The 72,089-nt window shown below is 47.1% G+C and overlaps 1 protein-coding gene across 1 annotated transcript; it reads left to right on the top strand.

Annotated features, from left to right (window-relative positions):
• Positions 1–1,083: 1,083 nt before the first annotated feature.
• Positions 1,084–44,916, top strand: ush1ga (Usher syndrome 1Ga (autosomal recessive)). Its single transcript, XM_088000813.1, has 3 exons — positions 1,084–1,489; positions 36,798–38,159; positions 41,903–44,916. Exons 1-2 carry the CDS (start codon positions 1,326–1,328, stop codon positions 38,020–38,022), a joined length of 1,389 nt encoding a protein of 462 aa, XP_087856939.1. The 5' UTR covers positions 1,084–1,325; the 3' UTR covers positions 38,023–38,159; positions 41,903–44,916.
• The last annotated feature ends 27,173 nt before the right edge of the window (positions 44,917–72,089 follow it).

Below are 72,089 nucleotides of genomic sequence, written 5' to 3' on the forward strand. Positions count from 1 at the left end.
CTTCCACCACCTCCTCTGGCAATGTGTCCCAAGCACTCACATCCATTGTGTGAAAAACTTGCCTCGCACATCTCTTTTAAACAACCTCCCCTGCACCTTGAACCTGCGTCCCTCAGTAGCTGACCCCTCCACTCTGGGAAAAACCCCCAAACTTTCCGCTCTATTCATGCCATTCACAATCTTATGAGCTCCTATTGGGTTACCAACCACCCCCCCATCCCCCCCACCCCCAACACAACCTGCTGCGTTCCAATGAAATCAAACCCAGTCTATCCAACCTTTCTTCATAGCTAAAATCCCCCATACCAGGCAACATCCTGATAAGCCTTTTCTGTACCCTCTCCAAAGCATCCACATCTAATCTAGAATCTCCCTCTACACTGTCCCCATCAAACATTCCCAGAGCAGTGACAGCACGGGGTTAGGTACAGAGTAGAGCTCCGGCAAAAGTGAGGACTGCAGATGCTGGAAATCAAAGTCTAGATTAGAGTGGTGCTGGAAAAGCACAGCCAGTCAGGCAGCATCCGAGGAGCAGGAAAATTGACGTTTAGGGCAAAAGCCCTTCATCAGGACTGCTTTGATGAAGAGCTTTCGCCTGAAACGTCTAGACACAGAGTAAAGCTCCCTCTACACTGTCCCCATCAAACACTCCCAGAACGGTAACAGCACGGGGTTGGATACAGAGTAAAACTCCTTCTACACTGTTTATGTCAAACACTCCCAGGACAGAGACAGCACAAGGTTAGATACAGAGTAAAGCTGCCTCTACACAGGAATGTTAGCAGACAAATTGTGACAGTGTGCATTATGATCATTAAATGCCAATAAACTCGTGCTAAAGAAATGTCTGGTTGAAGAGTTGCTTTCTTGGTTTCAATTCAAACAGTAAACCACACGTCAACATTAATACCAGAAGAATCTGTTTCCAGGGATGATTGGACTCGAGCGCTGAGGGCACTAGGACCTGGTGGCATGCTCAGCTGGCTCTATCTATCATTCTGTGAGCTGCTGTTGTACTGCTCAGATTACCAGCACCGTGAGACAGGAAAGGCAGTGTGTACGGCCAGCTCCTGAGCACAGCTGTCCGGCACCCAGGAACACCCAGCTCTCCCGCATTGAGAAACAGCCAGCTCCTGGGCACCAGCTCTCTGGAACTGAGCTCCTGGGCACAAACTCTCCCCCATCCAGCTCTTGGGCACAGCTCTCCCGCACCGAGGAACAGTGTGCAGTGCCAATTCTCAGAGATGATGCCAATGAGCTTGCCCTCTCCACGGGGCTGTTTGCTCACAGACTCCTGATGCCTCCAAAGGCTTGCAGTCAACGCAATGAGTGACAGGTATCACAAGGCTGCTCGGGATGGTTACCTGGATCTGCTGAAAGAGGCGACCAAGAAGGAGCTGAACTCCCCCGATGAGGATGGCATGACTCCTACCCTCTGGGCGGTTTACCATGGCAACCTGGAGGCGGTCAGGCTGATCGTCAGCAGAGGGTAGGTCATACCATAGGTCTATTTGCTCCAAACCTGTCCCTGGGGCATCTTTTATCTTCCACTGATTCAAAGAACATAAAGTACATAAAGAGACCGGTCAGCCCACTGTGATTGTGCCAGTGTTTTCCAAGGTCCAGGAAATTAGTCTCACTCTCCCTGTGCTTCCAACAATACTCACATTCCAAATATTTCCTCTGAAAGATGTGCTTTCTCTTCCCCGGAGTGGCTCGTGTTTGTTTTCTGTGTCCAGGTGGTTTAGTGGGTAGCACATTTGGATACAGAGTCCTACTGCAGACTGTGCGAAACAGTGCCTTACTGTCAGAGGCCCTCCCCTTCCCATCAGTTAAAGAGAGGGCCCTGCCCTGGGAGATGATCACAAGCCCCTTGCAGAGTTTTGAAAGAGGAAGGGAGAATTATCTCTGGTATCTTGACTGATGCCCATCCCTCAATCTACAACATGGCTGTGTGTGGGATCTTGCTGTGTGCAGTCTGGCTGCCTCATTTCCTACATTGCAATCGAAACTTTAAAAGGAGATCTAAAGGCAGAATATGAATGCGTTGTGTTGTCAACAGGACTTTATTGGCTGTACAATCAATTAACTCTCCATGTCAATACGGATGGGCCAGCATTTATTATCCAGAGGGTAGTTAAGTGTCGACCCCATCACTGTGGGTCTGGAGTTACATGTGGGTCAGCCTGGGTAAGGATGGCAGCTTCCTTCCCTAAATGGCATTAGTGAACCAGACGCTTCTTCCTCCTGACATTTGTTTAATGGTCATTATTAGTTCCAGGTTTTTATTGAATTCAAATTCCACATTTCGCCATGGCAGGATTTGAACCCAGAGACTCTGGATTAGCAGTCTAGTGATAATACCACAAGGCCATTATCTCCCTTAGCCACGGTGCTATTTTCAGGCAACATATTCTGGAACATAACTAAACTATTCCCCATCTCGCATCTGACGGTTTTGCCAATTCTCCTCAACCTGTGAGCATCTGGTCACTATCCCTGCAGCCTATGGACTAATTGCTCCTCAGAGACTCCAGCAACAACATCCCCCCCCCAACCCCCACCGAGTCCCTTCATCAGATCTACCCCTTACCATCCCCCTGCCTCCTCTAAGTAGAACAACTGTTTGAATCCATAAGTAAATCTCTTGAAGAGTATAAGGAGGTGTCGAGGCATTATTGAGAGGGAAATCAGGATGGTGGAAAGGGGCTATCTTGGCAGATAAGGTTAAGGATAATCTAAAGAGATTCGACAAGTACATTAAGAGCAAAAGAGCAACTAGGGAGAGAATAGGATCCCTTTAAGATCAACTATGTGTGGAACCACAGAAGATAATAGAGATGCTAAATGAGTATTTTGTGTCAGTTTTTACTGTGGAGAAAGATGGGGAGACTAGGGAACTCAGGGAAAGAAATATTGACGTCTTGTAAACAGTCCACATTACAGAAGAGGAGGTGCTGCAGCGCCTAAAAACCACAAAGTTGGACAATTCTCTGGGACCAGTTCAAGTGTGTTCCAGGGAAGTTAGGGAAGAAATTGGGGGGCCCCTAGCAGAAATATTTGTATCATCTACAGCCATGGATGAGGTGCCAGTGGACTGGAGGGTTGTGCCTATATGTAAGAAAGGCTGTAAGGAGAAGCTGGGAACTATAGACCTGTGAGTCTGACATCAGTGGTGGGTAAGTTATTGGAGGGGATTCTGAGAGATAGGATTTACATCCATTTGGAAAGGCAAGGACTGATTATGGCTTTGTGCATGGGAAATGTGTCTTACAAATTTGACAGAGTTTTTGGAAGGTGTGACAAAAATGATTGATGAGGACAGAGCAGTAGATGTTGCAGTAGATGTTAGTGCAGCCTTTGATGAAGTGGAGGTGCCAGTGTTGGACTGGGTTGGAGAAGGTCAAAAGTCACATGACACCAGGTTACAGTCCAACGGTTTATTTGAAAACACAAGGTTTTGGAGCACTGCTCCTTCATTAAGTGCTGGCAGACCATTGCTAACAGCCGACGAAGGAGCAGCATTCCAAAAGCTAGTGATTTTAAATAAACCCATTGGACTATAACCTGGTCTTGTGTGATTTTTGATGAGGTTCTGCATGGTAGACTAATGAATAAAGTTAGATCACATGGGATTCAGGGTGAGCTTGCCAATTGGTTACAAAATTAGCTTGACAGTGGGAGGCAGAGGGTGATTGGAGGATTGTTTTTCAGACTGGAGGCCTGTGACCAGCGGTGTGCTGCAGGATCAGGGCTAAACCCACTTTTGTTTCTGATATGGATGAGAATTTAAGAGGCATGGTTAGTAAGTTTGCAGATCCCGCCAAAATTGGTGGAATAGTTGACAGTGAAGAAGATTATCTGACTTTGCAAAACAAACTTGATCAATTGGGTCAATGGGCTGAGGAGTGGCAGATGGAGTTTAATTGCATTTTGGTATTGCAAACAAGGTCAGGACTTATACGGTTAATGGTAGGGCCCTGGGTAATGTTGTCAAACAGAGAGACCTAGGGGTTCAGGTATATAGTTCTTTGAAATTTGCGTCGCAGGTAGACAGGGTGGTGAAGAAAGCATTTAGCACGCTTACCTTCATTGCTCAGACCACTGAGTATATGAATTGGGATGTTATGTTGCACTTGTATATTGGTGAGGCCTCTTTTGGAATACTGTGTTTAGTTCTGGTCGTTCTACTGTAGCATTAAATTGGAGGTGATTCAGGAAAGATCAACAAAGATGTCCTGGGACTGAAGGGTTCTCAGGAGAAGTTGGATAGGCCGGGACACTTTTCACTGGAGTGTCGGAGGTTGAGAGCTGACTTATAAAATAATGACGGGCATCGATAGGGTGAATAGTGAAGGTTGTTTTCCTGAGCGGCAAAGTTCAAAACTAGAGGCCATATTTTTAAGGTGAGAGGAGAAAGATTTAGAAAGGAGCTGAGGGGGTCACATTTTCACACAGAGAGGAGTCCGTGTGTGGAATGAACTGTCAGAGGAAGTGGCAGATGCAAGTGCAGTTACAACATTGAAAAGGACAGGTACATGAATGGGAAAGGTTTAGAGGGATATGGACCAAACGTAGGCAAATGGGACTAGCTTAGTTTTGGAAACGTGGCCAGCATGGGCTAGTTGGGCCGAAGGGTCTGTTTCTGTGCTGTATCACTCTATAATTGAAGTTCTTCCCCAATGTCTTAATCCACAGTCCTCCCCATCCCTTGTGTTCTGAAATGTTTGATTGTCTTCACAAACCTTTTCAAACCTGTTCACATTTGTGATTGGTAAAGCACCCCATTCCTTCACCTTGGAGAGATGCTGAGGACAGGGGTACACTCAGCTGTGATGCCTTCTGTGATCCAATAGCTCACCTGCATGCACCCATGAAAGGCAGGGGCCTGGGGAGCAGCTGCCTCTCACCCTGAAAACCTACCCATGCCTTTGGGGGGAAGGCAATGGGAAAGGTCAGGAGGTCGTGAGAGAAAGGGAAGGATGAAGAGTGGCCATAGCTGTAAGTGCTCCCCTGCTTTGTAATGGTAAGTGTTGTGCTGTACCTCACTCATGACACCCCTTCAGGATTTGCTCGGTATGCGTGGAATCTTGCTGTGCATTGGGAGATCCTGCGCTAAACCGACTGCCGCTGCCATGTGGGAAACACAGAGTTTGGAAGATACATAATTACAGAAAGAGCGCAGCTGGTCAGAAATTGATTCCCCCTTCTCTGGTCTCTCTTGTACCTTGGGGCAGCTCATAGTTCCTCAGCCATTCATCAGCCAGCTCAGTGCAGGGGTCTTGGAACCTGTGTACAGGATCCCAGCCTCTTTATTCTGCTTTCTCCCCAGAGCAAGTGACAGTCAGTGCTTGCTGAGGCAGAGAGAGCCACACTGAAAGATTAATGATTGTGACATAATCTTTGCAAGTTTACTGAGCGAGAACCAACCGCTAATGACTGAGAAATAAAAGACAGAGTGTAAATATTATATAATGCAGCCAGAACCGAGGTCAGTACCAATAAGAAAATGCTGGGTGAGATTGTGTGTAAATTCTCTGGCAGTTATCAGGTCTCTATTTAATAATCCATGTACGTTATATAAATTGCATAGGATGGTGATCTGGGGGAATCGACACTGTCAGATCTCCACTATATAAACAGCAGGGACAGGGAATCCTTTATCCAGATGCTGTTGGTGACGCAATACACAGTGTACAGTGGGAACACACATGGCTGATAGAGTTCAGTCTCTGCAAATACGAGGTCTCTCATTCTGTATCAGAGGAAAGAGAGATCAGAGTTTATTCTCAATGTTAAATTGCTGGGAAGTGTGCCGGAGCAAACTGGGATAATATTGCTCCAAGTGATTTTTTGTTTCACCCATGGGACATGGGTGTTGCTGGCTGGGTCAGCTTTTACTGCCCACCCCTAGCTGCCCCTTGAGTCGGGGCCATTCAGCCCGTCACACATGTGCCAGTGTTGTGAGTGAACGCTCCATTTCGCTCCTTTCCCCCAGTTCTGCAAACTTTTCTTTTTGAGAATTTTGAAGGTTCTTACTGAGTTGCTGAGCACGTTCCAACGAACTGCACATTGCTGAGCTCATCCTCATCTCCCACATAGTTCTGCATCCAGCTACCACAGCTGATCAGTGTCTCCTGGTGACTGACTCTCCCGTCAAACAGTTCCTCCTTTTCTAATTCACCAGCACCATTCAAATGTTTAAACATTGACATTTAATCTCTCGTTAGCCTTCTCAGCTCGAAAGGGATGTTCATGCTTTCTTAATAATCTCTGTTTAATTGAATCCTGTCTCCCTAGGGCTATTCTCCTATATCCTCTGTCTGTCATCTCCAAGGCCTTACCAACCTTCTGAAGAGTGCTTTTCCGGGTTCTGAAGATGCCCACTGCTGCAGCTGAGGCTTAACCCAGAGTTGTCTTTTATTCATTCACTGGATGTGGGCATCATTGGCTAGACCAGATCTATTACCCATTCTGAGTTGCCCATTGATAAGATGGTGGTGAGTTGCCTTCTTGAACCGTTGCAGTCCGCATGCTGTAGGTTGACCCACGAAACCCTTAGGGAGGGAATTCCAGGATTTTGACCCAGCAACAGTGAAGGAACGACAATATATTTCCAGGTCAGGATGGTCAGTGGCTTGGTGGAGAACTTGCAGGTGGTGGTGTTCCCATATACCTGCTGCCCTTATCTTTCGAGATGGAAGTGGTCATGGGTTTGGAAAGTACTGTCCATGGGTCTCTGGTGAATTTCTGCAGTGTATCTTGCAGATGGTACACATTGAGGTACAAACTGACAGAGTGTTGGTGGTGAAGGGAGTGGATGCTTGTGGATGTGGTGCCAATCAAGTGGCTCCTTTTTCCTGGATGGTGTTGAGCTTCTTGAGTGTTGTTGGAGCTGCCCCCATCCAGGGCTAGTGAGGAGTGTTCCATCACACTCTTGACTTATGCCTTGTAAATGATGGACAGGCTTTGGGGAGTCAGGAGGTAGTTACTTACTGTGGTATTCCTAGCCTTTGACCTTCTCTTGTGGCCACTTTGCCTAGGTGGTGAGTCCAGTTGAGTTTCTGGTCAATGGTAACCCCCAGGAGGTCAGTACTGGGGGATTCCGTATTGGCAACACCATTGAATGTCTCTTATTGGTGATGGTCATAGACTGGGATTCTGGAAACTGTTCTGTTGCCATTTCAGTCCACTACTAAAAATACAGAAAAATAAAAAGATGATGTGTCGTTATAGAATTGACCAAAAAACTTCAAACATGGTGTGAAGAACAAAACTGTTGGGAGATAGCAAGAGGATCAGCCATGATCGTATTGAATAGTGAATGGGCCAAATGGTCTCCTTCTGGCCCTATTTAGAAGCAATGGCTTAGTGATTTTGTCACTTGACTAATAATCCAAAGACCCCAGTGATGGTCTGAGGACTTGGGTACAAATCCTACCATGCTGGATGATGTAGTTTGATTCAATTAAATATCTGAAATTAAGAATCTAATGATGACCATGAATCCATTGTTGATCGTTGGAAAAACCCTTCAGATTCACTAATGTCCTTCAGGGAAGGAATCTACCATCCTTACCTGGTCTGGCCTTCATGTGACTCCAGACCCACAGCAATGGGGTTGACACTTAATGCCCTCTGAGCAATTATAAAGGGTAATAATTAGCAGTCCAGCCAGTGGCACCCACATCCCTTACATGAATAAAACAAAATTTCTGCTTTTATTTCAGAAATGCTATTTTTCGGACAACTCTTATATTTTAGACAGCAACTTCTCAGAGAGTGTGCCTGTATAGTGAACAGAGCATCAGTCTTAATGACTATCTCCAGGGAACCCATACAGTATTACTCTGATTGTCTGAAAATCATCTCCCACTACACCTGCCCCTTCACCAAGCTTAAGCCATACAGCCTCTGTCCCTGACATTCTCATAAATCTTGGATTTTCTCATTTTTATTGAGACACATCCATTAATTCACAGCTGTGGGTGGCACAGTGGCTCAGTGGTTAGCACTGGTGCCTCACAGCGCCAGGGACTGGGTTCAATTCCATCCTTGGGCGACAGTCTGTGTAGAGTTTGCACGTTCTCCCAGTGTCTGTGTAGGTTTCCTTCGGGTCCAAAGATGTGCAGGTCAGGGGGATTGACCATGCTAAACTGCTCATAGTGCTCAGGGATGTTCATGGCTCGGTGGGTTAGCCATGGGAAATGCAGGGAGGGGGGTTCTGGGGTGGGATGCTCTTCAGAGGGCCAGTAAGAACTCTTTGGGCTGAATAGCCTGTTTCCATTTTGTAGGGATTCTATGAATTGGTGAGTGGAGTTTTTAGGTAAGTTTGTTAATGCAGTGCCTGGAAACCAGGCTCTAAACCATGAATGTACAATCCTGCGTACCAGGTGAGAGTGAATCAGTAACCTCATGAACTATTGGCTAAGGCATTTCCTTGCACACAGTGATAGCCCTTCACCCTGCAGAGGTGAAGTGTCCACCTTTTAGGACAGGGCACGCTAATGGGGGAGAAGATAGCATAGTGGTAATGTGACTATATCTACAATCCTGAGACCAGCAGCAGTGCTCTGGGGGAAAAGGGTTCAAATCCCACCAGGGGAGCTAGAGAAGTTGAAACTGGAATTGAGATCGTGTCTCAGCGATGATGACGACAAAACTACCTTTGATCCTTATAAAGTTCCATCCTGTTCATTATTGCCCTTTATAAATGGTCCTTTGGAGAGGGGGGAATCTACTGTCCTTACCTAGCGATTCCTGATGAAGGGCTTTTGCCCAAAACGTTGATTTTCCTGCTCCTCGGATGCTGCCTGACCTGCTGTGCTTTTCCAGCACCACTCTGATCTAAACTCTGGTTTCTAGCATCTGCAGTCCTCACTTTTACCGAGTCTGGTCTATGTGTAAGTCCAGGCCCATGGGTTGACTTGTTGTCTACCCTCTGTAATGACTGCAATAAATGGTGACCTTACTAGCAATCCCAATAAACAAAAAATATTGACCATGGGGATATTGCTGAGGAGTTGACAGCATCACGATCTACCTTAAACACAGTGAATTGGGAATTAACCCACAGGAAGAAGTAGCAAAGCTGAAAGGCCAGTAGGCCTCAGGCTTTGGTTGCTGAACCATGGATCAGTGAAGCAAAGTCAAATTGTAACTCAGGGGCACTATCAAATAGGGCTTCACTATTCACGATGAGCCACTTTTTATTGGCTGAGCAATGATTGAGTCCGTTACTAAGGAATTCTAGCTCCCTAATACTTCTCCTCTCCAATTCTGTTCTAGTGAATCTACCACCGAGACCCTCGTTAGTCTCACAGCCTTCATCCTTGCTGCAATCTTATTCGACAGAAGTCAGGAGCTATCAAGAACTTCAAAATACCTCGTGAAAGGGTTTAGGGTGCCCTGAGGTTGTGAAAGGTGCTATCAAATGCACATCTTTCTTTCCAGTTTGTTTTATTCGTCATAAAGAAAGCTTCTAGGACAGGTCTGGCCAGAGCTCCTGCTGCCATCTTTCTCTCTCCTTCGCTTGAACCTGTTTCTGGATTCCAGCAGCATGCTGGGATTGTGGATAGTTCTCGGGATGGAGGAGATGAGTTATTTACCAGTCTGTTCAGAGATGTTTTCACACACTGCCAGGGGAGCTGGGTCTTGAACCTGGGCCCCTAGCTCAGAGGCAAGGGCACTACCACAGTGTTAGGGGAAGACTGCCTATATGCCGAGCCCTTTCCCAGCTGGGTTGAGCAATCTACTCCACATGCAGTTTCCGGGTGATTCCCATTCCCCATTCCAGTCCCTGGGCCGGCTCCCAACTGGACAGTCGATGCTCATGTCAAGATGGAAAGGGTTTAACAAAATGAATCCTTTCACTGTCTCCAGCAGCTTCACATTTCCCTTCAGTCAAAGCCTGCAGTTCCTGCCTGCGTCTCATTTACATTGAGGCTGTAAGTCATGTCAAAGGGAGTCCTCTCGAATCCCTCTGGAAGCATTCAACCATCTGTCATCATACAGTCACTGAACAGGAACCAATCTTCAGGAACCCGATTTTAATTTGCATTTAGAGTGATGGATTGATTGGGAGCATTGCTCTCTGACCTTTACTGATTGAGATGGCTCACATTTTGAAATAAATGATCAAGAAGCCAGTGCACCTGCCAATAACTGCTGGCTCTGCCTTTAGCTGCCTGGCCCTAAACTCAGGAATTCTTAAACATTTAGAGTCATAGGGATGTACAGCATGGAAACAGACCCTTCAGTCCAACTCATTCATGCCGACTAGCTATCCTAAATTAACCTAGTCCCATTTGATAGCACTTTGCCCGTATCCCTCGAAACCCTTCCTATTCATATACCCATCCAAATGCTTTTTAAATATTGCAATTGTACCAGCCTCCACCACATCTTCTGGCAGCTCATTCCATACACGTACCACCCTCTGCGTGAAAAAGTTGCCCCTTAGGACCCTTTTATATCTTTCCCCTCTCACCCTAAACCTATGCCCTCTAGTTCTGGACTCCCCGACCCCAGGGAAACGACTGTGTCTATTTATCCTATCCATGTGCCTCATGATTTTATAAACCTCTATAAGGTCACCCCTCAGCCTCCGATGCTCCAGGGAAAACTGCTCCAGCCTGTTCAGCCTCTCCCTATAGCTCAAATTTTCCAAACCTGGCAACATCCTTGTAAAACTTTCCGAACCCTTTCAAGTTTCACAACATCTTTCAGATAGGAAGGAGACCAGAATTGCACACAATATTCCAACCAATGTCCTAACCAATGTCCTGTATAGCCGCAACATGATCTCCCAACTCCTGTACTCAATACTCTGACCAATAAAGGAAAGCATACTAAATGCCTTCTTCACTATCCTATCTACCTGCGAGTATCTTTCTCTTTCTCCATCTGTTAGAGACTCCATAAAGACAACTCTTTTAATTTGCCCATCATCTCCCTGATCTTGGTTTGGTGTCATTTTGATTTTATAAATGTTTCCAGTGAAATGCTTCAACATTTTTTAGTATCTAAAAGGTGTTGTGTAGAGTCAGGTTGTTGTTGTAGCCTGAACAAGTTCAGAACAAGCACTAGCTGATGCTAAGCTGTTCTCTTAAGCAGGAGACTGGCTCACAGACTGTCCACCAAGCTCCTCATGAGTTTAGGAGTTGGGGTGCCATGTTGATGTTGTACAAGACATTGGTAAGACCTCTTCTGCAGTAGTGTTCAGTTCTGGTTGCTCCGTAATTGGAAGGATATTGTTCAGCTGGAGAGGGTTCTGAAGAGGTTTACCAGGATGTTGCCAAGAATGGAAGATTTGTGTTATAAGGAGAGGCTGTATAGGCTAGGACTTTTTTAACTGAAGTGCAGGAGGTTGAGCGTAGACCTGATAGAGATTTTTAAAATCATAAGGGGCATAGATAAGGCATCTCTTCCCTCGGGCAGGGAATTTCAAGGTGAGGGGCATGTTTTTAAGGTGAGAGGAGAAAGGTTTAAAAAAGTTGTGAGGGGCAACTTTTTTTACAGAGAGCGATTTGCATGTGGAATAAACTTCCAGGGGAAGTGCCAGATGTGGGTAGAGTTACAACATTTAAAAGACATTTGGATAAGAGGAAACATTTGGTGGGATATGGGCTAGGCTCAGGCAGTTGGGACTAGTTCAGTTTTACGGACTGGTTGGACTGAAGGGTCTGTTTCCATGCTGTTTCCATGGTGGTGTCAGGCTGCTATTAAAGTGCAGGGCATCACTTAGTTTGGAGAAACAGAATTGAGGAGAATGGAAGGAGGAAGTTCAGCACCCTGCGCTTGCTCTTTAAAATAGTTGTCCAATTGGGTCCACTCCCCACTTTCTTTTAATGGAATCCTTCAATTCTTTCCAAGTATTTGCCAAATAGTTTTTTTGAAAGTTTGAATCTGTAGCCAGCAGCCTTTGCAATGGTATTCCAAATGGCACTAGCTCATTGTGCAAAAGGCTCCTCCTCACCTTCCCTTCTGGCCACAGGGAAGATTATTTGTTTCCTGATTATCTCTAACCTTCCTCCTCAGGTCCATAGCCCTCCCACGTATGGAACCAATGTCTCCTCATTCACTCTATCAAAATCTTCCAACATTTTCAACAACTTGACTTAATCTTCCGATAACCTTCTCTGCCTGAAGGAAATCAATTCCAGTTTCTCCAATCTCTCCACATCTCTGATCTCTCTCATTCCTGGTACCACACTAAGGACGTACTGATAACGTCACTGGACTAGGAGTCCCAAATGGTAAAAACAATGACTGCAGATGCTGGAAACCAGATTCTGGATTAGTGGTGCTGGAAGAGCACAGCAGTTCAGGCAGCATCCGAGGACAGGCAAAATCGACGTTTCGGGCAAAAGCCCTTCATCCCTCTCCACCCTGACCTATCACCTTCATCCCCTCCCCCACTCACCCATTGTAGTCTATGCTACTTTCTCCCCACCCCCACCCTCCTCTAGCTTATCTCTCCAAGCTTCAGGCTCACTGCCTTTATTCCTGATGAAGGGCTTTTGCCCGAAATGTCGATTTCGCTGCTCTTTGGATGCTGCCTGAACTGCTGTGCTCTTCCAGCACCACTAATCCAGAAATAGGAGTTCCAAATCCTGGGCTAATGTTCCGGGGAACACAGCGACTGCTGGAGAATGCTGGAGAAACTCAGCAGGTCTGACAGCCTGTGTGGAGAGAGAGAAGAATAGAGTTTATGTTTTGAGCTTGCGATGACACCTCCTCAGAACTGCATATTCTGGGGATATCGGTTCAAATCTCTCCATGATGGGCCTGTGGAATTTGAATTCAATAAAAAAATTGGAACGATAAATGTGTATCTCAGTTGTAGTTCACTCATCTCCTCGAGGAAGGAAATCTGCCATCCTCACCTGGTCTGACTTACATGTGACTGAAGACCCACAGCTATGTGACTGACTCTTAACTACCCTCTGGGCAGTTAGGGATGGGCAATAAACATTGGTCTAGCCAGTGATACCCACATCCCATGAACAACTTTTTAAAAGCTCTTTGAAAAAGGGCCATGTTTCGTCAGCTGATCCAGTCATTACCTCTGAGTCACAGGTTCAAATCCTGCTCCAGAAACGTTTGGCCGCAGAAGATGAAGGATTTGATGTGGTTCAAATACTGATTTGATTTGGTTTGATTTATTTTTGTCACATGTACCAAGATACCATGAAAAGTATTGTTTTGTGTCTTATCTGGACAAATCATACCTTACATAAGTACATCAGGGAAATTGAACCGAGTGCAGAATCTATACAGAGAAGATGCAGAGAAAGATCAACTCTAGTATATGAGAGGTCCATTCATAAGTCTGATAACAGCGGGGAGGAAGCTGTTCTTAAATCTGTTGCTATGTGGTTTCAAACTTTTGCTTTTTCTACCTGATGGAATGGCGCGGAAGACATTATAACCGAGGTGGTGGGGAGGGGGGGGGCCTTTGCTTATGGTGGTCACTTTCTCAAGGCAGCAGGAAGTTTAGAGTCAATGGATGGAAAGATGGTTTGCATGATGGACTGTGTTCACAACTCTCTGCAATATCTTGCGGCCTTGCCACACCAAGCTGTGATGCATCTGGATAGGATGCTGTCTATGGTTCACCTTCCCGCACCATTCCCCGAAGGGAAAGAACTGTGTGCCGAGAGATGAAACAAACTTGCTTCTTGAATTCCTGATGAAGGGCTTTTGCCTGAAACGCCGATTCTCCTGCTCCTCGGATGCTGCCTGACCTGCTGTGCTTTTCCAGCACCACACTCTCGACTCTTGCTTCTTAAATTGGCTTGGGGACACCAAGAGCAAGGTTTTGGCACCCATGAGGGGTGAGTGATGAGAGGATTTGTTCATCTGGGCAGCGTGCTAGTTTACCAGCACCATCTGCTCTTATGCCATCAGTGGGTAGCTGGTTAAGGCACGTTGGCCATTTACAGGGGCTGCCTTGGCTTTTCCCTGTACAGTGGTGACACGGCAGCTGGGCTAGTGTTGTAATTGGATCATGTAGAGAGGGTGCCTTGGGTAGGTGGACCCTCTCCCTCTTCCTGGACTGGCAGGGTCTGGGCTGCAGCATCTCCTGCTAACTTCCCAGTGGGCCGAGCCCACTCACTGCCCTTAATTGGACGGTGAACCACTAACAAATCAAGCTTTTTGTTATTCATAAGATGGAGGCCTTGCTGGCTGGGGCCAAAATTTATTGCCCGTCCCTAGTTGCCCCCATAAGAAGGTGGTGGTGCCTTCTTGAACCAGTGCAGTCCATCTACTGTAGGTTGACCCACAATGCCTTTAGGGAGGGAATTCCGGGATTTTGATCCAGTGACACTGAAGGAACGGCAATATATTTCCAAGTCAGGATTGCGAGTGGAATTTGCAGCTGGTGGTGTTGCCATGTTCTCCCTGTAGGTTTGGAAGGTGCTGATGAGAGACCACGGGTGAGTGGCAGCAATGTGCCTTGTAGAGGATGTGAATCGGGAAAAATCACAACCAAGTGACACTTCCCTCAGTTAAAATCTTTGATTATAATGGCCAACACTCAAAGTCCTGTCTCAAGGTTTGTGTTTAAAAATCTGTAAGATTTGAGGAGCGCAAGGAAAGGGAGGGACTGGGAATGGGCACTGAAAGCTCTGATCACATAGTGCCACACACATCTGACTGGCATCTGTCAATGAAGTGATTTCCCTGCAATCCCTCTCAAACCCGTCAAACCCGTCAATCCCTCTCAAACCCATCAATCCCTCTCAAACCCATCAATCCCTCTCAAACCCGTCAAACCCGTCAATCCCTCTCAAACCCATCAATCCCTCTCAAACCCATCAATCCCTCTCAAACCTGTCAATCCCTCTCAAACCCGTCAAACCCTCTCAAACTCGTCAATCACTCTCAAACCCGTCAATCCCTCTCAAACCCGTCAAACCCGTCAATCCCTCACAAACCCGTCAAACCCTCTCAAACCCTCTCAAATCCGTCAAACCCGTCAATCCCTCTCAAACCTGTCAAACCTGTCAATCCTTCTCAAACCCGTCAATCCCTCTCAAACCCGTCAATCCCTCTCAAACCTGTCAAACCCGTCAATCCCTCTCAAACCAGTCAATCCCTCTCAAACCTGTCAATCCTTCTCAAAACCGTCAATCCCTCTAAAACCCGTCAATCCCTCTCAAACCTGTCAAACCTGTCAAAGCCTCTCAAACCCGTCAATCCCTCTCAAACCCGTCAATCCCTCTCAAACCCGTCAAACCCGTCAATCCCTCTCAAACCCGTCAATCCCTCTCAAACCCATCAATCCCTCTCAAACCCGTCAATCCCTCTCAAACCCGTCAAACCCGTCAATCCCTCTCAAACCCGTCAATCCCTCTCAAACCCGTCAAACCCATCAATCCCTCTCAAACCCGTCAATCCCTCTCAAACCCTCTCAAACCCATCAATCCCTCTCAAACCCGTCAATCCCTCTCAAACCCGTCAATCCCTCTCAAACCCGTCAAACCCGTCAATCTCTCTCAAACCCGTCAATCCCTCTCAAACCCGTCAAACCCATCAATCCCTCTCAAACCCGTCAATCCGTCTCAATCCCTCTCAAACCCATCAATCCCTCTCAAAACCATCAATCCCTCTCAATCCCTCTCAAACCCATCAATCCCTCTCAAACCCGTCAATCCCTCTCAAACCCGTCAATCCCTCTCAAACCCGTCAAACCCATCAATCCCTCTCAAACCCGTCAATCACTCTCAAACCCGTCAAACTCATCAATCCCTCTCAAACCCGTCATTCCCTCTCAAACAAGTCAATCCCTCTCAAACCCATCAATCCCTCTCAAACCTGTCAAACCCGTCAATCCCTCTCAAACCAGTCAATCCCTCTCAAACCCGTCAATCCCTCTCAAACCTGTCAATCCTTCTCAAACCCGTCAATCCCTCTCAAACCCGTCAATCCCTCTCAAACCCGTCAATCCCTCTCAAATCTAGCAATCCCCCTCAAACCCGTCAATCCCTCTCAAACCTCTCAAACCCATCAATCCCTCTCAAACCCATCAATCCCTCTCAAACCTGTCAATCCCTCTCAAACCCGTCAATCCCTCTAAAAACCCGTCAATCCCTCTCAAACCCGTCAATCCCTCTCAAACCCGTCAATCCCTCTAAAAACCCGTCAATCCCTCTCAAACCTGTGATCCCTCTCAAACCCGTCAATCCCTCTAAAAACCCGTCAATCCTTTTCAAACCCGTCAAAGCCTCTCAAACCCGTCAAACCCGTCAATCCCTTTCAAACCCGTCAATCCCTCTAAAAACCCGTCAATCCCTCTAAAAACCCGTCAATCCCTCTCAAACCCGTCAATCCCTCTCAAACCTGTCAAACCCGTCAATCCCTTTCAAACCTGTCAATCCCTCTAAAAACCCGTCAATCCCTCTAAAAACCCGTCAATCCCTCTAAAAACCCGTCAATCCCTCTCAAACCCGTCAATTCCTCTCAAACCCGTCAAACCCGTCAATCCCTCTCAAACCCGTCAAACCCGTCAATCCCTCTCAAACCCATCAATCCCTCTCAAACCCGTCAATCCCTCTCAAACCCGTCAATCCCTCTCAAACCCGTCAAACCCGTCAATACCTCTCAAACCCATCAATCCCTCTCAAACCCATCAATCCCTCTCAAACCCATCAATCCCTCTCAAACCCGTCAATCCCTCTCAAACCCGTCAATCCCTCTCAAACCCGTCAATTCCTCTCAAACCCGTCAAACCCGTCAATCCCTCTCAAACCCATCAATCCCTTTCAAACCCGTCAATCCCTCTAAAAACCCGTCAATCCCTCTAAAAACCCGTCAATCCCCCTCAAACCCGTCAATTCCTCTCAAACCCGTCAAACCCGTCAATCCCTCTCAAACCCGTCACACCCGTCAATCCCTGTCAAACCCATCAATCCCTCTCAAACCCATCAATCCCTCTCAAACCCGTCAATCCCTCTCAAACCCGTCAATCCCTCTCAAACCCGTCAAACCCGTCAATACCTCTCAAACCCATCAATCCCTCTCAAACCCATCAATCCCTCTCAAACCCATCAATCCCTCTCAAACCCGTCAATCCCTCTCAAACCCGTCAATCCCTCTCAAACCCGTCAATTCCTCTCAAACCCGTCAAACCCGTCAATCCCTCTCAAACCCATCAATCCCTTTCAAACCCGTCAATCCCTCTAAAAACCCGTCAATCCCTCTAAAAACCCGTCAATCCCCCTCAAACCCGTCAATTCCTCTCAAACCCGTCAAACCCGTCAATCCCTCTCAAACCCGTCAAACCCGTCAATCCCTGTCAAACCCATCAATCCCTCTCAAACCCGTCAATCCCTCTCAAACCCGTCAAACCCGTCAATCCCTCTCAAACCCATCAATCCCTCTCAAACCCGTCAATCCCTCTCAAACCCGTCAATCCCTCTCAAACCTGTCAAACCCGTCAATACCTCTCAAACCCATCAATCCCTCTCAAACCCGTCAATCCCTCTCAAACCCATCAATCCCTCTCAAACCCGTCAATCCCTCTCAAACCCGTCAATCCCTCTCAAACCCGTCAAACCCGTCAATCCCCCTCAAACCCGTCAAACCCGTCAATCCCTCTCAAACCCGTCAATCCCTCTCAAACCCGTCAAACCCGTCAATACCTCTCAAACCCGTCAATCCCTCTCAAACCTGTAATCCCTCTCAAACCCGTCAATCCCTCTAAAAACCCGTCAATCCTTTTCAAACCCGTCAAAGCCTCTCAAACCCGTCAATCCCTCTCAAACCCGTCAAACCCGTCAATTCCTCTCAAACCCGTCAATCCCTCTCAAACCCATCAATCCCTCTCAAACCCGTCAATCCCTCTCAAACCCGTCAAACCCGTCAATTCCTCTCAAACCCGTCAATTCCTCTCAAACCCATCAATCCCTCTCAAACCTGTCAATCCCTCTAAAAACCCGTCAATCCCTCTAAAAACCCGTCAATCCCTCTCAAACCCGTCAATCCCTCTCAAACCCGTCAATCCCTCTAAAAACCCGTCAATCCCTCTAAAAACCCGTCAATCCCTCTCAAACCCATCAAACCCGTCAATCCCTCTCAAACCCATCAAACCCGTCAATTCCTCTCAAACCCGTCAATCCCTCTCAAACCCGTCAAACCCGTCAATCCCCCTCAAACCCGTCAAACCCGTCAATCCCTCTCAAACCCGTCAATCCCTCTCAAACCCGTCAAACCCGTCAATCCCTCTCAAACCCGTCAATCCCTCTCAAACCCGTCAAACCCGTCAATCCCTCTCAAACCCGTCAATCCCTCTCAAACCCTCTCAAACCTGTCAATCCCTCTCAAACCCAATACTCAATTGCCTTTGATCTTAAACAATATTCAAATCATTTTCAGCCTACAGGATCCCAGATCGATTTTCTGAGCGCATGAATGCTCTCCTTGGTCACCCGGCTGATTTATAGCTCAACCAAAAATAGGTGAACAGGTCTTTATCATGTGCTCATTGTGGGATCTTGCTGCACAGCTTGGCAGGCTGCTTCCCCATGATATAACAGTGAACCACATTCCAACAATCCTTCATTGGCCCCTCAGAGGAGTGCAGGAACATGCTGAGGCTGGGACTGCAGCTATATAAGTACAACTATTCCTTTCACGGGATAAAACTCCTTCAGGTGGGAATGGAGGGATGATGAGACTGGGGAATCAGAGGAGATTGTCATGGTTAAAGGCTGAGATCTGAGTGGTGGGAAGATCAGTGACCCTTCACTCTCACACAGTCAGCCCATGGACTGGCGAAGGTATCACATAAGGTTGGTCAAAGAATCATTGCAAGATCTGATGATGCAGATTGTTCATTGTTCTGCCCAGATTATGAACCATCGCTGGGGTGGAATGCTAAGAGGGACTTTCGGTTGATACAGTAATCACTTTCCCTTTGCTCAAGATGTTTGTCCAGTTCTGGCCCCTCTGTTACAGGAAGGATATTCTCAAGCTGGAGAGAGTTCAGAAGCGTTTTATCAGGATGTTGCTCGGGAATGGAAGGTTTGAGTTACAAAGAAAGGCTGGATAGGCTGGGATTTTTTTTACTGGAGTGTAGGAGGTTAAGAACCTTATAAACGTTTATAAAAACGTTAGATAGGGTTCATTGTCTTTCCCCCCAGGCTGAGGGGTTTCAAGACCAGGGAGCACATTTTTAAGGTGCGAGGAGAAAGATTTAAAAAAGACATGAGGGGCAAATATTTTACATTGGGATGGCTTGCATATAGAATGAACTTCCTGAGGAAGTGGTGCATTTGGGCACAGTTTCGGGCACAATTGTGTGTGGCACGGTGGCTCAGTCGTTAGCGCCAGGGGCCTGGGTTTGATTCCAACCTTGGGCGACTGTCTGTATGGAGTTTGCACATTCTCCCCGTGTCTGGGTGGGTTACTCTTCAGAGGGTCAGTGTGGACTGGTTGGGCCGAAGGGCCTGTTTCCAAGCTGTAGGGATTCTAATCTAATTGCAACATTTCAAAGAAATTTGGGTACGTACATGAATAGGAAAGGTTTGGAGGGAGCAGGCAGGTGGAACCCGTTTAGTTTGGGATTATGTTTAGCATGGACTAGTTGGACTGAAGGGTCTGTTTCTGTGCTGTATGACTCTATGAAGCTGAACATTGTGTGGATAATTCCACTCCCCAGAGAGTTAATTCAGGACGAACAGAATTGCTATAAAGTCTATTTTATTTTATGGAGGTGACATTTGATGCTGGTCAGTTATGAGTAATGAGGATGCTTTGCTGCTCAGTGTGCCTGCTAGTCAAAGTCATTCCTCAATTGAATTGTTGTTTGGGATCATATTAACATCAGAAATTTAGTTGCAATGTTATTTATGACCCAGACCAGAACAGATAAACCTGGCCTGGCCTCAGTGAACCCAACAGACTGAAAGGTCACACACATGAAGTGAATTGTTACTTAACCAGCACAATTAGCAGCTCCTCTTTATAGATTCTGAACACAGGATAAGAGAGTAGGGAGCTTCTAGTTTAAACCTCCAGATACCTCCTGAGTGGGCGGCACGGTGGCACAGTGGTTAGCACTGCTGTCTCACAGCGCCAGAGACCTGGGTTCAATTCCCGCCTCAGGCGACTCTCTGTGTGGAGTTTGCACATTCTCCCCGTGTCTGCGTGGGTTTCCTCTGGTTTCCTCCCAAAATTCAAAATAAAAATGTGCAGGTTAGGTGAATTGGCCATACTAAATTGCCCGTAGTGTTAGGTGAAGGGTTAAATGTAGGGGAATGGATCTGGGTGGGTTGCGCTTCGGCGGGTCGGTGTGGACTTGTTGGGCCGAAGGGCCTGTTTCCACACTGTAAGTAATCTAATCTAATCTAATGCAACACTCAACCTGCAGCAACTAGGAAACTGCCTCAAAGTCATTTTTGATCAAATTCCTTCTAACCTGGATTTTCACTGGTTTATAGTTCCACATACGCTGGCTCTCACTAGGCTATAACTCTACAGCTAGTGCTGTTCATTAGAATACAATCCACAATACCCATGGAGTGAGAGCGTCAGGTGTTGAGTAGAATTAGACCATTCAGCCCATCGAGTCGGCTCCACAATTCGATCATTGTTGTTATGTTTCTCAACCCCATTCTCCTGCCTTCTCCTATAACCCTTGACCCGTCCCCTACTCATCAAGAGCCTATCTCTCTTTGTCTTAAATACACTCAATGCCTTGGCAGTCTCCTGTGGCAATGAGTTCCACAGATTCACACCCCCAACTGAAGGAATCTTTCCTCATCGCAGTTCTTTTTTTTTTCTTTTCTTTCATTTATTTAAGTGTCTTGTTTGGTTTTTTGTTCGTTGATATAAAGCTAAGGCTTACAATGGCAGGGGACCTCGGACCTGTGGCATGTGCCTCTTGCTTGAAGTAGGAGCTCAGGGAAGTGGCTGATGTCCCTGACTCTTACACTTGCAAGAAGTGTGTCCAACTGCAGCTCTTGTTTGACCGCATGACGGCTCTGGAGCTGCGGATGGACTCACAGTGGAGCATCCGCAAGGCTGAGGAGGTCGTGGAAAGCACGTTAGTGAACTGGTCACACCGCAGGTTAGAATTGCTGAGGGAGACAGTGAATGGGTGACCAAAAGGCAGAAAAAGAGTAGGAAGGCAGTGCAGGTATCCCCTGCGGTCATCTCCCTCCATTTTGGATACTGTTGGGGGAGATGGCTCACCAGGGGAGGGCAGCAGTTGTCAAGATCATGGCACTCTGGCGGGCACTGCTGTTCATAGGGGCGGGAAAAAGACTCGTAGGGCCTAGTCATAGGGGATTCTATTGTGAGGGGAGTAGATAGGCGGTTCTGTGGCTGAAGACGGGACTCCCGGATGGTAAATTGTCTCCCAGGTGCTCGGGTCAGGGATGTCACTGATCAGCTGCAGAGCATTCTAAAAGGGGAGGGTGAACAGCCACCAACGATATAAGTAAAAAACAAGATGAGGTCCTGAAAGCAGAATTCAGGGAGCGAGGAGAGAAGTTAAAAAGGACGACCTCAAAGGTAGCGATCCCAGGATTACAACCAGTGCCACATGCTAACCAGGGTAGAAATGAAAAAATAGGCAGGTTGAACACGTGGCTTGAGGGATGGTATAGGAGGGAGGGCTTCAGATTTGATGGACATTGGGACCGGTTCTGGGGAAGTTGGGACTATTACAAATTGGATGGACTACATCTGAACCAAAATGGAACTAATGTACTTGGAGGAGTTTTTTGCGACTGCTGTTGGGGAGATTTTAAACTAATATAGCAGGGGCTGGGAACCAGAAAAGAAGACAAGTAGGCAGCGAGGTGGGAACGGGTGACTATAAGAATCATGAAGATAGCATGAATAAGGGGAAGAGTAGGCAGAGAGCAGGTGAACGCAACAGAACTGGTGGCCTGAGGTGCATCTACTTTAATGCAAGGAGTATAGTGGGTAATGCAGATGAACTTAGGACTTGGATTGGTGCCTGGGAGTATGATGTCATTGCAATCACAGACTTGGTTGAAGGAAAGGCATGATTGGCAACTAAATGTTCCAGGATATAGACACTTCAGACAGGACAGGGAGGGAAGTAAAAGGTGAGGGGAGGAGTTGCATTGCTGGTCAGGGATAATACCACAGCTGTGCTAAAGGAGGACACTATGGAGGGCTTGAGTAGTGAGTCATTATGGGTGGAGATGAGAAATAAGAAGGGTGCAGTTACAGTGTTGGGGCTGTATTACAGACCTCCCAACAGTGAGCGTGAGGTAAAAACACAAATAGGTAAACAGATTATGGAAAGATGTAGAGGCAACAGATTTTAATTTTCCCAACATTGACTGGGATACACTTAGTGTCAAAAGTCTGGATGGGATAGAATTTGTAAGAAGCGTCCAGGAGAGTTTTCTAGAGCAGTATGTCAATAGTCTGACGAGGGAAGGGGCCATATTGGACCTGGTGTTGGGGAATGAACCAGGCCAGGTCATAGGAGTTGCAGTGTGGGATTTCTTTGGAAACAGTGACCACATTTCCGTAAGTTTCAGAATACAGCAGACAAAAATGAGAGTGGTCCTAAGGGCCTAAACTGGGCTGATTATATCAAAATTAGGCAGGAGCTGGGAAATGTGGATTGGACACAACTATTTGAAGGAAAGTCCACATTTGTTATGTGGGAGGCTTTCAAAGATAGGTTGAAGATAGTGCAGGATAGACATGTCCCTTTGAAAACAAGGGATAGGAAAGGCAAGATTCGTGAACCGTGGATGACAGGAGAAATTGTGCGACTAGCCAAGAGGAAAAGGGAAGCGTACGTAAGGTCCAGGCAGCTAAGAACAGAATGGGCCTTGGGGGAATATCGGGAGAATAGGAGCATTTTTAAACGAGGAACCAAGTGGGCTAAAAGGGGTCATGAAATAGCTTTGGGGAGCAGAATTAGAGAGAATCCCAAGGCCTTATATTCTTATATAAGAAGCAAGAGGGTAACCAGAGAAAGGGTTGGTCCACTAAAGGGTAAGGAAGGAAGGAAGGTTGTGTCGAACCTGAGAAAATGGGTGAGATTCTCAATGATTACTTTGCATCAGTGTTCACTGAGGAACAGGAGGTGATGAATGCTGAGATTAGAGATGGACGTTTGTTTACTCTGGATCACGTTGACCTAAGGAGGAAAGATGTGTTGTGTAGGCTAAAGGATATTAAGGTGGTAAAATCCCCAGGACCGAATGGGATCTATCCCAGGTTACTGAGGGAGGTGAGAGAGGAAATAGCTCGGGCCCTGACAGATATCTTTGAAGCATCCTTAAACACAGGTGAGTTGCTGGAGGACTGGAGGGTGGCTCATGTTGTCCCCCTGTACAAGAAGGGTAGTAGGGATATTCCAGGTAACTACAGACCAGTGAGCCTGATGTCGGTGGTGGGAAAGTTGCTGGAGAAGGTGGTGAGGGATAAAATCTATTTATATTTGAAAAAGAATGGGCTTATCAGTGATAGGCAACATAGTTGTGTAGGGTAGATCATGCCTTACCAACTTAATAGAGTTCTTTGAGGAATGGACCAGGTTAATAGATGAAGGAAGGACTGTTGATGTCATATACATGGACTTTAGTAAAGCATTTGATAAGGTTCCCCATGGTAGACTAATGGAGAAAGTGAAGTCACATGGTGTGCAGGGTGTTCTAGCTAGGTGGATAAAGACCTGGTTGAGCAACAGGAAATGGAGAGTAGTAGTTGAAGGAAGGTTCTCGAAATGGAGAAAGGTGACCAGTGGTGTTCCACAGGGGTCAGTGCAGGGGCCACTGTTGCTAGTAATGATCTATAAGAGGGCACTGTTGGTATGATCAGCAAGTTTGCAGATGACACGAAGATTGGTGAAGTAGCAGAAAGCATAAGGGACTGTCAGAGAATACAGGAGGATATAGATAGACTGGAGAGTTGGGTGGAGAAGTGGCAGATGGAGTTCAATCCAGACAAATGTGAGGTGATGCATTTTGGGAAGTCTAATTCTAGAGCGAATTATACAGTAAATGGAAGAGCCTTGGGAAAAGTTGATGGGCAGGGAAATCTGGGAGTGCAGGTCCATTGTACCCTGAAAGTAGCTGAACAGGTAGATAGAGTGATCAAGAAGGCATATAGTATGCTTGTCTTCATTGGACGGGGTATTGAGTATAAGAGCTGGCAGGTCATGTTAACATTGTACAAGACATTGGTTCGGCCGCATTTAGAATACTGTGTACAGTTCTGGTCGCCATATTACCAAAAGGGTGTGGATGCTTTGGAGAGGGTGCAGAGAAGGTTTACAAGGATGTTGCCTGGTATGGAAGGTGCGAGCTATGAAGAGAGGTTGAGTAGGTTAGGATTGTTTTCATTAGACAAAAGGAGATTGAGGGGGGACCTGATTGAGGTTTACAAAATCATGAAGGGTATAGACAGGGTAGATAGAGACAAGCTTTTTCCCAGGGTGAGGGATTCAATAACGAGAGGTCACGCTTTCAAGGTGAGAGGTGAAAGATTTAAGGGGGATACATGCAGCAAGTACTTTATACAGAGGGTGGTAGGTGCCTGGAACACGTTGCCAGCAGAGATGGTAGAGGCAGGCACGGTAGATTCATTTAAGGTGCATCTGGACAGAGTAGGTGGGGAGCAGAGGGATACAGATGCTTAAGAATTGGATACGTTTAGACAGTGGATTTGGATCGGCTCAGGCTTGGAGGGCCGAAGGGCTTGTTTCTGGGCTGTAAGGTTTCTTAAAGGGTGAGGCTGTGCCCTCGGGTCTTAGTCTCTCCTTCCAGTGGAAAAAGCTTTCCCACGTCCACTCCTGGCCTTTCAGTATTCTACAAGTTTCAATCAGATCCCACGTCATTGTTCTGAACTCCAACGTGTACCACACTGTGGGTAAGTTAGTGCTGAGGGAGTGCTGCACTGTCAGAGGGTCAGTGCTGAGGGAGTGCTGCACTGTCAAAGGGTCAGTGCTGAGGGAGTGCTGAGGGAGTGCTGCACTGTCAGAGGGTCAGTGCTGAGGGTCAGTGCTGAGGGAGTGCTGCACTGTCAGAGGGTCAGTGCTGAGGGAGTGCTGCACTGTAAGAGGGTCAGTACTGAGGGAGTGCTGCACTGTCAGAGGGTCAGTGCTGAGGGAGTGCTGCACTGTCAGAGGGTCAGTGCTGAGGAAGTGCTGAGGGAGTGCTGCACTGTCAGAGGGTCAGTGCTGAGGGAGTGCTGCGCAGTCAGAGGGTCAGTGCTGAGGGAGTGCTGCACTGTCAGAGGGTTGTGCTTAGGGAGTGCTGAGGGAGTGCTGCACTGTCAGAGGGTCAGTGCTGAGGGAGTGCTGCGCTGTCAGAGGGTCAGTGCTGAGGGAGTGCTGCACTGTCAGAGGGTCAGTACTGAGGGAGTGCCGCACTGTCAGAGGGTCAGTGCTGAGAGAGTGCTGCACTGTTGGATGGTCAGTGCTGAGGGAGTGCCGCACTGTCAGAGGGTCAGTGCGGAGAGAGTGCTGCACTATCAGAGGGTCAGTGCTGAGAGAGTACTGCACTGTCAGAGAGTCAGTACTGAGGGAGTGCTGCACTGTTGGATGGTCAGTACTGAGGGACTGCTGCACTTTCAGAGAGTCAGTACTGAGGGAGTGCCGCACTGTCAGAGGGTCAGTGCTGAGAGAGTGCTGCACTGTCAGAGAGTCAGTACTGAGGGAGTGCCGCACTGTTGGATGGTCAGTACTGAGGGACTGCTGCACTGTCAGAGGGTCAGCGCTGAGGGATGCTGCACTGTCACAGGGTCAGTGCTGAGGGAGTGCTGCACTGTCAGAGCGTCAGTGCTGAGGGAGTGCTGCACTGTCGGACGGTCAGTGCTGAGGGAGTGCTGCACTGTCAGAGGGTCAGTGCTGAGGGAGTGCTGCACTGTCAGAGGGTCAGTGCTGAGGGAGTGCTGCACTGTCGGACGGTCAGTGCTGAGGGAGTGCTGCACTGTTGGATGGTCAGTGCTGAGGGAGTGCTGCACTGTCAGAGGGTCAGTGCTGAGGGAGTGCTGCACTGTCAGAGGGTCAGTACTGGGGGACTGCCACACTGTCAGAGGGTCAGTGCTGAGGGATGCTGCACTGTCACAGGGTCAGTGCTGAGGGAGTGCTGCACTGTTGGATGGTCAGTACTGAGGGAGTGCTGCACTGTCAGAGGGTCAGTGCTGAGGGAGTGCTGCACTGTCAGAGGGTCAGTACTGGGGGACTGCCACACTGTCAGAGGGTCAGTGCTGAGGGATGCTACACTGTCACAGGGTCAGTACTGAGGGAGTGCCGCACTGTTGGATGGTCAGTACTGAGGGACTGCTGCACTGTCAGAGGGTCAGTGCTGAGGGAGTGCTGCACTGTCAGAGGGTCAGTACTGGGGGACTGCCACACTGTCAGAGGGTCAGTGCTGAGGGATGCTGCACTGTCACAGGGTCAGTGCTGAGGGAGTGCTGCACTGTCAGAGGGTCAGTGCTGAGGAAGTGCTGAGGGAGTGCTGCACTGTCAGAGGGTCAGTGCTGAGGGAGTGCTGCACTGTCAGAGGGTCAGTGCTGAGGGACTGCTGCACTGTCGGACGGTCAGTGCTGAGGGAGTGCTGCACTGTTGGATGGTCAGTGCTGAGGGAGTGCTGCACTGTCGGACGGTCAGTACTGAGAGAGTGCTGCACTGTCAGAGGGTCAGTGCTGAGGGAGTGCCACACTGTCAGAGGGTCAGTGCTGGGGGAGTACTGCACTGTCAGGATGACATGTAGTGAGGCGAATAAGCACAGACTCTGATTGTCCATGTGAAGCTCTTCCATCGGTGTTTAATTGGCTGTGAAGCATCTTGTGACCTCCTACAGTCATCACAGGTGCTTTGTAAATCTTTCGTCAATAACGTGTGCACAGATTAAGCTGTGGTGAGATTAATAATGAGTAATGGAGTGGTAAGCTGGCTGGTTAATAATGACTTTCTGCCCAGTGTCAGCGTTAGCAACACTGGATCTGCCTGATGAGCTTCTCCAGTGATCAGCCATATCCCATTCTGACAGACAAACATCCCCAGTACCCTCAGTGACACAGGCCTCGCTGGGGTAGGTGTCAGTCAGGTGTTCCTGCTGCGCATTCGTCAATGTTACAACAAGGTCTACATTTGAATTGGTGATTGTTCTGCCCTTTGAGGTGTCCCAGGGATGTGAGAAACAGATCCACATTGCCAACTGAAACCCTGGGTAACATGTCGACAATCTATTCCGCTGTGTCAGTTTGAGTATTTAGTCTCTATGTGGCATTAGACTGCATTAAAACTCAGTGTTTCCAGGTGCCCCGTTCTCCCAGTGTGGGGTCTCAGTGTTAGACACAGATTGGAGTCATCTTTTAACTTTTGAGATCTCGCCTCTTCATCAGCTTCCAGCCACTGCTCCTTACCAATTCAGACCCGCCTGTGTTTGGCTTGCAGGCAACGTAGGAGGTGAGGGTTTAATGGTATTATTAGATTAGATTAGATTAGATTACAGTGTGGAAACAGGCCCTTCGGCCCAACAAGTCCACACCGACCCGCCGAAGCGAAACCCACCCATACCCCTACATTTACCCCTTATCTAACACTACGGGCAATTTTAGTATGACCAATTCACCTGACCTTGCACATCGTTGTGACTGTGGGAGGAAACCGGAGCACCCGGAGGAAACCCACGCAGACACGGGGAGAACGTGCAAACTCCACACAGTCAGTCGCCTGAGGCGGGAATTGAACCCGGGTCTCTGGCGCTGTGAGGCAGCAGTGCTAACCACTGTGCCACCGTGCTGTTAATCCAGAGACCCAGGTAACGTTGTGGGGACTGGAGTTTGAATCCTGCCAAGGCAAATGGTGGGGGATTTGAGGTAAAAAAACCCAAATCTGTGATTAACAATCCAATGATGACCCTGAATCCATTGTCTATTGTCAGGAAACCAAAGCCCATCTGGGTCACCAATGCCCTTTAGGGAAGGAAACTGCCATCCCTACCTGGTCTGGCCTACACGTGACTCCAGACCCACAGTGATGTGTTGGGCAATTCAAGATGGGCAGTAACAATAATGCCAGTGGCACCCTCATCCCAGGAATGAATTTAAAAATACTTGTGTATTTTTAATTTAAAATTTAATTTTTAATTTAAAAATACTTGTATAATAGCCCAGTGGGTTACCCAACATCAAGACAGTTGTCTCCAAAGGCAGTGGGTAGGCTACAGCACATGTTTGACATGAAGATGACCATGGAGTCCAAACCAGAGTAGCAGCGATCCAGCGAGGGCCTGCTGCTTTATGGTTGAGCCTGGGGCCTCACTCTGATGAGTGAACGCAAAGAGAGGAGGTGAGGGACAGAGAGTCTGACTGCAGTCACAATGAGTCATGTTGATCAGGGCACGGACTCGAATTGCAGTTAGAGCTGAGGATCAGATTCCCTGCAGAGTCTCTGGGCTCTCAGAAACCCTACTCCCAGTGGTTTGTATTAAATTTCAAACAATAAGGCATGAGATAGCTGACGCTCCCTTGGCTTTTTTTTTACCTGTAGCGGGCTATCGCTCAGCTGACTGAACGTGGGCAAGTGGCCCATTAGCCCCTGTTTTCCCAGGGGGACATTTTGCTGAGAAAGTTGTGCGATGCAAGAGCTCTTTGTCAAAACTCGACTGGGTTTGAAGGGCCAAACAAGAGACACAGACTGCGTATATTCCAATGGGCTGCAGTCAAATATTGTTTGCCATCCCATTATAACTCAATGTTATCTGACTCCTCATAATCCCTGATCTTTGGTGACACAAAAGCATTATTACAAGCCAGAGCTTGTGTTCATGGGGTAAACATAAGGTAAGGATAACCAGAGGGGTCACTCATTACAGACTAACTAATAATGGCTCTGATCTCTAAGAGAGATAGCCCTGCTTTGTACCAACTCAAGACAGACCTATTTACTTTTGCTGCTTGGTTTCCTCCCTATGTGCAGGCTAAATAATTCATTGAGAAACGAAGAGCATGAATTATTGCTTTGCTGTGGCTCCCTGAGGTACCTGAGGAAGTGACATTTTAAAGACCCCCCCCCCACAACCCTGCAGGAGATCCCTCAGCATGAACGGAATGAAGGGAAAACATTGATTGTCACGAGGGAAGAACTCGCATTTCCATCACACCGTTCCCAACCTCAGGATACTCCAAATGAAGGGAAATGTGGGAAATGCAACAGCTGACTTGTACACAGCAAGATCCCACAAAAATAAACACAGCATTAAGGGATCGGATACCTGCTTTGCTAGTCGGAGAAATCTCACAACCTATCTGCCAACACCATCCCTCCCCCCCAGTAACAGACTGAGACTAAATTAACCAACTCACACTCTCTATGTCTCATTGTCTCCTATTCACACCATCTCCACACCTACCAGTACCCACCACCAGAACATCACCTGACTTCACTCCCAGCCTTCATCACCTTTAGACTCAATTATTCCTATCCACTGGTCTCCCCCCACCCCCCCACCACCCATACACTTGAGCCTGACCAAACCTCTGCGGTCTGTGTCTTAACTCAGACTGAATCCCTTTCCCCTCTCGCCCCTGTGCTCACTCACCTATATTGGCTCCCAGTCAAATAATTGTCAGTCATTTTAAAATTCACTTTGTTGGTTTCAAATTTCTCCATAGCCTAAACCCCTCCGTACCTCTCTAATCTCTCCCGAGCCCCACAGCTCTCTGATAGATCTACACTGCTCTAATTCCAGTCTGGCGATGGCTGGATTTGAACTCTCGCACTTGGGCAGCCTTGCCCTCAGTTGCCTGGGGCCCGAAGCTCTGGGATTCTCCTCCACCCCCACACCACCCGGACCCTGGACCCTTGTCTTTGTTCCAGACATTCTGGAACTGGTGATCATTCCACAACCATCTCCTTCTGTGGCCCAGGGTGAATGTTTTTGTTTGAGAATGCTTTGGTTCACCTGTTAGACATCCATCCATCACACACCTTGCCTCGACACATCCACATGATGCACATCCATTTGTTACAATTGCCAATAGCACACCCTCCCGTTGTTATAAACACCCTCCCGTTGTACACCTACATAGAATCCCTACAGCGTGGAATCAGGCCCTTCGACCCAACAGGTCTACACCCACCCTCCGAAGGATATCCCACCCAAACCCATTCCCTATTACGCTTCATTTGCCCCAATTAATGTACCTAACCTACACATCCCTGAACGCTACGGGTAATTTAACATGGCCAATTCACCGAGCCTGCAAATCGTTGGACTGTGGGAGGAAACTGGAGCACCCGGAGGAAACCCACACAGATGCGGGGAGTCATAGAGATGTACAGCATGGAAACAGACCATTCGGCCCAACCTGTCCATGCCGACCTGATATCCCAACCCAATCTAGTCCCACCTGCCAGCACCCGGCCCATATCCCTCCAAACCCTTCCTATTCATATACCCATCCAAATGCCACTTAAATGTTGCAATTGTACCAGCCTCCACCACTTCCTCTGGCAGCTCATTCTATACACATACCACCCTCTGTGTGAAAAACCCTCTCACCCTAAACCTATGCCCTCTAGTTCTGGACTCCCCGACCCCAGGGAAAAGGCTTTGCCTATTTATCCTATCCATGTCCCTCATAATTTTGTAAACCTCTATAAGGTCACCCCTCGGCCTCCAACGCTCCAGGAAAACAGCCCCAGCCTGTTCAACCTCTCCCTGTAGCTCAAATCCTCCAACCCTGGCAACATCCTTGTAAATCTTTTCTAAACCTTTTCAAGTTTCACAACATCTTTCTGATAGGAAGGAGACCAGAATTGCACACAATATTCCAACAGTGGCCTAACCAATGTCCTGTACAGCCGCAACATGACCTCCCAACTCCTGTACTCAATACTCTGACCAATAAAGGAAAGCAGACCAAACATCTTCTTCACTATCCTATCTACCTGCGACTCCACTTTCAAGGACGAGGCTGGAATCGAACCCAGGGCCCTGGCACTGTGAGGCAGCAGTGCTAACCACTGAGCACCTGACTGGGCTCCCAGGCAAACTCTTTTATTTTGTGGCGCTGTGGAGTCCGTGATTCGTGTGCGTGTTGTGTCGTGGGTGTTTGCACTCCCTGTGCCGTTATTTGTGGTTTTAGTTGCATGTTCTTGATCTTTGGGCGCCCGGTGCAGAGGTCATGTGGCCAGGTTGGAGGATCTTCTCATGGGGCAGGCCATTAACAGGTCCCAGCAGTGGCCATGGAGTGGGGGCGGGGGGCAGAGTCCTCTCTGCCGACTGCCTGCCCCTCTTCCCTGGTTACATTCAAGCCCGGGTGTCCTTGGAGAAAGAGCACGCAGTGTCCACCAAGAGGATACAGAGCTTCATCACCCCCTCCAACTCCATTTTAATTTTGCCCCTTTCATCTCTCCCTACCCCTCCATCCCCACCCCCTTCACTATTGATGGTTTGCTTTGTCTTTAATGGGCTTTGCATTTAAATATTGATTTGGCTACACAGCAGTTTTTACTGTTGGTGAATAATAGTTGAAAACAAAATCACAAAAATAAGTCACAGTGATTTTGATGGTGGGAAGGTCACTCAGTGTGCGTGATAACATTTCTGCCTACAGAAAAGATATACACCCACCCATTTCAACAAAGTCTATCAATCAGTCTGTTAGACACCAGGCTATTTCATATCCATGCCCATGAAATAGTTCATTATGTACACCCACATTACACACATTCCTGTTACACTTGCTACAGAATCTCTCATCACCTGTTATATACCAGTCTGTTCTATAGGAGAAAGTGAGGACTGCAGATGCTGGAGATCAGAGCTGAAAAATGTGTTGCTGGAAAAGCGCTGCAGGTCAGGCAGCATCCAAGGAGCAGGAGGACCGACGTTTCAGCAGGATTCCTGAAGACGGGCTCATGCCCGAAACATCGATTCTCCTGCTCCTTGGATGCTGCCTAACCTGCTGCACTTTTCCAGCAACACATTTTCAGTCTGTTCTATACCCTCCCATACGTCTCCATTAACAGGAGTATGTTAATATTGGCCTTGCAGCAATTTATGATACTTTTTTGAGCCGAAAAGTGGAGGAAATATTTCAATTAATGTGGCGCACTGTAAAACATGGTCACTAGTGAGGGCTGTGCCAGTGAGGGAGCTGCACAATGATACCCACAGCAACTAAGTGAAACATTTCCCATGGGAAGCTGGTGATATTATTTATTCATCCCCAAAACGATTGACCCTCTTTCTGAATAATTGTTGAATTTTATATTTGAGGGAAAAACCTTTTAATAAACGATAAGATCAAAGTAAAGATGTATAAGAGAACCCAATGGTCTCCAGGTGAAATGTGTAACGAGCTGCCAAAGGGAATAGGAGATGCAGGTACAGTTACAACATTTAGAACATAGAACATTACAACACGGCACAGGCCCTTCGGCCCTCGATGTTGCACCGACCTGTGAAACCAATCTGAAGCCCATCTAACTACACTGTTCCATTGTCATCCATATGTTTACCCAATGATCATTTAAATGCCCTTAAAGTTGGCAAGTCTACGACTGTTGTAGGCAGTGCATTCCACACCTCTACTACTCTCTGAGTAAAGAACCTACCTCTGATATCTGTCCTATATCTATCACCCCTCAATTTAAAGCTGTGTCCCCTTCTGCTAGCCACCACTGTCCAACAACTCCACCAATTTTAGTGTCATCCGCAAATTTACTAACCCTCTATGCCCTCATCCAGGTCATTTATAAAAATGACACACAGCAGTGGTCCCAAAACAGATCCTTGCGGTACACCACCAGTAACTGAACTCCAGGATGAAACATTTCCCATCAACCACCACCCTCTGTCTTCCTCCAGCTAGCCAATGTCTGATCCAAACTGCTAAATCCCATACCTCTGTATTTTTTTCAGTAGCCTACTGTGGGGAACCTTACCAAACGTTTTGCTGAAATCCATATACATTACACCAACTGCTTTACCCTCATCCACCTATTTGGTCACCATCTCAAAGAACTCAGTAAGGTTTGTGAGGCACGACCTACCCTTCACAAAACCGTGTTGACTATCCCTAATCAACTTATTCCTCTCTCGATGATAATAAATGCTATCTCTTATAACCTTTTCCACCACTTTACCCACAACCGAAGTAAGGCTCACTAGTCTATAATTACCAGGGTTGTCTCTACTCCCCTTCTTGAACAAGGGGACAATGATTACTCTCCTGCAATCTTCTGGTACTATTCCTGTGGACAATGACAACATTAAGATCAAAGCCAAAGGCTCAGCAATCTCCTCCCTGGCTTCCCAGAGAATCCTAGGATAAATCCCATCCGGCCCAGGGGACTTATCTATTTTCAGACTTTGCAGAATTGCTAACATCTCCTCCTTGTGAACCCCAATCCTGCCTAGTCTATTCTTCTCGATAACATTGTCTTTCTCCTGTGTGAATACTGACAAAAAAATATTCATTTAGCACCTCTCCTATCTCTTCGGACTCCACACACAACTTCCCATTACTGTCCTTGACTGGCTCTAATCTTACCCTAGATGAGAGTGGTGCTGGAAAAGCACAGCAGGTCAAGCAGCATCTGAGGAGCAGGAAAATCGACATTTCAGGCAAAAACCCTGCATCGGAAGCTTATCCCGGTCATTCATTTATTCCTGATATATCTATAGAAAGCCTTAGGGTTTTCCTTGATCCTACCTGCCAAAGACTTCTCATGTTCCCTCCTGGCTCTTCTTAGCTCTCTCTTTACGTTTTTCCTGGCTAACCTGTAACTCTCAAGCACTCTAATTGAGCCTTCACATCTTACCTTTACATAAGCCTCCTTCTTCCTTTTGACAGAAGACATTTGGACAGCTACATGAGTAGGAAGGGTTTAGAGGGATATGGACCAAATGCAGGCAAATCGAACTTATTTAGTTTGGGAACATGGAGATGGGCCGAAGGGTCTGTTTCGATGCTATGTGACTCTATGATGAAACCAAAATAAAAGGGGTCTGGATGTTGAAAATCAGAAATTGTTGGAGAAACTCAGCAGGTCTGGCAGCATTGCTAACATCTCCTCCTTGTGAACCCTTGTGGAGACAAAGTTAATGTCAGTTCTGTAGAAGGGTCACTGGACCCAAAATGTTAACTCTGCTTCGTCCCCACAGATGCTGCCAGAGCTATGCGTTTCTCCAGCAATCTCTGTTTTTGTTTCCCATTACATATCTGCCTGTCGTAAGCACACTGTTATATAACTGCTAGTTAATACATCTGGCCAGTTTAAACCTATCCATTATATCCCCATTTTTAACACACTCAATTAGAACATAGAACATAGCACATAGAACAGTACAGCACAGAACAGGCCCTTCAGCCCACGATGTTGTGCCTTCCACTGATCCTCATGTATGCACCCTCAAATGTCTGTGACCATATGCATGTCCAGGAGTCTCTTCAATGTCCCCAATGACCCTGCCTCCACAACTACTGCTGGCAACACGTTCCATGCTCTCACAACTCTCTGTGTAAAGAGCCTGCCTCTGACATCCCCTCTATACTTTCCTCCAACCAGCTTAAAACTATGACCCCTCGTGTTAGTCATTTCTGCACTGGGAAATTGTTATATATAACCACCAGTTACACATTAGTTCATTACACACCCATTCTTTTTACATCTGCACATTTCTAAAACACACACACACACACACGCACACACATTCACACACACATGCACGCACACACATACACATTCACACACACACATACACATACACACACACGCGCACACATACACACACATACACACACATACACACACGCACACACACATACACGCGCACACACACACATACATACACACATACACACACATACACACACACATACACACACATACACATACACACACACATACACAACCATACATACACATACACATACGCACACGCACACACACACACGCACACACATGCAAACACACATGCACACACATTCACACACATACACACACGCACACACACACACGCACACACATGCAAACACACATGCACACACATTCACACACATACACACATGCACACACACGCACATACACACACGCACAAACACACGCGCGCACACACACACATACACACACACATACACAAGCACACACACACATACACAGACATACACACGCACACACACACAAATGCACATGCACGCACACATACACATGCACATGCACACACATACACACGCACACACACACATACACACACACACACACACGCACACACACATACACACGCGCACACATACACACACATACATACACACACACATACACACACACGCGCACACACAGACACATACATGCGCGCACACACACGCACACACACATATACACGCACACACAAATACACACATACACACACATGCACACACATACACACGCACACACACACATACACATACACACACATACACACACACGCATACACACGCACACACATATACACACACACGCACACACATACACACACACGCGCGCACACATACACACACATACATACACACGCATACACACACACGCGCGCACACACAGACACATACATGCACGCGCACACACGCACACACACATATACACGCACACACAAATACACACATACACACACATACATACACATACACACACACACCCACACACGCACACACACGCACATACACACATGCACATTCACACATGTGAGCACGTGCACACACACACACGCATACGCACACACACACATACACACACGCACACACACACATATGCACACACACGCACACACACATACACACACGCACGCACACACATACATATGCACATGCACACACACATACACATACACACGCACACACACACATACACACACGCGCACACACATATACACACACATACACACGCATACACACACACGCGCGCACACACACACATACGTGCGCGCACAGACATACACACGCATACACACATACACACACATACACGCACACACACATACACATGCACATACACACACGCACATACACACATACACCTGCACACACACATACACACGCACACACACACGCACACACATACACACACACACACAAATACACACACACACACACACACACATACATACACACACACACATACACACGCACGCACACACAGTTGCATGTTATACACAAAGCCATTACACACCTATGTGTTAAACTGAACATTTGGTATTCACCTGTCCATTGCATGTAACTGCGACACACTCGCTTGCTACAAACTGGCCTGTTACACACCCACCATTACACACCTGCACATTACACACCTATGTTTTAGATACGTACCTATTATAAAAACAAAATATTACTGAAATGGAGAATGTCTGCAGAACTTCGAGGTGCAGAGGGATTTTTGTGTTCTTTTGTGAGTGTTAGTGTGCAGATACAGTGAGTAATTCAACAGGTTCATGGGATGCCATCCTGTATTTCATGAGGAATTGAATTGAGGCATGTTAGATGTCAGTTACAGAGTGATAGCACATTTCGAATACTTTTCGGGCTCCCTATTTAAGGTATGATGTAAGTGTGTTGGAGATGGTTCAGAGGAGGTTTGTACCTAGATACCTGGAATGAGTGAATGATCCTCATGAGGAAAAGTTGGACAGACTGTGCTTGTTTCCACTGAAGTTTGGAAGAGTGATTGAAGATCCCAGAATGGTGTTGGAGTGGGTGTGGGAAGGAGAGAGTGAATACCAGCTCACCGTGCCAGCCACCCCAAAAAGCACCACTGGTGACTGACAACGTCTCTCTCTCTCTCTCTCTGTTTTCTCCAGTGGTGACCCTGACAAATGTGACCTCTGGGGGAATGCGCCCCTTCACCTGGCAGCTGCTCACGGCCACCTGAACCTGCTATCCTTCCTGGTGTCGTTTGGTGCAAACATCTGGTGCCTGGACAATGACTACCACACGCCGTTGGACATGGCAGCCATGAAGAACCACATGGAGTGTATCCGCTACCTGGACTCCATCGCTGCCAAGCAGACCCAGCTCAACCCGAAGTTGGTGAGCAAACTGAAGCGCAGGGCCTTCCGTGAAGCCGACAAACGCATCAAGGAATGCGCCAAGCTGCAGGAGAGGCACCGCCGCCGGATGGAGAAAAGGCACAGGAGGGAGATGTTGGATACCTCGGACACCGTCAGCTTCTCCAGCTTCGCCAGCGGCAGCAGCCTAGGCCGCAGGCTTCAGGGCCTGGCCTCGGGGCCTTACTCACTCGGGCCCTCGGCTTCGGCCATGGCCAAGGGGGGCAAGAGCAAGATGCAGAGGAGGCTGGAGAGGAGGAAGCAGGCGGATGGAACCTTCAAGGTGTCGGAGGATGGTCGGAGGAGTGTGCGCTCGCTCTCGGGCCTGCAGCTCAGCAGTGAGGTGATGTCAGTCAGGCCGCCTGGGCAGCACTCCAGTCCCCGGGGTAACAGCCGCCGCAACATCCGGGACATGTTCAGCCCCGACGGAGCCAGCGAGCCAGGCCCAGGCCCTACAGAGGCTGCCGGCTCCGAGGTCAGCACTGACTCTGGACACGAGTCCCTCTTCAACAGGCCCGGTCTGGGCACTCTGCTCTTCCGGAGGAGCTATGCGAGTGGTGGGCTGTTTGGTCTAGGCCTGGGCTCAGGCCAGGGGGATGAGGAGGAGCCAGACCCTGAGGAACAGGCCCCAGGCCTTCGCCGCCCCCCCAGCCTGGACGACAGCATTGGCAGTGCCCGGAGCCTGCAAGAGGCCGCTGAGGCTGAGGACCAGTCATCCTGGTTGGGCCTGGAGCTGAGCCCTGAGCCTGATGTTGACAGTAGCCCCCTGGAAACGTTCCTGGCCTCCCTGAGCATCTCCGAATTGGTGCCAGTCTTCAACAGGGAGCAGATTGACCTCGACGCTCTGGTGCTGTGCTCAGATGAGGATCTGAAAAGTATTGCCATCCCCCTGGGGCCCAGGAAGAAAATCCTGGAGGGTGTCCAGAGGAGACAGCAGGCCCTTGAGCGGCCTGACAAACTGGAGGACACCAGCCTGTGAGGGGGCCCTATTGTGAGCAGGGAGACAGGGGGCCCCTCGCAGGCTGCTGTTCCTGACAGGAGCTTCACACCAATCTGACTGGCAGCCAACTAGCATAGAGGGTGACAGCACACTGTCCTGAAGGAGGGCTGTGTCAGGTAAGAACAACTCCATCTGTGTGTGTCTCTGTAAATTTTAAATAGAATCCTTACAATGTGGAACCAGGCCATTTGGCCCATCAAGCCCGCACCAAGTCACTGGAAATGATCTCACCCAGACCCACCCCTTTACCCTATCCTCTTACATTTCCCAAGGCTAACCCACCTAACCTAGACATCCCTGGACACTATGGGCAATCGAGCATAGCCAATTCACCTAACCTGCACAACTTTGGACTGTGGGAGGAAACCCACGCAGACACGGGGAGAATGTGCAAACTCCACACAGACAGTTACCCGAGGCTGGAATTGAACCTGGGTCCCTGGCGCTGTGAGGCAGCAGTGCTAACCACTCAACCACTGTGGCACCACGTGTCTCTGTCTATTACTGTGTCTCTGTCTGTGTCTATCTCTGTCTCTGTCTGTGTGTCAGGATGATGCACACACTGCCAAATATCTAGCTGACCCAGTCAGCCCCCGGGTGCCATGATAATGTCCTTCTGTTGTGTGTTGGGGTTTTCTTTCATGACACATTCATAGTTGGCCAATAATTCTTATTCCCAGCACGAGCTCAATGGCATGAATGGTCATCTGCTGTTTCGCAACAGTCCTCTGACTGCTCACAGGCTCCATCCTTCCTGATAAAATCCCAATGCTGAATCCTTACTCTCAATACTCTCCACTGTCTGAAATCTCTCATTGAGTCTCACACACCACATCACATCCAGTCATTACAGCATGTGAGGAGGCCATTCGACCCATTGAGCTTCTGCCAGCTCTTGGTAATCCAGACAGTTCCCATTCTCTAAGCCAGGCCTCAAACCTGAGCTGCTGTCAAATCTCTTTACCTGCTTTTGTGGTAGTGCTTATATTTTCCTGAGCACCCATGTTGTGTATGTGTGTGTGTGAGCGCGTGTGTGTGAGCGCGTGTGTGTGCATGTGTGTGTGTGAGAGCGTGCGTGTGTGTGTGCGTGTGTGTGTGAGTGTGTGTGTGAGCGTGCGTGTACAAGCGTGAGGCACAGTGAGAGACAACAGGTGTACAAATCTTTATTCAATCAAATCTCTGCATTGGCTGATGAGGATGATTTGCTCAACAACCAAATTAAGATTAATTAATGTATATGCTTCCTTTTTTCACAAATAGAAACCAAGCAACACTCAGTTTTGGGAACTGATTCTGTGTTGGCTGTGCCAGTTAGTGTGTTCCTGCTTTTGAACGAAAGGAAAGCCATCAAATTATTGTCAACAATTTGTTTCTACAACATTAGCTCGTGCCATGCCCATAGCTCAGAGAAAGTCTTATGTCTATGAATGGTCACAGACAGCTACACCACCTTCCCCAGGCCTGATCTCGGTCACCTCATTGTGTCCATCTCCCTTCAGACACTCTCCCCTCCACTCAGACTCTCCCCTCCCCTCAGACTCTCCCCTCCCTCAGACTCTCCCCACTCAGACTCTCCCCCACCCTCAGACTCTCCCCTCCTCAGACTCTCCCCAACCCCTCAGACTCTCCTCTCCTCAGACTCTCCCCTACCCCTCAGACTCCCCTCCTCAGACTCTCCCCCGCCCCTCAGACTCTCCCCTCCTCAGACTCTCCCCAGCCCCTCAGACTCTCCCTGCCCCTCGACTCTTCACCCCTCAGACTCTCTCACCCTTACCCTCACACACTCTCCCCTCCCCTCAGTCACTCTCCCATTCCCCTCAGATACTCTCCTTCTCTCCTAAGAGTCTCTGCCCCTCCAATCACAATGCCCCCAGACTCTCTGCCCCTCCCCTTAGACACTCCCTCCCCCCAGACTGACTTCCCCCTCCACTCAGATTCACTTCCCCTCAGACACCCCCACCCCCAGACTCTCTGCCCCTCCCCTTGGACACTTCCTGTTGAATGACCATCCTCTGAGGCAAAAGTCTGAGGGTGACCTTATAGAGGTTTATTAAATCATGAAGGGCATGGATACAGTAAATAGAAACTGTCATTTCCCTTGGGTGGGGGAGTCCTGAACTAGAGGGTAAAGGTCCAGGGAAAGATATAAAAGAGACCTAAGGGGAACCTTTTTCACGCAGAGGGTGGTATGTGTATGGAATGAGCTGCCAGAGGATGTGGTGGAGACTGGTACAATTGCAACATTTAAAAGGCATTTGGATGGGTATATGAATAGGAAGGGTTTGGAGGGATATGGGCCGGGTGCTGGCAGGTGGGACTAGATTGGATTGGGATATCTGGTCGGCATGGACGGGTTGGGCCGAAGGGTCTGATTCTGTGCTGTACATCTCTATGACTCTGTAAAAGAGGTAGCTCCATATTATACCGGGGTAGGTTTAGAAGGGGTGTACTATGCAAATAGGATTTCAAATGGTGAGGACAAAGATGCTTAATAATCATGGTTTCAGTGTTCAAAAAAGTGCAGGGAGAGATGTAGAGGGAGGTCAGTTGGAGTAATGATTTGGGAAGGCTTGAATACTTAATAAATACTCAATATAAGTGTTCACTGAGGCAGTGGACACAGATAAATTACCATTTGAAATGGTATCACAGAATCCGTACAATGTGGAAGCAGGTCATTCGGCCCACTGAGTCCACACCGACCCTCAGAAGAGCATCCCACCCTCCTACTCAATCCCTGTAACCCTGCATTTCCCAGGGCTAATCCACCTAACCCACACATCCCTGGACACTATGGGCAATTTGGCATGGCTAATCTACCTGACCTGCACACCTTTGGACTGTGGGAGGAAACTGGAGCACCTGGAGGGAGCCCACACAGACACGGGGGAGAATGTACAAACTTCATCCAGGCAGTCACCCGAGGCTGGAATTGAACCTGGGTCCCTGGCACTGTGAGGCCGCAGTGCTAACCACTGAGCCACCGTCATGGTAAAGATTGATGGGTTCTCCATGACTGGATTGCTGGCATTGAGATTCCTCAAGGAGGTGTGTGGCGAGGGGTGAGGGAGTGGGAGGATAATGAATGGATTTGCCAAAATTTTCCCGAGATATGGAGGAGATGCCAGAGGATTATAGGGGGCAAATGTAACACTCCTACAGGTTGGTCAGTTAGCCGTCAGCGACTATGTTCCTCCGTGCTACAGCATTGTCCCTTTTGCCATTCGATTTCCACTGCCCTCCACTGGATTATACCTTTGAATCACAGAATCCCTCCAGTGTGAAGGCAGGCTATTCGGCCCATCGAGTTCACATGGTCTCTCTGAAGAGCATCCTACCCAGATACAGCACCCCCAGCCCCCGCACCCAATCTCCATAAACCTGCAATACCTGTGACGACTCCACCTCGTTTGCTCATCTCTTGGAGGAAACCGGAGCACCCGGAGGAAATCCAAGCTTTTGCTTGGCTTTTATTTTTCCAATTCCCACCCTCCCCAATCGCTTGCTTAAAACTTGCTGACATCCCCGAACTTTGCCGAGTCCCGACTGGGACTGGTCATTGACCTGAAATCCTAAACTGTGTTTCCTGCCAGACCTGCTGAGCGCTGTCAGTTTTTTTTGTTTTAATATGGAACAGGTTGGTCTATTGCCTGCTGTCGATGCCAGTGCCTGTGCAAACAATGCTGCCCGCATGGCACCAGTATTTCGACCGTCAATGGAGCTGGTTCCTATTGTATTGGTGCTTCCAGTGCCCTCAATCTTGATTTGGTCGATGCTGCCAGTCTGTCACTTGTCAGTGTGAACACCACAGTCCCACTGTTGCTGATGCCAGTATATTAATTTTTTTTTTATTTTGCAGGTGTAGAGAAGTGTCGTGGGGTATGTAACTATTTCCTGCCTGGGCCACGTTACCAGAGAAATCCATCCTCCACGTTCTGAATTCGACAGCCGTCGGTGTTCCCAGTTCTTCCTCGTGGACTCAACTCAGACTCAGTATCGATAGGGATTTCCATACCAGCAGGAGGTATAACAGGGCCCTGCAACTCCCACCCAGCACCCCGCCCCCCCAAACCCCAGCACTGTAACCTCCCATCCACTGTCCCTCCACAACTCCTCCCTACCATCCCTCTGACCTGGCCCTGCCGAACCACCAAGCCTGATTGCCACCTTCCCATTGTGGAGAGGCTGTCTGTGAGGGACTGTCAAATCCTTGGTTGTCCTCGCTGGGTCACATGGCCTAGTGCCTGGTACTGACCTCGATGGCCCCTCCCCCCACCCCAGGGCAGGGTACAGACCCACACAGAGTATCTGTGACTCTCGTCCATATGAACTCCTTTCCCACGTGTACCTCTCAGTGATGGAGCAGTACACACACTGCCGTGTTGTTGTGACTGTTTCGTACAGAGCCATATTCTCCTCGTCATTAGTCTTCCAGAAAAATGCAGCATGTATTCGTGCAAATTGCCAGTAACTAACAAAATGACTATCCTCTGAGGTGCTGCACATCGCCCCATCTTGCTGTAAACAGAGTCAGGGACTAGCTCCCTGTTCATGAAGCCTGATTTGAAGACATTTTGTTTATGACTGGGACACGGGGTAACATAAACAGTCCAGTTATAGACTGCAGTAGAGGGTCTCCCTGCTCTCATGCTGATTGCCAACCCCATTAAAGCATGATGGGTAAGGGGCCATTTATTTCAGGTTAACACTGAGGCCAATTCTGAAGTTGCGGAAGAAGATCTCCTTTGTATCCACCTGTCGCTATCCGAGGAGTGTATAATGGAGACAGTGTAGAGATAGCTTTCCTCTGTATCTAATCCTGTGCTGTTCCTGTCCTGGGAGTGTTTGATGTGGAACAGTGTAGAGGGAGTTTTACTCTGTATCTAACCCTGTGCTGTCCCTGTTCTGAGAGTGTTTGATGGTGGGCAGTGTAGAAGCAGCTTTACTCTGTATCTAATCCTGTGTTGTTCCTGTTTGATGGTGGGCAGTGTGATAATGGGGTAAGCTGACACTGTGTAAATAGAAAGGTTACATGATTGACAAGTTTGGATCTTTGGCACAGTCGGTCTGGGTAGTGAGTATCACAGATTCCCAGACTATTGTGTCCCTGTTAAACAGGGACTAGGGGAAGGTGTTGCGAACCTGCTGATAGAGCTCTGAGAGCGAGCTGCTGCTTTCTCTTCCTGTTCGAATGGTGCACCCTGAGGCCAAGCTGCTGTTTGTGACAGTGGACAAGGTGACATTGGGTTCTGCGCTCTTTGTGGCTAATGTGGGCCATTTGAGAATTGCAATTCTGCTCAATCTGTTTAACAGAGTCTGTAAATAGAACATGGTGTCTCAACTAACAGCCCCGCTCTATCAGTAATGGCCTTGCCTAGTCTGGGAGCAGTCCTAGAACAGGTCATTGGCTGTGAGCTGCCTGTTGAGCTGGGCCTGACAGAGCATGGATGTAGGGGTATTACTGGGCCCTAGACCCCAGCTTCGGCAGAGACGTACCACCCAGAACGAGTGCATCAAGCCTCCTGTTTGATGGTACATTGTGGTTCTGTTTACACCTGGGCATCAGAACGTCCTCAGTTTAGGAGCATGTTAGAAATGCCACAAGATTTTTAATCCGGAAGGGAAGCAAGGGCTATGGAGAGAAGGCAGAAAGGTGGAGTTGCTCAGCCATGAACTGATTGAACAGTGGAATAAACTTGATGGGCTGAATGGCCTACTTCTGCTAGTCTTATGTTGGCATGGCACAAGTAATGGAGAATACACAACTCAGCTGGGAAGCCACTGGAACCGTTCCTTCTGTACTCCTTATAGCTTTGTGAATATTTCAGACTTTTGTGTCAGCTGTAGCCAGGCATTACTGAGGACCATAGATTCCCTACCGTGTGGAAGCAGGCCATTCCGTCCATCAAGTCAACACTGACCGTCCAAAGAGCATACCGCCCAATCCCTGTAACCCTGCATTTCCCATGGTTAATCCGCATAGTCTGCGCATGGACACTATGGACAAGGTAGCATGGCCAATCCACCTGACTTGCACATCTTAGGACAGTGGGAGGAAACTGGAGCACCTGGAGAATCCACACAGACACGGGGAGAATGTGCAAACCCCACACAGACAGTCTGTCCAAGGGTGGACTCGAACCTGGGTCCCTGGCACTGTGAGGCAGCAGTGCTAACCACTGAGCCACCGTGCCGCCCACCAGTCACCAGCTTCTTCTGACACAGTCGGTTTCACAACCCTGCCCTTCTGAGGAAGAAATAGCGAAGCTCAAGTGCAGCATGTTGAATCCTGGAGAGTGTATTGTGGCAAAAGGTGGTGCAGTCAGGAAAGCTGCACCCAAGGAGTGGGGTTGAGTTACTTGACTCACTGGTGCCTTCGTGAGGAGCCCCTGACCTATCACTGAGCTGCGCTGATTAACATCCACGCTCAGTCTCATATCGGTCCCAGTGCTCAGTTGGGATTCTGGTAGCAGCAGAACACATCAGTCAGGGGGACGTCCCAGCTCTGATTGTTGAGCACAGCCTCCTGATGGCTTCCTGGATTGTCCACACTCTCAGCACTTTTTACTCTGTCGACTTCACATGGAGGGCTGGGGAGTCTCTGGAGAATGGGGACGTGGCGCTGAGGAAGAAGGGGTCATAAGAATGACTGACAACTCCAATACAAATGGGAAATCAAAGCCAAAGTTAAGTGGAAGATAGCTTTTGCAATGAGCTGTTCTGTGATATTGGGACTGTATGGGGAATGCATCGTAATACTGAACCCGGTCTGGCAACTGCTAAATTAATACATTGACATGATAACTGTGTGCACTATGTTACAAATAATGCCAGTGGAAATGTTTTTGTTAATTAAAAACTTTGCAAATAGGAGCTTAATTGTGTGGCTTTAGTCATTGTTTCTATGGTGACCAGTGTGTGGGGCAATGCATCAACAACATCTGGCATTCTATAGCACCTTTCTGATGGGAAAGGAGGGGCACTATCAATCTAACCTGAACACGGAGGCTCTGAGACAGGATGAGAAGAAGTGAGCAAGCAGTTACTCAAAAAAGGGGAAATTAAAGAGCATTTTAAAGCAGCACAGGGAAACAGAGAGTTGACAGGACAGTCTAAGAGCATTGACACCAATCAGCTTGAAGCATGTGCCCCATTAGTGGGGCAATTAAAATTAGAGAAGGATGACAGACCTGATGAAGAGGAGAGGACCACAGATGGTGCAGGGGCTAGCGGGAAGCCCAGATAGAGACAGGAAGTGGTTATGAATTTCAAACTGAAGGTGAGAACAGAAAATCAAGGATCTGGCGACAAGGTGAGGGAGAGCAGGGCAAAGGGCAACAGGAGTATATCAAATATAGCTGGGAGAGCACCAAAGACATTCAGCGAGAGGGAAGAAAGGTGTGGATGACACAAATTCAACTTTGCACTGAGAGCAGACAATCAGAACCATCGTTGTAGGTGTCGTTGATAACAGTGTTGTGTGTGTGGGGGATAACAGTGTTGTGTGTGTGGGAGATAACAGTGTTGTGTTTGTGGGTGATAACAAGTGTTGTGTGTGGGGGGGATAACAGTGTTGTGTGTGTGGGTGATAACAAGTGTTGTGTGTTGGGCGGATAACAGTGTTGTGTTTGTGGGTGATAACAGTGTTGTGTGTGTGGGGGATAACAGTGTTGTGTTTGTGGGTGATAACAGTGTTGTGTGTGTGGGGGATAACAGTGTTGTGTGTGTGGGTGATAACAGTGTTGCGTGTATGGGGATAACAGTGTTGTGTGTGTGTGGGATAACAGTGTTGTGTGTGGGGGGGATAACAGTGTTGTGTTTGTGGGTGATAACAAGTGTTGTGTGTTGGGCGGATAACAGTGTTGTGTTTGTGGGTGATAACAGTGTTGTGTGTGTGGGGGATAACAGTGTTGTGTTTGTGGGTGATAACAGTGTTGTGTGTGGGGGGGATAACAGTGTTGTGTGTGTGGGTGATAACAGTGTTGCGTGTATGGGGATAACAGTGTTGTGTTTGTGGGTGATAACAGTGTTGTGTGTGTGGGGGATAACAGTGTTGTGTGTGTGGGTGATAACAGTGTTGCGTGTATGGGGATAACAGTGTTGTGTTTGTGGGTGATAACAGTGTTGTGTGTATGGGGGATAACAGTGTTGTGTGTGTGGGTGATAACAGTGTTGCGTGTATGGGGGATAACAGTGTTGTGTTTGTGGGTGATAACAGTGTTGTGATTGTGTGTGGGTGATAACAAGTGTTGTGTGTTGGGGGGATAACAGTGTTGTGTTTGTGGGTGATAACAGTGTTGTGTGTGTGGGGGATAACAGTGTTGTGTTTGTGGGTGATAACAGTGTTGTGTTTGTGGGTGATAACAAGTGTTGTGTGTTGGGGGGATAACAGTGTTGTGTTTGTGGGTGATAACAGTGTTGTGTGTGTGGGGGATAACACTGTTGTGTATGTGGGTGATAACAGTGTTGTGTGTGTGGGGCATAACAGTGTTGTGTGTGTGGGTGATAACAGTGTTGCGTGTATGGGGATAACAGTGTTGTGTTTGTGGGTGATAACAGTGTTGTGTGTGTGGGGGATAACAGTGTTGTGTGTGTGGGTGATAACAGTGTTGCGTGTATAGGGATAACAGTGTTGTGTTTGTGGGTGATAATAGTGTTGTGTGTATGGGGGATAACAGTGTTGTGTGTGTGGGTGATAACAGTGTTATGTGTGTGGGGGATAACAGTGTTGCGTGTATGGGGGATAACAGTGTTGTGTTTGTGGGTGATAACAGTGTTATGTGTGTGGGTGATAACAGTGTTGTGTGTGTGGGGGATAACAGTGTTGTGTGTGTGGGTGATAACAGTGTTGTGTGTGTGGGGGATAACAGTGTTGCGTGTATGGGGGATAACAGTGTTGTGTTTGTGGGTGATAACAGTGTTGTGTGTGTGGGTGATGACAGTGTTGTGTGTGTGGGTGATAACAATGTTGTGTTTGTGGGTGATAACAGTGTTGTGTTTGTGGGTGATAACAGTGTTGTGTGTGTGCGTGATAACAATGTTGTGTGTGGGTGTGATAACAATGTTGTGTGTGTGGGTGATAACAGTGTTGTGTGTGTGTGGGTGATAACAGTGTTGTGTGTGTGGATGATAACAGTGTTGTGTGTGTGGATGATAACAGTGTTGAGTGTGTGGGTGATAACAGTGTTGTGAATGTGGGTGATAACAGTGTGGTGTGTGTGGGTGATAACAGTGTTGCGTATATGGGGGATAATAGTGTTCCGGGTGTGGGTGATAACAGTGTTGTGTGTGTGGGTGATAACAGTGTTGTGTGTGTGGGTGATAACAATGTTGTGTGTGTGGATGGTAACAGTGTTGTTTGTGTGGATGATAACAATGTTGTGTGTGTGGGTGATAAGAGTGTTGTGTGTGTGGATGATAACAGTGTTGTGTGTGTGGGTGATAACAGTGTTGTGTGTGTGGATGATAACAGTGTTGTGTGTGTGTGTGATAATAGTGTTGTGTGTGTGGGTGATATCAGTGTTCTGTGTGTGGGTGATAATAGTGTTCCGGGTGTGGGTGATAACAGTGTTGTGTGTGTGGGTGATAACAGTGTTCAGTGTGTGTGTGATAACAGTGTTGTGTGTGTGGGTGATAACAGTGCTCTGGCTGTGTGTGATAACAGTATTGTGTGTGTGGGTGATAACAGTGTTGTGTGTGTGGATGATAACAGTGTTGAGTGTGTGGGTGATAACAGTGTTGTGAATGTGGGTGATAACAGTGTGGTGTGTGTGGGTGATAACAGTGTTGCGTATATGGGGGATAACAGTGTTCCGGGTGTGGGTGATAACAGTGTTGTGTTTGTGGGTGATAACAGTGTTGTGTGTGTGGGGGATAACAGTGTTGTGTGTGTGGGTGATAACAGTGTTGTGTGTGTGGGGGATAACAGTGTTGCGTGTATGGGGGATAACAGTGTTGTGTTTGTGGGTGATAACAGTGTTGTGTGTGTGGGTGATAACAATGTTGTGTTTGTGGGTGATAACAGTGTTGTGTTTGTGGGTGATAACAGTGTTGTGTGTGTGCGTGATAACAATGTTGTGTGTGGGTGTGATAACAATGTTGTGTGTGTGGGTGATAACAGTGTTGTGTGTGTGTGGGTGATAACAGTGTTGTGTGTGTGGATGATAACAGTGTTGTGTGTGTGGATGATAACAGTGTTGAGTGTGTGAGTGATAACAATGTTGTGTGTGTGGGTGATAACAGTCTGGTGTGTGTGGGTGATAACAGTGTTGCGTATATGGGGGATAACAGTGTTCCGGGTGTGGGTGATAACAGTGTTGTGTTTGTGGGTGATAACAGTGTTGTGTGTGTGGGTGATAACAGTGTTGTGTGTGTGGGTGATAACAATGTTGTGTGTGTGGATGGTAACAGTGTTGTGTGTGTGGATGATAACAATGTTGTGTGTGTGGGTGATAACAGTGTTGTGTGTGTGGATGATAACAGTGTTGTTTGTGTTGGGTGATAACAGTGTTGTGTGTGTGGATGATAACAGTGTTGTGTGTGTGTGTGATAATAGTGTTCCGGGTGTGGGTGATAACAGTGTTGTGTGTGTGGGTGATAACAGTGTTCAGGGTGTGTGTGATAACAGTGTTGTGTGTGGGTGATAACAGTGTTCTGTGTATGGGTGATAACAGTTGTGTGTGTGGGTGATAACAGTGTTCTGGGTGTGTGTGATAACAGTGTTCCGGGTGTGGGTGATAACAGTATTCTGTGTGTGGGTGATAACAGTGTTCCGGGTGTGGGTGATAACAGTGTTCTGGGTGTGTGTGATAACAGTGTTGTGTGTGTGGGTGATAACAGTGAACTGTGTGTGGGTGATAACAATGTTCTGTGTGTGTGTGTGATAACCGTGTTTTGTGTGTGTGTGTGATAACAGTGTTGTGTGTGTGGGTGATAACAGTGTTCTGGGTGTGGGTGTTAGAAGTGTTGTGTGTGTGGGTGATAACAGTGTTGTTTGTGTGGGTGATAACCGTGTTCTGGGTGTGTGTGATAGCAGTTTTCCGGGTGTAGGTAATAACAGTGTTCCGTGTATGGGTGATAACAGTGCTCTGTGTGTGGGTGAGAGCACTGTTCCTGGTGTGGGGGATAACAGTATTCTGAGTGTGGGTGATAACAGTGTTCCGGGTGTGGGTGATAACAGTGTTGTGTGTGTGGGTGATAACAGTGTTCTGGGTGTGGGTGATAACAGTATTGTGTTTGTGGGGAATAACAGTGTTCTGGGAGTGGGTGATAACAGTGTTTTTTGTGTGTGTGTGATAACAGTGTTCTGGGTGTGTGTGATAACAGTGTTGTGTGTGTGGGTGATAGCAGTGCTCTGGCTGTGTGTGATAACAGTATTGTGTGTGTGGGTGATAACAGTGTTCCGGGTGTGGGTGGTAACAGTGTTCTGGGTGTGTGTGATAACAGTGTTATGTGTGTGGGTGATAACAGTGTTCCGGGTGTGGGTGATAACAGTGTTCTGGGTGTGGGTGATAACAGTGTTCCGGATGTGGGTGAAAAAAGTGTTGTGTGTCGGTGATAGCAGTGTTCTGGGTGTGTGTGATAACAGTGTTCTGGGTGTGTGCGATAACAGTGTTCTGGGTGTGTGTGATAACAGTGTTGTGTGTGTGGGCGATAACAGTGTTCTGGGTGTGTGTGATAACAGTGTTTTGTGTGTGTGTGATAACAGTGTTGTGTGTGTGGGTGATAACAGTGTTCTGGGTGTGGGTGATAACAGTGTTGTGTGTGTGGGTGATAACAGTGTTGTGTGTGTGGGTGATAACTGTGTTCTGTGTGTGTGGGTGATAACACTGTTCTGGGTGTGAGTGATTGCAGTTTTCCGGGTGTGGGTAATAACAGTGTTCCGTGTATGGGTGATAACAGTGCTCAGTGTGTGGGAGAGAGCACTGTTCCGGGTGTGGGGGATAACAGTGTCGTGTGTGTGGGTGATAACAGTGTTTTGTGTGTGGGTGATAACAGTGTTGTGTGTTTGGGTGATAACAATGTTCTGGGTGTGTGTGATAACAGTGTTGTGTGTGTGTGATAACAGTGTTGTGTGTGTGGGCGATAACAGTGTTCTGGGTATGTGTGATAACCGTGTTTTGTGTGTGTGTGTGATAACAGTGTTGTGTGTGTGGGTGATAACAGTGTTATGGGTGTGGGTGATCAAAGTGTTGTGTGTGTGGGTGATAACAGTGTTGTGTGTGTGTGGGTGGTAACAGTGTTGTGTGTGTGGGTGATAACAGTGTTCTGGGTGTGAGTGATAGCAGTTTTCCGGGTGTGGGTAATAACAGTGTTCCGTGTATGGGTGATAACAGTGCTCTGTGTGGGTGAGAGCACTGTTCCGGGTGTGGGTGATCGCAGTGTTCCAGGTGTGGGTGATAACAGTGTCATGTGTGTGTGTGATAACAGTGTTGTGTGTGTGGGGGATAACAGTGTTGTGTGTGTGGGTGATAACAGTGTTGTGTGTGTGGGTGATAACTGTGGTCTGAGTGTGTGTGATAACAGTGTTGCGTGTGTGGGAGATAACAGTGTTCTGGGTTTTGGGTGAAAGCAGTGTTGTGTGTGTGGGTGATAACAGTGTTGTGTGTGTGGGTGATAATAGTGTTCTGGGAGTTGGTGATAACAGTGTTCTGGGTGTGGGCGATAACAGTGTTCCGGGTGTGGGTGATAACAGTGTTGTGTGTGTGGGTGTGGCTGATAACAGTGTTGTGTGTGTGGGTGATAACTGTGGTCTGAGTGTGTGTGATAACAGTGTTGCGTGTGTGGGTGATAACAGTGTTCTGGGTTTTGGGTGATAACAGTGTTGTGTGTGTGTGTGATAACAGAGTTGTGTGTGTGGGTGATAACAGTGTTCTGTGTGTGGGTGATAACAGTGTTCCGGGTGTGGGTGATAAAAGTGTTGTGGGTGTCGGTGATAACAGTGTTCCGGGTGTGGGTGATAACAGTGTTGTGTGTGTGGATGATAACAGTGTTCTGGGTGTGTGCGATAATAGTGTTCCGGGTGTGGGTGATAACAGTGTTGTGTGTGTGGGAGATAACAGTGTTCTGGGTGTGTGCGATAACAGTGTTCCGTGTGTTTGATAACAGTGTTGTGTATGTGGGTGATAACAGTGTTCTGGGTGTGGGTGATAAAAGTGTTGTGTGTGTGGGTGATAACAGTGTTGTGTGTGTGTGGGTGATAACAGTGTTGTGTGTGTGTGGGTGATAACAGTGTTGTGTGTGAGGGTGATAACACTGTTCTGGGTGTGAGTGATAACAGTTTTCTGGGTGTGGGTAATAACAGTGATCCGTGTATGGGTGATAACAGTGTTCTGTGTTGTGTTTGTGGGTGATAACAGTGTTGTGTGTGTGTGTGATAACAGTGTTGTGTGTGTGGGTGATAACAGTGTTGCGTGTGTGGGAGATAACAGTGTTCTGGGTTTTGGGTGATAACAGTGTTGTGTGTGTGGGTGATAACAGTGTTCCGGGAGTGGGTGATAACAGTGTTCTGGGTGTGGGCGATAACAGTGTTCCGGGTGTGGGTGATAACAGTGTCCCGGGTGTGGGTGATAACAGTGTTCTGGGTGTGTGTGATAACAGTGTTGTGTGTGTGTGTGATAACAGTGTTGTGTGTGTGGGTGATAACAGTGTTGTGTGTGTGGGTGATAACTGTGGTCTGAGTGTGTGTGATAACAGTGTTGCGTGTGTGGGTGATAACAGTGTTCTGGGTTTTGGGTGATAACAGTGTTGTGTGTGTGTGTGATAACAGAGTTGTGTGTGTGGGTGATAATAGTGTTCTGGGAGTGGGTGATAACAGTGTTCTGGGTGTGGGCGATAACAGTGTTCCGGGTGTGGGTGATAACAGTGTTCCGGGTGTGGCTGATAACAGTGTTGTGTGTGTGGGTGATAACTGTGGTCTGAGTGTGTGTGATAACAGTGTTGCGTGTGTGGGTGATAACAGTGTTCTGGGTTTTGGGTGATAACAGTGTTGTGTGTGTGTGTGATAACAGAGTTGTGTGTGTGGGTGATAACAGTGTTCTGTGTGTGGGTGATAACAGTGTTCCGGGTGTGGGTGATAAAAGTGTTGTGGGTGTCGGTGATAACAGTGTTCCGGGTGTGGGTGATAACAGTGTTGTGTGTGTGGATGATAACAGTGTTCTGGGTGTGTGCGATAATAGTGTTCCGGGTGTGGGTGATAACAGTGTTGTGTGTGTGGGAGATAACAGTGTTCTGGGTGTGTGTGATAACAGTGTTCCGTGTGTTTGATAACAGTGTTGTGTATGTGGGTGATAACAGTGTTCTGGGTGCGGGTGATAAAAGTGTTGTGTGTGTGGGTGATAACAGTGTTGTGTGTATGTGGGTGATAACAGTGTTGTGTGTGAGGGTGATAACACTGTTCTGGGTGTGAGTGATAACAGTTTTCTGGGTGTGGGTAATAACAGTGATCCGTGTATGGGTGATAACAATGTTCTGTGTTGTGTTTGTGGGTGATAACAGTGTTGTGTGTGTGTGTGATAACAGTGTTGTGTGTGTGGGTGATAACAGTGTTGCGTGTGTGGGAGATAACAGTGTTCTGGGTTTTGGGTGATAACAGTGTTGTGTGTGTGGGTGATAACAGTGTTGTGTGTGTGGGTGATAACAGTGTTCTGGGAGAGGGTGATAACAGTGTTCTGGGTGTGGGCGATAACAGTGTTCCGGGTGTGGGTGATAACAGTGTCCCGGGTGTGGGTGATAACAGTGTTCTGGGTGTGTGTGATAACCGTGTTTTGTGTGTGTGTGTGATAACAGTGTTGTGTGTGTGGGTGATAACAGTGTTATGGGTGTGGGTGATCAAAGTGTTGTGTGTGTGGGTGATAACAGTGTTGTGTGTGTGGGCGATAACAGTGTTCTGGGTATGTGTGATAACCGTGTTTTGTGAGTGTGTGTGATAACAGTGTTGTGTGTGTGGGTGATAACAGTGTTATGGGTGTGGGTGATCAAAGTGTTGTGTGTGTGGGTGATAACAGTGTTGTGTGTGTGTGGGTGGTAACAGTGTTGTGTGTGTGGGTGATAACAGTGTTCTGGGTGTGAGTGATAGCAGTTTTCCGGGTGTGGGTAATAACAGTGTTCCGTGTATGGGTGATAACAGTGCTCTGTGTGGGTGAGAGCACTGTTCCGGGTGTGGGGGAATAGCAGTATTCTGAGTGTGGGTGATCACAGTGTTCCGGGTGTGGGTGATCGCAGTGTTCCAGGTGTGGGTGATAACAGTGTCATGTGTGTGTGTGATAACAGTGTTGTGTGTGTGGGGGATAACAGTGTTGTGTGTGTGGGTGATAACAGTGTTGTGTGTGTGGGTGATAACTGTGGTCTGAGTGTGTGTGATAACAGTGTTGCGTGTGTGGGAGATAACAGTGTTCTGGGTTTTGGGTGAAAGCAGTGTTGTGTGTGTGGGTGATAACAGTGTTGTGTGTGTGGGTGATAATAGTGTTCTGGGAGTTGGTGATAACAGTGTTCTGGGTGTGGGCGATAACAGTGTTCCGGGTGTGGGTGATAACAGTGTTGTGTGTGTGGGTGTGGCTGATAACAGTGTTGTGTGTGTGGGTGATAACTGTGGTCTGAGTGTGTGTGATAACAGTGTTGCGTGTGTGGGTGATAACAGTGTTCTGGGTTTTGGGTGATAACAGTGTTGTGTGTGTGTGTGATAACAGAGTTGTGTGTGTGGGTGATAACAGTGTTCTGTGTGTGGGTGATAACAGTGTTCCGGGTGTGGGTGATAAAAGTGTTGTGGGTGTCGGTGATAACAGTGTTCCGGGTGTGGGTGATAACAGTGTTGTGTGTGTGGATGATAACAGTGTTCTGGGTGTGTGCGATAATAGTGTTCCGGGTGTGGGTGATAACAGTGTTGTGTGTGTGGGAGATAACAGTGTTCTGGGTGTGTGCGATAACAGTGTTCCGTGTGTTTGATAACAGTGTTGTGTATGTGGGTGATAACAGTGTTCTGGGTGTGGGTGATAAAAGTGTTGTGTGTGTGGGTGATAACAGTGTTGTGTGTGTGTGGGTGATAACAGTGTTGTGTGTGTGTGGGTGATAACAGTGTTGTGTGTGAGGGTGATAACACTGTTCTGGGTGTGAGTGATAACAGTTTTCTGGGTGTGGGTAATAACAGTGATCCGTGTATGGGTGATAACAGTGTTCTGTGTTGTGTTTGTGGGTGATAACAGTGTTGTGTGTGTGTGTGATAACAGTGTTGTGTGTGTGGGTGATAACAGTGTTGCGTGTGTGGGAGATAACAGTGTTCTGGGTTTTGGGTGATAACAGTGTTGTGTGTGTGGGTGATAACAGTGTTCCGGGAGTGGGTGATAACAGTGTTCTGGGTGTGGGCGATAACAGTGTTCCGGGTGTGGGTGATAACAGTGTCCCGGGTGTGGGTGATAACAGTGTTCTGGGTGTGTGTGATAACAGTGTTGTGTGTGTGTGTGATAACAGTGTTGTGTGTGTGGGTGATAACAGTGTTGTGTGTGTGGGTGATAACTGTGGTCTGAGTGTGTGTGATAACAGTGTTGCGTGTGTGGGTGATAACAGTGTTCTGGGTTTTGGGTGATAACAGTGTTGTGTGTGTGTGTGATAACAGAGTTGTGTGTGTGGGTGATAATAGTGTTCTGGGAGTGGGTGATAACAGTGTTCTGGGTGTGGGCGATAACAGTGTTCCGGGTGTGGGTGATAACAGTGTTCCGGGTGTGGCTGATAACAGTGTTGTGTGTGTGGGTGATAACTGTGGTCTGAGTGTGTGTGATAACAGTGTTGCGTGTGTGGGTGATAACAGTGTTCTGGGTTTTGGGTGATAACAGTGTTGTGTGTGTGTGTGATAACAGAGTTGTGTGTGTGGGTGATAACAGTGTTCTGTGTGTGGGTGATAACAGTGTTCCGGGTGTGGGTGATAAAAGTGTTGTGGGTGTCGGTGATAACAGTGTTCCGGGTGTGGGTGATAACAGTGTTGTGTGTGTGGATGATAACAGTGTTCTGGGTGTGTGCGATAATAGTGTTCCGGGTGTGGGTGATAACAGTGTTGTGTGTGTGGGAGATAACAGTGTTCTGGGTGTGTGTGATAACAGTGTTCCGTGTGTTTGATAACAGTGTTGTGTATGTGGGTGATAACAGTGTTCTGGGTGCGGGTGATAAAAGTGTTGTGTGTGTGGGTGATAACAGTGTTGTGTGTGTGTGGGTGATAACAGTGTTGTGTGTGAGGGTGATAACACTGTTCTGGGTGTGAGTGATAACAGTTTTCTGGGTGTGGGTAATAACAGTGATCCGTGTATGGGTGATAACAATGTTCTGTGTTGTGTTTGTGGGTGATAACAGTGTTGTGTGTGTGTGTGATAACAGTGTTGTGTGTGTGGGTGATAACAGTGTTGCGTGTGTGGGAGATAACAGTGTTCTGGGTTTTGGGTGATAACAGTGTTGTGTGTGTGGGTGATAACAGTGTTGTGTGTGTGGGTGATAACAGTGTTCTGGGAGAGGGTGATAACAGTGTTCTGGGTGTGGGCGATAACAGTGTTCCGGGTGTGGGTGATAACAGTGTCCCGGGTGTGGGTGATAACAGTGTTCTGGGTGTGTGTGATAACCGTGTTTTGTGTGTGTGTGTGATAACAGTGTTGTGTGTGTGGGTGATAACAGTGTTATGGGTGTGGGTGATCAAAGTGTTGTGTGTGTGGGTGATAACAGTGTTGTGTGTGTGGGCGATAACAGTGTTCTGGGTATGTGTGATAACCGTGTTTTGTGTGTGTGTGTGATAACAGTGTTGTGTGTGTGGGTGATAACAGTGTTATGGGTGTGGGTGATCAAAGTGTTGTGTGTGTGGGTGATAACAGTGTTGTGTGTGTGTGGGTGGTAACAGTGTTGTGTGTGTGGGTGATAACAGTGTTCTGGGTGTGAGTGATAGCAGTTTTCCGGGTGTGGGTAATAACAGTGTTCCGTGTATGGGTGATAACAGTGCTCTGTGTGGGTGAGAGCACTGTTCCGGGTGTGGGGGAATAGCAGTATTCTGAGTGTGGGTGATCACAGTGTTCCGGGTGTGGGTGATCGCAGTGTTCCAGGTGTGGGTGATAACAGTGTCATGTGTGTGTGTGATAACAGTGTTGTGTGTGTGGGGGATAACAGTGTTGTGTGTGTGGGTGATAACAGTGCTCTGTGTGGGTGAGAGCACTGTACCGGGTGTGGGGGAATAGCAGTATTCTGAGTGTGGGTGATCACAGTGTTCCGGGTGTGGGTGATCGCAGTGTTCCAGGTGTGGGTGATAACAGTGTCATGTGTGTGTGTGATAACAGTGTTGTGTGTGTGGGGGATAACAGTGTTGCGTGTGTGGGAGATAACAGTGTTCTGGGTTTTGGGTGAAAGCAGTGTTGTGTGTGTGGGTGATAACAGTGTTGTGTGTGTGGGTGATAATAGTGTTCTGGGAGTGGGTGATAACAGTGTTCTGGGTGTGGGCGATAACAGTGTTCCGGGTGTGGGTGATAACAGTGTTGTGTGTGTGGGTGTGGCTGATAACAGTGTTGTGTGTGTGGGTGATAACTGTGGTCTGAGTGTGTGTGATAACAGTGTTGCGTGTGTGGGTGATAACAGTGTTCTGGGTTTTGGGTGATAACAGTGTTGTGTGTGTGTGTGATAACAGAGTTGTGTGTGTGGGTGATAACAGTGTTCTGTGTGTGGGTGATAACAGTGTTCCGGGTGTGGGTGATAAAAGTGTTGTGGGTGTCGGTGATAACAGTGTTCCGGGTGTGGGTGATAACAGTGTTGTGTGTGTGGATGATAACAGTGTTCTGGGTGTGTGCGATAATAGTGTTCCGGGTGTGGGTGATAACAGTGTTGTGTGTGTGTGCGATAACAGTGTTCCGTGTGTTTGATAACAGTGTTGTGTATGTGGGTGATAACAGTGTTCTGGGTGTGGGTGATAAAAGTGTTGTGTGTGTGGGTGATAACAGTGTTGTGTGTGTGTGGGTGATAACAGTGTTGTGTGTGTGTGGGTGATAACAGTGTTGTGTGTGAGGGTGATAACACTGTTCTGGGTGTGAGTGATAACAGTTTTCTGGGTGTGGGTAATAACAGTGATCCGTGTATGGGTGATAACAGTGTTCTGTGTTGTGTTTGTGGGTGATAACAGTGTTGTGTGTGTGTGTGATAACAGTGTTGTGTGTGTGGGTGATAACAGTGTTGCGTGTGTGGGAGATAACAGTGTTCTGGGTTTTGGGTGATAACAGTGTTGTGTGTGTGGGTGATAACAGTGTTCCGGGAGTGGGTGATAACAGTGTTCTGGGTGTGGGCGATAACAGTGTTCCGGGTGTGGGTGATAACAGTGTCCCGGGTGTGGGTGATAACAGTGTTCTGGGTGTGTGTGATAACAGTGTTGTGTGTGTGTGTGATAACAGTGTTGTGTGTGTGGGTGATAACAGTGTTGTGTGTGTGGGTGATAACTGTGGTCTGAGTGTGTGTGATAACAGTGTTGCGTGTGTGGGTGATAACAGTGTTCTGGGTTTTGGGTGATAACAGTGTTGTGTGTGTGTGTGATAACAGAGTTGTGTGTGTGGGTGATAATAGTGTTCTGGGAGTGGGTGATAACAGTGTTCTGGGTGTGGGCGATAACAGTGTTCCGGGTGTGGGTGATAACAGTGTTCCGGGTGTGGCTGATAACAGTGTTGTGTGTGTGGGTGATAACTGTGGTCTGAGTGTGTGTGATAACAGTGTTGCGTGTGTGGGTGATAACAGTGTTCTGGGTTTTGTGTGATAACAGTGTTGTGTGTGTGTGTGATAACAGAGTTGTGTGTGTGGGTGATAACAGTGTTCTGTGTGTGGGTGATAACAGTGTTCCGGGTGTGGGTGATAAAAGTGTTGTGGGTGTCGGTGATAACAGTGTTCCGGGTGTGGGTGATAACAGTGTTGTGTGTGTGGATGATAACTGTGTTCTGGGTGTGTGCGATAATAGTGTTCCGGGTGTGGGTGATAACAGTGTTGTGTGTGTGGGAGATAACAGTGTTCTGGGTGTGTGTGATAACAGTGTTCCGTGTGTTTGATAACAGTGTTGTGTATGTGGGTGATAACAGTGTTCTGGGTGCGGGTGATAAAAGTGTTGTGTGTGTGGGTGATAACAGTGTTGTGTGTGTGTGGGTGATAACAGTGTTGTGTGTGAGGGTGATAACACTGTTCTGGGTGTGAGTGATAACAGTTTTCTGGGTGTGGGTAATAACAGTGATCCGTGTATGGGTGATAACAATGTTCTGTGTTGTGTTTGTGGGTGATAACAGTGTTGTGTGTGTGTGTGATAACAGTGTTGTGTGTGTGGGTGATAACAGTGTTGCGTGTGTGGGAGATAACAGTGTTCTGGGTTTTGGGTGATAACAGTGTTGTGTGTGTGGGTGATAACAGTGTTGTGTGTGTGGGTGATAACAGTGTTCTGGGAGAGGGTGATAACAGTGTTCTGGGTGTGGGCGATAACAGTGTTCCGGGTGTGGGTGATAACAGTGTCCCGGGTGTGGGTGATAACAGTGTTCTGGGTGTGTGTGATAACAGTGTTGTGTGTGTGTGTGATAACAGTGTTGTGTGTGTGGGTGATAACAGTGTTGTGTGTGTGGGTGATAACTGTGGTCTGAGTGTGTGTGATAACAGTGTTGCGTGTGTGGGTGATAACAGTGTTCTGGGTTTTGGGTGATAACAGTGTCCCGGGTGTGGGTGATAACAGTGTTCTGGGTGTGTGTGATAACAGTGTTGTGTGTGTGTGTGACAACAGTGTTGTGTGTGTGGGTGATAACAGTGTTGTGTGTGTGGGTGATAACTGTGGTCTGAGTGTGTGTGATAACAGTGTTGCGTGTGTGGGTGATAACAGTGTTCTGGGTTTTGGGTGATAACAGTGTTGTGTGTGTGTGTGATAACAGAGTTGTGTGTGTGGGTGATAACAGTGTTCTGGGTGTGGGCGATAACAGTGTTCCGGGTGTGGGTGATAACAGTGTTCCGGGTGTGGCTGATAACAGTGTTGTGTGTGTGGGTGATAACTGTGGTCTGAGTGTGTGTGATAACAGTGTTGCGTGTGTGGGTGATAACAGTGTTCTGGGTTTTGTGTGATAACAGTGTTGTGTGTGTGTGTGATAACAGAGTTGTGTGTGTGGGTGATAACAGTGTTCTGTGTGTGGGTGATAACAGTGTTGTGGGTGTCGGTGATAACAGTGTTCCGGGTGTGGGTGGTAACAGTGTTGTGTGTGTGGATGTTAACAGTGTTCTGGGTGTGTGCGATAATAGTGTTCCGGGTGTGGGTGATAACAGTGTTGTGTGTGTGGGAGATAACAGTGTTCTGGGTGTGTGCGATAACAGTGTTCCGTGTGTTTGATAACAGTGTTGTGTATGTGGGTGATAACAGTGTTCTGGGTGTGGGTGATAAAAATGTTGTGTGTGTGGGTGATAACAGTGTTGTGTGTGTGTGGGTGATAACAGTGTTGTGTGTGTGTGGGTGATAACAGTGTTGTGTGTGAGGGTGATAACACTGTTCTGGGTGTGAGTGATAACAGTTTTCTGGGTGTGGGTAATAACAGTGATCCGTGTATGGGTGATAACAATGTTCTGTGTTGTGTTTGTGGGTGATAACAGTGTTGTGTGTGTGTGTGATAACAGTGTTGTGTGTGTGGGTGATAACAGTGTTGCGTGTGTGGGAGATAACAGTGTTCTGGGTTTTGGGTGATAACAGTGTTGTGTGTGTGTGGGTGATAACAGTGTTGTGTGTGTGGGTGATAACAGTGTTCTGGGAGTGGGTGATAACAGTGTTCCGGGTGTGGGCGATAACAGTGTTCCGGGTGTGGGTGATAACAGTGTCCCGGGTGTGGGTGATAACAGTGTTCTGGGTGTGTGTGATAACAGTGTTGTGTGTGTGGGTGATAACAGTGTTGTGTGTGTGGGTGATAACAGTGTTGTGTGTGCGGGTGATAACTGTGGTCTGAGTGTGTGTGATAACAGTGTTGCGTGTGTGGGTGATAACAGTGTTCTGGGTTTTGGGTGATAACAGTGTTGTGTGTGTGTGTGATAACAGAGTTGTGTGTGTGGGTGATAACAGTGTTCTGTGTGTGTGTGATAACAGTGTTCCGGGTGTGGGTGATAAAAGTGTTGTGGGTGTCGGTGATAACAGTGTTCCGGGTGTGGGTGATAACAGTGTTGTGTGTGTGGATGATAACAGTGTTCTGGGTGTGTGCGATAAAAGTGTTGTGTGTGTGGGTGATAACAGTGTTGTGTGTGTGGGTGATAACAAGGTTGTGTTTGTGGGTGATAACAGTGTTGTGTTTGTGGGTGATAACAGTGTTGTGTGTGTGCGTGATAACAATGTTGTGTGTGGGTGTGATAACAATGTTGTGTGTGTGGGTGATAACAGTGTTGTGTGTGTGGGTGATAACAAGGTTGTGTTTGTGGGTCATAACAGTGTTGTGTTTGTGGGTGATAACAGTGTTGTGTGTGTGCGTGATAACAATGTTGTGTGTGGGTGTGATAACAATGTTGTGTGTGTGGGTGATAACAGTGTTGTGTGTGTGTCTGATAACACTGTTCTGTGTGTGGGTGATAACTGTGTTCTGTGTGTGGGTGATAACAGTGTTGTGTGTGTGTGGGTGATAACAGTGTTGTGTGTGTGGATGATAACAGTGTTCTGTGTGTGTGTGATAACAGTGTTCTGTGAGTGGATGATAAATATGTTCTGGGAGTGGATGATAACAGTGTTGTGTGCGTGGGTGATTACGGTGTTCCGTGTGTGGTGATAACAGTGTTCTGTGTGTGGGTGATAACAGTGTTCTGTGTGTGGGTGATAACTGTGTTCTGGGTGTGGGTGATAACAGTGTTGTGTGCGTGGGTGATAACTGTGCTGCAGGTGTGAGTTAAAACAGTGTTCTATGTGTGAGTGATAACAGTGTCGTGTGTGTGAATGATAACAGTGTTGTGTGTGTGGGTGATAACGGTGTTCCGTGTGTGGGTGATAACAGTGTTCTGTGTGTGGGTGATAACAGTGTTCTGTGTGTGGGTGATAACTGTCTTCTGGGTGTGGGTGATAACAGTGTTGTGTGCGTGGGTGATAACTGTGCTGCAGGTGTGAGTTAAAACAGTGTTCTATGTGATAGTGATAACAGTGTTGTGTGTGTGTGAGTGATAACAATGTTGTGTGTGTGGTTGATAACGGTGTTCCGTGTGTGGGTGATAACAGTGTTCTGTGTGTGGGTGATAACAGTGTTCTGTGTGTGGGTGTTAACAGTGTATCGATGTGGGTGATAACATTGTTGTGTGTGTGTGGATGATAACAGTGTTCTGGATGTAGGTGATAACAGTGTTGTGTGTGTGTGGGTGATAACAATGTTGTGTGTATGGGTGATAATAGTGTTCTGTGTGGGTGATTACAGTGTTCTGTGAGTGGATGATAACAGTGTTCTGTGTGTGGGTGATAACAGTGTTCTGTGAGTGGATGATAACAGTGTTCTGTGTGTGGGTGATAACAGTGTTGTGTGTGTGGGTGATAACCGTGTTGTGTGTGTGGATGATAACAGTGTTCTGTGTGTGTGTGATAACAGTGTTCTGTGAGTGGATGATAAATATGTTCTGGGAGTGAGTGATAACAGTGTTGTGTGCGTGGGTGATAACAGTGTTGTGTGTATGGGTGATAATAGTGTTCTGTGTGGGTGATTACAGTGTTCTGTGAGTGGATGATAACAGTGTTCTGTGTGTGGGTGATAACAGTGTTCTGTGAGTGGATGATAACAGTGTTCTGTGTGTGGGTGATAACAGTGTTGTGTGTGTGTGGGTGATAACCGTGTTGTGTGTGTGGATGATAACACTGTTCTGTGTGTGTGTCTGATAACAGTGTTCTGTGAGTGGATGATAAATATGTTATGGGAGTGGGTGATAACAGTGTTGTGTGCGTGGGTGATAACTGTGCAGCATGTATGAGTGATAACAGTGTTTAATGTGTGAGTGATAACAGTGTCGTGTGTGTGGGTGATAACAGCGTTTTATGTGTGAGTGATAACAGTGTTGTGTGTGTGGGTGATAAAAGTGTTCTGGATGTGGGTGATAACAGTGTTGTGTGCGTGTGGGTGATAACAATGTTGTGTGTGTGGGTGATAACAGTGTTGTGTGTGTGTCTGACAACAGTGTTCTGTGTGTGGGTGATAACTGTGTTCTGTGTGTGGGTGATAATAGTGTTGTGTGTGTGTGGGTGATAACCGTGTTGGGTGTGTGGATGATAACAGTGTTCTGTGTGTGTGTGATAACAGTGTTCTGTGAGTGGATGATAAATATGTTCTGGGAGTGGATGATAACAGTGTTGTGTGCGTGGGTGATAACGGTGTTCCGTGTGTGGTGATAACAGTGTTGTGTGTGTGGGTGATAACAGTGTTCTGTGCGTGGGTGATAACTGTGCTGCAGGTGTGAGTTAAAACAGTGTTCTATGTGTGAGTGATAACAGTGTTGTGTGTGTGAGTGATAACAGTGTTGTGTGTGTGGGTGATAACGGTGTTCCGTGTGTGGGTGATAACAGTGTTCTGTGTGTGGGTGATAACAGTGTTCTGTGTGTGGGTGATAACAGTGTTGTGTGTGTGGGAGATAACAGTGTGTGTGGGAGATAACACTGTTATCCCCCGTATACGCAACACTGTTATCACCCACACACACAACATTGTTATCATCCACACAAACAACACTGTTACCATCCACACACACAACATTGTTATCACCCACACACACAACACTGCTATCACCGACACACACAACACTGTTATCACCCACAAACACAACACTGTTATCACCCACACACGGAACACTGTTATCCCCCATATAAGCAACACTGTTATCAACCACACACACACCACACTGTTATCACCCACATTCACAACACTGTTACAACCCACACACTCAACACTGTTATCACACACACACAGAACACAGTTATCACCCACACACAGAACACTGTTATCAGACACACACACAACACTGTTATCACCCACACACACAACATTTTTATCACCCACACGCACACAACACTGTTATCACCCACATCCAGAACACTTTTATCACCCACACACACAACACTGTTATCACTCACACATAAAACGCTGTTATCACCCACACACACAACACTGTTATCACTCACACATTAAACACTGTTTTAACTCACACCTGCAGCACAGTTATCACCCACGCACACAACACTGTTATCACCCACACCCAGAAGACAGTTATCACCCACACACAGAACACTGTTATCAACCACACACAGAAAACTGTTATCACCCACACACGGAACACCGTTATCACCCACACACACAACACTGTTGTCATTCACACACACGACACTGTTATCACTCACACATAGAACACTGTTTTAACTCACACCTGCAGCACAGTTACATCCCACGCACACAACACTGTTATCACCCACACACAGAACACTGTTATCACCACGCACACAACACTGTTATCATCCACTCCCAGAACATATTTATCATCCACTCACAGAACACTGTTATCACACACACACAGAACACTGTTATCACACACACACAGAACACTGTTATCATCCACACACACAACACGGTTATCACCCACACACACACAACACTGTTATCACCCACACACAGAACACAGTTATCACCCACACACACAACAGTGTTATCAGACACACACACAACACTGTTATCACCCACACACACAACATTTGTATCACCCACACACACAACACTGTTATCACTCACACATAAAACGCTGTTATCACCCACACACACAACACTGTTGTCACTCACACATTAAACACTGTTATCACTCATACATGCTGCACAGTTATCACCTACGCACACAACACTGTTATCACCCACTCCCAGAACATATTTATCATCCACTCACAGAACACTGTCATCACACACACACAGAACACTGTTATCATCCACACACACAACACGGTTATCACCCACACACACACAACACTGTTATCACCCACACACAGAACACAGTTATCACCCACACACAGAACACTGTTATCAGACACACACACAACACTGTTATCACCCACACACACAACATTGTTATCACCCACACACACACAACACTGTTATCACCGACATCCAGAACACTGTTATCATCCACACACAGAACACTGTTATCATCCACACACACACAACAATGTTATCACCCACATCCATACAGTATTATCATCCACACACAGAACACGGTTATCACCCACACACCGAACACTGTTATCACAAACACACACAACACTGTTATCACTCACAATAGAACACTGTTATCACCCACACACAGAACACTATTATCACCCACACACAGAACACTGTTATCACCCACACACTCAACACTTTTATCACTCACCCATAGAACACTGTTCTCACTCATACATGCTGCACAGTTATCACCCACGCACACAACACTGTTATCACCCACACCCAGAACACATTTATCATCCACTCACAGAACACTGTTATCACACACACACAGAACACTGTTATCATCCACACACACAACACGGTTATCACCCACACACACAACACTGTTATCACCCACACACAGAACACTGTTATCATCCACACACAGAACACTGTTATCACCTACACAGAACACTGTTATCTCCCACACACACAACACTGTTATCACCCACACACAGAACACTGTTATCATCCACTCACAGAACACTGTAATCACCCACACAGAACACTGTTATCTCCCACACACACAACACTGTTATCACCCACACGCACACAACACTGTTATCACCTACATCCAGAACACTGTTATCATCCACACACAGAACACTGTTATCATCCACACACACACAACAATGTTATCACCCACATCGATACACTGTTATCACCCACACACAGAACACTGTTATCACCCACACACAGAACACTGTTATCACCCACACACGGAACACCGTTATCACCCACACACACAACACTGTTATCACTCACACATAAAACACTGTTATCACTCACACATAGAACACTGTTATCACCCACACACACAACACTGTTATCACCCACACACAGAACACTGTTATCAACCACACACACAACACTGTTATCACCCACACACAGAACACTGTTATCATCCACACACACAACACTGTTATCACCCACACACAGAACACTGTTATCATCCACTCACAGAACACTGATATCACCCACACACAGAACACTGTTATCATCCACTCACAGAACACTGTAATCACCCACACAGAACACTATTATCACCCATACACACAACTCTGTTATCACCCACACACACACAACAATGTTATCACAAACATCGATACACTGTTAACACCCACACACAGAACACTGTTATCACCCACACACAGAACACTGTTATCACCCACACACGGAACACCATTATCACCCACACACTCAACATTGTTATCACTCACACACACACAACACTGTTATCACTCTCACATAGAACACTGTTTTAACTCACACCTGCACCACAGTTATCACCCACGCACACAACACTGTTATCACCCACACCCAGAAGACAGTTATCACCCACACATTAAACACTGTTATCACCCACACACAGAAAACTGTTATCACCCACACACGGAACACCGTTATCACCCACACACACAACACTGTTATCATTCACACACACGACACTGTTATCACTCACACATAGAACACTGTTTTAACTCACACCTGCAGCACAGTTATCACCCACGCACACAACACTGTTATCACCCACACACAGAACACAGTTATCACCCACACACAGAACACTGTTATCAGACACACACATAACACTGTTATCACCCACACACACAACATTGTTATCACCCACACACACACAACACTGTTATCATCTACATCCAGAACATTGTTATCATCCACACACAGAACACTGTTATCATCCACACACACACAACAATGTTATCACCCACATCCATACACTATTATCATCCACACACAGAACACGGTTATCACCCACACACCGAACACTGTTATCACAAACACACACAACACTGTTATCACTCACAATAGAACACTGTTATCACACACACCTGCAGCACATTTATCACCCCCGCACAGAACACTGTTATCACCCACACCCAGAACACTGTTATCACCCACACACAACATTTTTATCACTCACACATAGAACACTGTTATCACTCACACCTGCAGCACATTTATCACCCACGCACAGAACACTGTTATCACCCCCACACAGAACACTGTTATCACCCACACACACAACACTTTTATCACTCACCCATAGAACACTGTTCTCACTCATACATGCTGCACAGTTATCACCCACGCACACAACACTGTTATCACCCACACACAGAACACATTTATCATCCAATCACAGAACACTGTTATCACACACACACAGAACACTGTTATCATCCACACACACAACACGGTTATCACCCACACACACAACACTGTTATCACCCACACACAGAACACTGTTATCATCCACTCACAGAACACTGTTATCACCCACACAGAACACTGTTATCTCCCACACACACAACACTGTTATCACCCACACACAGAACACTGTTATCATCCACTCACAGAACACTGTAATCACCCACACAGAACACTGTTATCTCCCACACACACAACACTGTTATCACCCACACACACACAACACTGTTATCATCTACATCCAGAACACTGTTATCATCCACACACAGAACACTGTTATCATCCACACACACACAACAATGTTATCACCCACATCGATACACTGTTATCACCCATACACAGAACACTGTTATCACCCACACACCGAACACTGTTATCAACCACACACGGAACACCGTTATCACCCACACACACAACACTGTTATCACTCACACACACAACACTGTTATCACTCACACATAGAACACTGTTTTAACTCACACCTGCAGCACAGTTATCACCCACGCACTCAACACTGTTCTCACCCACACCCAGAAGACTGTTATCACCCACACACAGAACACTGTTATCACCCACACACAGAACACTGTTATTACACACACAGAGAACACTGTTATCATCCACACACACAACACGGTTATCACCCACACACACACAACAATGTTATCACCCACATCCATACACTATTATCATCCACACACAGAACACGGTTATCACCCACACACCGAACACTGTTATCACAAGCACACACAACACTGTTATCACTCACAATAGAACTCTGTTATCACTCACACCTGCAGCACATTTATCATCCCCGCACAGAACACTGTTATCACCCACACACACAACACTGTTATCACCCACACACACAACACTTTTATCACTCACACATAGAACACTGTTATCACTCACACCTGCAGCACATTTATCACCCACGCACAGAACACTGTTATCACCCACACACAGAACACTGTTCTAACCCACACACTCAACAATTTTTTCACTCACCCATAGAACTCTGTTATCACTCGTACATGCTGCACAGTTATCACCCACGCACACAACACTGTTATCACCCACACCCAGAACACATTTATCATCCACTCACAGAACACTGTTATCACACACACACAGAACACTGTTATCATCCACACACACAAAACGGTTATCACCCACACACACAACACTGTTATCACCCACACCCAGAAGACTGTTATCACCCACACACAGAACACTGTTATCACCCACACATAGAACACTGTTATCACCCACTCACAGAACACTGTCAGCACACACACAGAACACTGTTATCACTCACACACACAACACTGTTATCATTCACACATTAAACACTGTTTTAACTCACACCTGCAGCACAGTTATCACCCATGCACTCAACACTGTTATCACCCACACCCAGAAGACTGTTATCACCCACACACAGAACACTGTTATCACCCACACACAGAACACTGTTATCACCACACACGGAACACCGTTATCACCCACACACACAACACTGTTATCATCCACTCCCAGAACATATTTATCATCGACTCACAGAACACTGTTATCACACACACACAGAACACTGTTATCATCCACACACACAACACGGTTATCACCCACACACACACAACACTATTATCACCCACACACAGAACACATTTATCACCCACACACAGAACACTGTTATCAGACACACACACAACACTGTTATCACCCACACACACAACATCTTTATCACCCACACGCACACAACACTTTTATCACCCAAATCCAGAACACTTTTATCACCCACACACACAACACTGTTATCACTCACACATTAAACACTGTTATCACTCATACATGCTGCACAGTTATCACCCACGCACACAACATTGTTATCACCCACTCCCAGAACATATTTATCATCAACTGACAGAACAGTGTTATCACACACACACAGAACACTGTTATCATCCACACACACAACACGGTTATCACCCACACACACACAACACTGTTATCACCCACACACAGAACACAGTTATCACCCACACACAGAACACTGTTATCAGACACACACACAACACTGTTATCACCCACACACACAACATTGTTATCACCCACACACACACAACACTGTTATCACCTACATCCAGAACACTGTTATCATCCACACACAGAACACTGTTATCATCCACATACACACAACAATGTTATCACCCACATCCATACACTATTATCATCCACACACAGAACACGGTTATCACCCACACACTGAACACTGTTATCACAAACACACACAACACTGTTATCACTCACAATAGAACACTGTTATCACTCACACCTGCAGCACATTTATCACCCCCGCACAGAACACTGTTATCACCCACACCCAGAACACTGTTATCACCCACACACAACATTTTTATCACTCACACATAGAACTCTGTTATCACTCACACCTGCAGCACATTTATCACCCACGCACAGAACACTGTTATCACCCACACACAGAACACTGTTATCATCCACACACTCAACACTTTTATCACTCACCCATAGAACACTGTTCTCTCTCATACATGCTGCACAGTTATCACCCACGCACACAACACTGTTATCACCCACACACAGAACACATTTATCATCCAATCACAGAACACTGTTATCACACACACACAGAACACTGTTATCATCCACACACACAACACGGTTATCACCCACACACACAACACTGTTATCACCCACACACAGAACACTGTTATCATCCACTCACAGAACACTGTTATCACCCACACAGAACACTGTTATCTCCCACACACACAACACTGTTATCACCCACACACAGAACACTGTTATCATCCACTCACAGAACACTGTAATCACCCACACAGAACACTGTTATCTCCCACACACACAACACTGTTATCACCCACACACACACAACACTGTTATCATCTACATCCACAACACTGTTATCATCCACACACAGAACACTGTTATCATCCACACACACACAACAATGTTATCACCCACATCGATACACTGTTATCACCCACACACAGAACACTGTTATCAACCACACACGGAACACCGTTATCACCCACACACACAACACTGTTATCACTCACACACACAACACTGTTATCACTCACACATAGAACACTGTTTTAACTCACACCTGCAGCACAGTTATCACCCACGCACTCAACACTGTTATCACCCACACCCAGAAGACTGTTATCACCCACACACAGAACACTGTTATCACCCACACACAGAACACTGTTATTACACACACACAGAACACTGTTATCATCCACACACACAACACGGTTATCACCCACACACACACAACAATGTTATCACCCACATCCATACACTATTATCATCCACACACAGAACACGGTTATCACCCACACACCGAACACTGTTATCACAAGGACACACAACACTGTTATCACTCACAATAGAACACTGTTATCACTCACACCTGCAGCACATTTATCATCCCCGCACAGAACACTGTTATCACCCACACACAGAACACTGTTATCACCCACACACACAACACTTTTATCACTCACAATAGAACACTGTTATCACTCACACCTGCAGCACATTTATCACCCACGCACAGAACACTGTTATCACCCACACACAGAACACTGTTCTAACCCACACACTCAACAATTTTTTCACTCACCCATAGAACTCTGTTATCACTCATACATGCTGCACAGTTATCACCCACGCACACAACACTGTTATCACCCACACCCAGAACACATTTATCATCCACTCACAGAACACTGTTATCACACACACACAGAACACTGTTATCATCCACACACACAAAACGGTTATCACCCACACACACAACACTGTTATCACCCACACCCAGAAGACTGTTATCACCCACACACAGAACACTGTTATCACCCACACATAGAACACTGTTATCACCCACTCACAGAACACTGTCAGCACACACACAGAACACTGTTATCACTCACACACACAACACTGTTATCATTCACACATTAAACACTGTTTTAACTCACACCTGCAGCACAGTTATCACCCATGCACTCAACACTGTTATCACCCACACCCAGAAGACTGTTATCACCCACACACAGAACACTGTTATCACCCACACACAGAACACTGTTATCACCACACACGGAACACCGTTATCACCCACACACACAACACTGTTATCATCCACTCCCAGAACATATTTATCATCCACTCACAGAACACTGTTATCACACACACACAGAACACTGTTATCATCCACACACACAACACGGTTATCACCCACACACACACAACACTATTATCACCCACACACAGAACACAGTTATCACCCACACACAGAACACTGTTATCAGACACACACACAACACTGTTATCAGACACACACACAACACTGTTATCACCCACACACACAACATTGTTATCACCCACACACACACAACACTGTTATCACCTACATCCAGAACACTGTTATCATCCACACACAGAACACTGTTATCATCCACATACACACAACAATGTTATCACCCACATCCATACACTATTATCATCCACACACAGAACACGGTTATCACCCACACACTGAACACTGTTATCACAAACACACACAACACTGTTATCACTCACAATAGAACACTGTTATCACTCACACCTGCAGCACATTTATCACCCCCGCACAGAACACTGTTATCAGCCACACCCAGAACACTGTTATCACCCACACACAACATTTTTATCACTCACACATAGAACTCTGTTATCACTCACACCTGCAGCACATTTATCACCCACGCACAGAACACTGTTATCACCCACACACAGAACACTGTTATCATCCACACACTCAACACTTTTATCACTCACCCATAGAACACTGTTCTCTCTCACACATGCTGCACAGTTATCACCCACGCACACAACACTGTTATCACCCACACACAGAACACATTTATCATCCAATCACAGAACACTGTTATCACACACACACAGAACACTGTTATCATCCACACACACAACACGGTTATCACCCACACACACAACACTGTTATCACCCACACACAGAACACTGTTATCATCCACTCACAGAACACTGTTATCACCCACACAGAACACTGTTATCTCCCACACACACAACACTGTTATCACCCACACACAGAACACTGTTATCATCCACTCACAGAACACTGTAATCACCCACACAGAACACTGTTATCTCCCACACACACAACACTGTTATCACCCACACACACACAACACTGTTATCATCTACATCCAGAACACTGTTATCATCCACACACAGAACACTGTTATCATCCACACACACACAACAATGTTATCACCCACATCGATACACTGTTATCACCCACACACAGAACACTGTTATCAACCACACACGGAACACCGTTATCACCCACACACACAACACTGTTATCACTCACACACACAACACTGTTATCACTCACACATAGAACACTGTTTTAACTCACACCTGCAGCACAGTTATCACCCACGCACTCAACACTGTTATCACCCACACCCAGAAGACTGTTATCACCCACACACAGAACACTGTTATCACCCACACAC

This window comes from Chiloscyllium plagiosum, unplaced genomic scaffold (genome assembly GCF_037043375.1).
Source record: "Chiloscyllium plagiosum isolate Xiang-an unplaced genomic scaffold, Cpla_swu_hap1 HiC_scaffold_25, whole genome shotgun sequence".
NCBI lineage: Eukaryota > Metazoa > Chordata > Chondrichthyes > Orectolobiformes > Hemiscylliidae > Chiloscyllium > Chiloscyllium plagiosum.

Bases quoted from the DNA above. Each gene is read 5' to 3' on its own strand.
- ush1ga (XM_088000813.1), top strand. From the start codon at position 1,326: ATGAGTGACAGGTATCACAAGGCTGCTCGGGATGGTTACCTGGATCTG. The intron at 1,490-36,797 runs GTAGGTCATACC...TGTTTTCTCCAG, and splicing joins AGGCTGATCGTCAGCAGAGG to TGGTGACCCTGACAAATGTG.